Source organism: Pteronotus mesoamericanus, unplaced genomic scaffold, assembly GCF_021234165.1.
Source record: "Pteronotus mesoamericanus isolate MK-2021 breed Mesoamerican mustached bat unplaced genomic scaffold, CSHL_Meso_final contig_221, whole genome shotgun sequence".
Lineage (NCBI taxonomy): Eukaryota > Metazoa > Chordata > Mammalia > Chiroptera > Mormoopidae > Pteronotus > Pteronotus mesoamericanus.
Window position 1 is genome coordinate 5,343,400 of NW_026555092.1, and position 70,449 is coordinate 5,413,848.

Below are 70,449 nucleotides of genomic sequence, written 5' to 3' on the forward strand. Positions count from 1 at the left end.
CTGCACAATTCTGTGAATATACCTAAAACTGCTGAATTGTACACTTTAAAATAGATTAATTATATAGTATGCATATTATATCTTACGGCTGTTAAAAAGAGAGAGATAAAGATATTCTTGAGTTTCTCACATTGGAATGCCTCCTTGGAGTTTCCCATAAGTGCCTGTTAGACAGGAAACTCCAAGAAATGAGAGATCAAGTAAAGTCTCCATTAGAACCTGTATGTCAGCATCCCCACTCTACAAACCTAAGGGTATGGGAGCAAGAGCAGCCCTGAGTAAAGAAATTCAATGCACAGGCAGTAATGGTGGCTTGGCATTCAATATCTTTTGCTCCCTCCCAGCATGCCTTCCTGTCCTGCACAGGTAGAAAGCTGAAAAACTACATTTCCCAGACTCCCTTGCAGCTAGAAATCTGCAGGTGAATATGGTTCTGCTAATCTATATACATTTGGGTGAGATTTGGAAGGTAAAATGAAGAGGTCAAAGCCTCTAGTTCAGCCATTTTTGGAACAGTGTCAGCAGAGGGCCCAGAGTCAAGGTTTGGAGCATCTTTTTTTTTTTTCTTTCCTGATGTTACTCTAGCATAGGTCTGGAGCCAACATTTACAGATTCTCTACCTTTCCAAGTGTAGCAAAGGGAGCAGCTTCTGTGGCTGGTCAGTTCCATGGAGTTGTTCTAGAGTTGTTCCTGAAGACCCAGTCTAGAACCAGCTCCCTGTCCCTTCCAATTATTTTGGAAGCACTTAATGCCCAGTATTACATCTCTTTCCACTCAGCAATAGCAGTTTTTGCTATCTGCAACTGAGTTCTGATGAATATGTCTGCTTCACCCAAGTGGTATTGCATGAAGATGTAATCATTCTGACCCTTTGTTTCCTCATCTCTACAATGGAATCAAGAATACCTTAATGAGGATTAAATATGAAGTGTTTTAAGTACCTAGTACACTATTTGACAATAGTTGCATGAACTGAAGCTATTTTTGGTTATTTTATCAGGAGTCATGATAGCCTGTATGTCTGTGGGCATCAAACAAACTCAGTCAGCATCCTCCTTCTCCCAAAGGTCTGCCCTGATCTTTCCTATCTCTGATTCCTTAAAACTCAGAGCCAAGTAGTACAGAACTAATTATGTTAGCTGTGAGAGAGTGGGTCGGGGGGAAAACCACCAAACTTGGACGGTCTAGGTACCAGTAGCCGTCTTTTACAGATAAGAAGACTAAGGCTTAGGAAAGATAAGGGCTTACTTAAGATCAGCAAGTCATGAAGACAGAGAATGGATGTGAACTCATTTGTGTCTGAGTCCAGAGAGTGAACCTTTTTATCAGCATTCTGGACACAGCTCTGTTACTTTTAGCACATGATCTAGACCCCATTAAGCTTGGAGAAAGGAGTTGGCATCATTTCAATGAGAAATTATCTCAATAAGCAGCCCCTTGGAATTCTCAGTGGGCAGAAACAACACCCCAGAAAACGGGCAAATTGGATATCACAAAGAGAATTTGGAAAGTAACAGATCCTTTGCTAAGATATGCATCAGTTTATAACCCTGATTGTTTATCCAAAGAATCAGGAAAGAGCTATTGACCAAGAACAAGCAGTGGGCTTGGTGCCTTGTAGCAGGGAGATGGGCCCAAAGCCTTCTTGAAGGAGCATGTGCTCTAGCAGGAAGCCCAGGCAGGGACGTCACTCCACCCTCTCCTGCCCATCAACCAGCCTTAAAGCTTTCCAAGGACACCCTCCTCAGGGCCCCTGGACTTTCACACCCTCAGAGAGGCCACTAATCCCCATTCCACCAACCACCCCACCTTTAAGTTTCAGTGGGCAACTTCTTCCTCCTAAGAACCTCTAAGGCCAGAGGTGGGAGAGTTTAGCAAGCTCTCCCACCTCTGAGGGTCAGCATTCCTCAGTTCAGACCGACAGCTCCTCAGGTGCACAGCACGCCCTGCCTTGTGTCATGGTTATAGTGGGAAGAGTAGGAGGCCTTAACTGATCTCAAACCTACATCCGTCACAGCCTATCTGTGTGACTTTGGCACGTGATGCAGCCTCTACGAACCTCTTTCTTCACCTGCGAAAGAGGATAACTTATACTTACTTTGCTGGAAAGACAAAAAGAGGTAACCCATACTAGGGATTTATTTACTCAGAGCCCAATTCCTGTTCAAATGATAGTTGTTTCCTCCTCCTGGCCCCTCTCCTGCCATTTCCTTTCAGGTTATAGCGTCCTTCAGGGCAGAGGCAGAACTTTATTTTTGTCAACATCCACACCCATCCACACCCCTACACAGTCTCACACAGATAGATGCTGCCTGATAAAACCTGTTGGAACAAATGAGTCAACAACTGGAAGCCTACAGTCTAAATCACTCATTTCATTTCATTCATTCGCTGGTTGAACAAATATGTCTTGAGTCCCAAACAGGTTTCAGGCCCTGTTCTTAGTGACAATGATACAAAGGCAGAGATAATGCCCTTGCCCCCAACCCCGAGGGGCCCACAAGCTGTGATGAAAGAGACAAGTTGGATATTACAATCTCGTGTGATCACTAGGCTACAGGAGCCAGAGAGGGGTGTCTAACTCGGAAGAGAGAGAGTGGGGGCAAAGTTGTCGGGGAAAGTTTTCTGGGGGTGGGGGGTGCCTGGTATGATTCATTGACACACAGTACATTCAGTGTCTTTGTCACTCACACAATTAAGATGGAAATACCACGAAGGCGGAGATTTTTGTTTTGTTCACTGTTGTATTCCCAGTACCTAAAAGCCTACCTGGTACACAGTAGGTGCTGAATGAATGAATGAATGAATGAATGAAGCAGGCAAAGAAGAGGAAGAGTTTTAGTTAGAGGTGTGGAGGCAGAAGACTGCTTGGCTCCTCCACGTTCCTACATTTCTTGCTCTTCTTTCAAGGGACACAATAACCCCTTACAGGGCTTGACCCCTTCAAAGATTTTCGTATCCCCATGGCCCATTTATCTCCCAACAGCCCAGTGAGATGAACGAGGCAGATACAACTCTCCCTGCTGACCAGTGGGGAAGGTGATCTTTAGAGAGTGAAAGTGATTCGCCTATGGTCCCCTGGCAAATTGATGGCCTTGCTGAGAAGAGAACTCAGGTGCCTGGCTGTGAGGCCCAACCCCCGCTGGCTTCCCTGCTGCAGGACCAGAAGGCAGCTCCTCCCTCAAGGACAGACAGAGCAGCTGGAGGTGCTTTGTGGAGCTGGGTGTCCCAACCTTCACATCCAGGGAGGGGACCCAGAATCTTCCTCAGCAGGCCATAGAAACCGTGAGATTGAGAAGGCATGCAAAGTAAGAGCGATAATGAGGAGGAAGAAGAGAACTGGGACTTGTCTATTATGAAAGATTTCTGTGAGTTAAGTGCTAAACATCCATTGCCTCATTTATTCCTCATCACAGCCCTAGGAAGCAAATATTCTTTCTCCTGTTTTACAGATAAGAAATGGAGCTCGGAAAGACTAATTAACTTGTCGGAGGCCACACAGCCATAAGTGGCAGAGCTAAATCATACTCCAACACTGTTGAGCTTATCACCATCTTTGCTGATCTACAAAGAGCAAGAGATACAGGAACACAGCTGTGATGCTGTGATGCTAAGACGCTGTGTTCATTCTGCAGGCCGGGATGACCTCAGAGCCCTGACCAGAAGGCACTGCCCAGGCCAGAGTCAAGGGTCTTAGGTACCAGAAAGACCCAGAGTTCTGACTCACAAGTTCTCCTGCTGCTGTAACTGTCACACAACAGACATTTCCAGATGCCAGGTAGGTGACTAGCACAGACAGGGTGCAAATATAACTCCAGCATTCAACTTCATCAGGCTTGGGAATAAATGAGGATATATTGATAAAAATGACTTAAATTTCACTCCAACCCAACCTTCAAATCCCTTCAAATAGCCTTGGGCTATTTTGGTTAATAGCCCAAGGCCCCAAAGTCAACTGTGTTGAGTTCCAATCCCATCTCTGCCACTCTAGCTTGCACCTTCAGCAAGTCCTGCAACATGCCTTCGTTTCCGTTTCCTTATCTACGGAATAGGAATAGTAAGAGATCCAGGTCTTAGGTTGTAGCAGGCTGCGCATGCAAAGTGTTTAACCCAGTGCCTCCCCTAGAGTAAGGGCTGGATGAATGGGTGCTGTTAGGAGGGTTACTCCTGGGAGGTTCTGGGAATGGCTTTGTGGGCTCCCAAACATGCCACCTGAGTAATGCCCCCAGCCATGGACGCCAAGTATTGTGCCTCCCGGGGCTCCCCCAGCACTCAACCAGCAAGTCACACCCACCACACCAAATCCGCCTTCTGCCCTCAGTGACAGGAAGACTGCCCACTCATAGCCTGGATCCCACTCTGTCAACAGAGGGAGCAGAAACGGCACATCTTGCCCTGGCCAAGCGGCTCAATTGGTTGGAGTGTCATCCCCTACACCAAAAGGTTGCGGTTTGATCTTCAGGTTGAGGGTTCGATCCCTGGTTGGACAGGTACGGGAGGCAACTGGTCGATGTTTCTCTCTCTCATCCATGTTTCTCTCTCTGTCCCTTCCTCTCTCTCTAAAAATCAGTAAACATATCCTCAGACTTAAATATTTTTAAAGAAGATTTTTTTAAAAAAGAAAAAAAGGGCGCTTCTTACTCTCCCATATAGCAGAGTCCTTCATGGTAGTCACTCTTTTGACTCTGATAAATGGGCTTACTGACCAACCAGACCTAGTGGCTCTGGCTCAGCATCACAGCCATTCATCCCCCTGGGGACTCCTTGGTCATCACACACACGGGCTTCTGGGGTCCATGCCAGGCTATGGTGTCCGACCCTCAGTAGGCTCCACACCTGCTCTGGCCACCCCGAAATCTCCCAGTCTGTGTAGAAAAGACCTCAGTAAGTGATAATGATGAAGAGCTTTAAGAGACAATGTGTTGCGGGAGCACAGAACAGGAAGGCTTCTTCTGTCCGGACGTGGCAGGGAAGGTAATTTCACCTTGTCACTAACAACTCAAAATACTTTAGACGCCCTGGTTTAACCTTTGGGGAATTATCTGGTACAGCCTCTGCCCAACTCACCACTAAAATGCACAGCCTCACCGCATCCTTCCAGAGGAAGTAGCATCTCTATTTTATGAAAAGGAAGTAAGGATCAGAGATTTTAAATGATTGGCCGGGGGTTACATAACAAGGTAGAATTTAAGCCCAGGCCTAACTCCAGAGCCTGTGCTCTAAGAATCCTGGAGTCATTTGAAGAACTAAATAAGCAACTTGTGAAAACACCTTGGAAAGTGTACGAGAGAAATTTGAGCCACCATTCATAGTAAACATCTTTTGAGCCAGCGTGAAAGTATTCTCATCTTGATCAGAACCCCCAAATCATCCAAAAATATCATCACATCAGAGGAGACCAAAGGGGTCAACATGAAGTGGCTTACAAAATTGAAGTCCTCCTCTTTGGTCAGGATGGGCAGACACCAATTCTAGAAGACTTGTTCCTTGTGGATTCTGGCAATACCAAATTCTACTCTGCCCTGAGCCAGAAGGAGCTGCCGAAAGCCCATTGCCTTCAGCAGCATCAGAAGCCAAGAAGGTATGCACGTTTAAGATGGCTTCAGGCCAGCCCTTTTCAAATTTATTTCCCATGGAATGCTTATAAAGTAAGAGTATGTTAGCAGAACACTACCAGAAGGTCATGACCCTTACACTGAAGGAGACAGCCCAGCCTCTCACAAAACAGAGCTGTCCCAAGTTAACTGCTGTAAGAAATGATCAAAAACCAATGCTTTTGAACAGACAATAAACATTGAGTATCACATGCTGAAGTTATAACACAAGCTACAAAACAATAATTTTTTCAAATATCTTGAATGCAACTCAATATATGATTGGTAAATGCAATAATATGAAATTGACAAAATATCTGTTGAAATAAAACAATGCACTTATACATTGAAGAATAGTTCATGAACCTTGTAGGAATTCTTGATGTGTTAGTTCGGGTCCTCTGAGAAGCAAATGTCAAGAGGGGATTAGCTGTGGGTGGGATTTATTGGGGAAAATACCTGTGAGAGGAAAGGAACACGGACCCAGAGGAAGCCAGGAAAGCTGGCAGATCGCGGCGTAGGTGGGACCCTAGGGAGGACAGAGGAAGGAATATAGGTTGGGCAGGAAACGTCTCAGACTCTGCAATTCGAAGAAAGCTTCAGCAGAGCCAATGGGAATTCCTCTCTCCAAAACTTCTCATGAGAGGACTCCCTCACTTCCTGGGATGGCCCTGTGTTCTGTGCTTGCCTGCTCAGTCACTGCCTGGGAATAACCCACGGGAAGTGTGGCCTCAGAGAGAATGTGGTGACATCTATAAGTTGGGTTGGTTTTTTTCTTTTTAACTCTTGGGTATGGCATACTATTTATTTAAGGTAATAAATATGTCACAACAAGACCAATCATAGAAATATATTTATTTTTTTATTATACATGTATTTTCTAATAGTTTTTAATTAGAAATTGTGTTTCTAGAATATTCCATGAAGTCTCAGGAAACATTTTGGAAAATTATGGATTCCATGGATTCCTGGACAAGGGAAAATTGGGGTTGTGGGAAGATATAGGGCAGACCTGGGGGATCTGGATTTTGGCCCAGTTCTGTCACTAACTTGCTCTGGGAGCTTCTTCAAGTCACTTCCTTGGTTTCCATACCTAAAAATGGGTACAGGAAAGAAGGGCTCCTATGTGTCTCTGGAAACCTGCCATTCAGCGCCCCCCTTAGAGACAGACTCTTAGGCAGAGGATTCTAGGGCAATGTGGCTGCTTTTGTGGCATCAAAGCCTGCTGACCCTGAACCCCCTACCTGTGCCCAGTTGCCTGTGCCAAGCAGGGGCCTTGTTCCCTACCACTTTCCACCACTGAGCAAACTGGCTCAACTTCTGGTCTTGTGGTCTCCCTCTGTCAGCTGTCAGCAATGGTGGGTGTCAGGAGGTGGGAGGAGGCTTTTGGAGGGGGCTGCGGTAAGCGGGGGAAAGGTATCACCTTCCAAAATAACCTCTGAGGGGAGCCCGGTGGCCACTCTCACCACCACCCTATTTCCAGGAAACCCCCAGAGGCTGAGTGAAGGAGGAGGGACTTCTATGAAATGTAGCCCAGTGCAAGACCGTAAGGCTTCCTGGACGCATGGGTGACAAGCCAAGGGTCTGAAGGTCCGTCCAGAATGAGGAGGAGGGGGCAAGGTTAGTGGAAAGAAGGTCAGGGCATGAGATCTCTAAGAGCAGCGTCCATGTTTCCCATCTGAGTAAGAGTTCCTCAGTGGTTGTGTCCTGGTCTCCCCTTGAGATGAGGGGGCCCCACAGGGTGGGCTGTGTGTCTTGCATTAGATTGCGATTTTCATGCAGGGTCTCTGAAATGCAGCCTTGTCCACTTACCTTCCCAAGTCTGGCCCAAAGCTTCTTCCCATCCCCCAGAAGCCTGCCTCTGTCGGTGCGCCCTGCCTAGTATTACCCCACCACCTTCCTTCTGCGGGCTAATTTCTAGCTGCAACTTCCTCTGGACTTTACTGCATGTCTTTGGTCTCCTTTGCAGCATAGTTCAGCCAGTTTTTTGTGTTTGTTCAATTGGAACCCTTCCCTCCTCTGAAAAAGAGCAGAGACCTCTAGCTGACCTATCACCAGCGCACTCCTAGCACTCCTAACAATTAGCTCGGACTCTGAGCATATACAAACAGTCCACAAAACAGACCACGTCCAATAAATAACAGTGGCCACCCCTCGCCACTGTCTGGCTGTGTGCCAAGCACAATGCTAATGCTTTACATCTGTCATTTCAAGTCATTTCTTCCTTCAAGACTGTCATGAAGCCTCTACGATACACGGGCTTTTGCTAGGTGCTGGAGATACCGCAGTCAGAAGTGGACAATGGTCCTTGCCCTCCTGGCATTTACATCCTCACCACAGCTTGGGGGTGGGGAGGAGATAGGCACTATTGCTCCCGTTTTTATTACCTAAGGTCACAAAGCCAGTGAGCAGACTGCCGATTCAAGCTCAGCTGTTTCTAAGGCCAAACGCTTTTTAAGAAACAACAAATTGCACTCTACAAACTTAGAGCTCAAGACTAAGGAACGCGGCTCCTGCAGATGACTTTTGGTTTATAAAACACTTAACTCCTTGAAGAGATGCAGATCTCAGTGCTGAGTTGGGAAAGTATAGGTGAGCCTGGAACAGCTTGCAGTGCCAGAAAGCAAGAAAGTGCTCAAAGAAACTGGAGGACACAAGGACCCAGGAACCAGTTGGCAGGTTTCCCACTGGTATAACTGGGGATGATTTAAACATCGTAATAATTGATAGTAATGGGTTATAGCCCGTGGAAAAATGAGGACTTCATGAGTTCATTCTGATATAAATAAATGAATAAACGGACAAAGGAAAGCTCTTCTATATATGATTTTCTATATATGATCTATATATGATTTTCTAATGTAATTAGAAAATCACCAGTCGATAATCAAAATAATTGATTTAGGCAAAGATTAAGCAATGGATGCTAAAACTACTGGGTGAAAGTTTGTAAGAAACAGGATTTTTATATCATTTCAATGTATGTGCCTTCAAGATACTTAATAATTATAAAGGAAAAAACAACTTCACGGTGGAGAAATCTGACACCTCAACCAAGTGACTCACATTAAACAAGTAATGGTACAAATTAATATCATGTGCCTCCTGATATGAAGTGCTGAGAAAGTTATATCGCTTCTGTGGTATTCTTGCCAAAAATGCAAAATTTGAATGTAATTATGAGGAAACATCAGAGAGGCTCAAACTGAAGGTCAGTTGACAAAATAACTGGCCTATTATTTTTAAAAATGTCAGGTCAAGAAAGAAAAATCAAGGAGCTATTTCAGATTAAAGAGGTAGAGATTAGAGAACTTAATACAATGAGTGATTCTGGAATAATTCTGGACAAGAAATGACATTATTAGAACCTTAGCAAGACAATTGAAAAAAACTCGAGTAAGGTTTTTAGGTACTATTATATCATCCTGACTTTGATAATTGTACTATGATTACATTTGAGAATGTCCCTATAATTTTTAGGAAACACACTCTAAGGTATTTAGAGATAAATGGGCATAATGTCAGCAATTTACTCTGAAATAGTTGAGTATATTTTTATAGAGGAAGCGGGAAGGGAGAGAAAATGATAACAAATGAGGTAAAATTTTAACATTTGGGGAATGTGGGTGAAGGGTACACAGGAATTCTTGCAACTTTTCTATACATCTAAAAGTACCTCAAAATAAAAAATTAAAAGAAAACATTTTACCATCAATTATCACATTGATTCTACATAGCATTTGAAAGAGAATGTTCATCACATCTTTATTTTACAAATGTGGGTACGAGGGTTTTGAGAACTGAAGATGCTGCTTAGGCTGTAAAATTAGCGGTGAGACAGGATTTGAACCCAGATATCCAAGCTTCAGATCCAAGGCTCTTTCACGTGGGCCTGAAGGGGATGAACCCCTTTGTCAGCTTTGATCTATCCTAAGAAATTACATCAATCAAACCATTCTCTCACACCCCCACCAACTTCTATCTCAAAATGCCTAAGTGCACCCTCTCCCCTTGTTTGCAGCACTGCCTGGGAATGGGTCTGTGGAGATGTTTCTGACTCAGAACTAACACACGCAGATGAAGTAGACCTCAAAATCACCAAGGCCCTTTAGCGCTGCTGGGTGGGTCAACATGATGAAATAGTGAACTAATGACAACAGCATCCACACAGCCTCTTATTTCAGCCTAAACACCCTGAGAGTTCCAGGTGGCTGCTCTTCTGGGGACCACCTAAGGAGGAGTTGGGGAGGGACAGCTCCTACTTTCTGTAGCCCTCAACATGCTTCTTCACAGGAAACACAGGGCCACTCTATCCCATTGGCATCTCTGTTATGCGTGAGCCACCCACCCAGGGCAGAAGAGACCAATCAAAGTGGGAAGAGGCATCTGTGGGCAGGTTAAGGTCTGGAGCGAGTGGACAGGGCTCTGGAATCCCCCTTGGGCAGACCCAGGTCTTACTGGGCCTGGAGCTTTCACAGTTTAGGAAGCTTTCTTTAAGAATAGAAATACAGAATTATAAATATAAAATGTATACCCCAAATAAATGTTTATTTAGAATAAGACACCATAACAAATTACAAATTTTAAAAGCTGAAAAATACCATAAACATAAAACATATTTGTATTAATTAATTGCCTGGCACACTTCCATGCTACTTTTTAACAGACTAGCTGCTGGTATTTTATGTTTCGAATTTCCAACTGTGATTAAAATATCTCATTTTTGTACATAAAAATGTGTGAGCACAGGGCTTGGCTCTCCACACATCCTTGGGAGGAGCTCTAAAACCTTAACTAAATCTACATCTGTGCCCCTCCTTCTGGATAAAAATGTTTGCATTTAGGAAGGGGATGAACAAGAATTCTCCCTCCCAAGTTTGGTTTACTCTAGAAAGGCCTCATAGACCTGCTGGCTCTCCTCCCCTTCTCCAAAAAATTGCATTTATCAAGAAAATTGAGCCCTGGCCAGTGTGGTTAAGTTGGTTAAAGCATTGTCCCGTGGATTAAGAGGTTGAGGGTTCAATTCCTGGTCAGGGCCCATACATGGGTTGCAGGTTTGGTCCCCAGTTGTTCGGGAGGCAGATAGTTGATGTTTCTTTCTCACATCAATGTTTCCCTCTCATTTTCTCTCTTTCTCTCCCTCCCTCCCTCTCTCTTTAAAAAGCAATGAAAAAATGTCCTCAGGGAGGATTAAAAGGAAAGAAAATGGAGCCTTGATAACTGAAGTCACAGCTGCGTGTGTTCCGCAATAGAAAGGGTTAAATCTCTGACCAAGACTATACTTTCAGGGATCATTTCTATAGTTCATTAAACCTCTGGCCAAAGCTGAATAAGATATAGGCAGGCTCCTTTCCTTCCCTCTGAAGGGGCCCTGATCTTTCCTGCCTGTTTTTGCACTTTATTCTCTCTGCCTGAAATACAACCCCTACATACCCCATCGTCACCTCTTTCCCTCCTTGCCACCTGATCAAGATTTAGGCAACTGTTAAGTCTCAATTTAAAAGACAGTTTTTCAGGAAGGCTTTGTCTGATCCCCTTTCCTCTGAATTAAACCACTATAATTATTTACTATTCAATGTAATCCCACCCAGCAAGTACCACGAAGTCTGGGACCTTGTTTGTCTGTCTGTCTCTCATCCATACCTGCCTTTTGCAGTCCGCGGCATAGTGTCTGGTGCACAGTGCCTAGCACACAGTGGTACTCAATATTTTCGAATGAATGAAGGAACAAAGAAACTTGGGTCTGGTGGGCGAGGGGAGGGGAAATGTGGGGACAGAGCACCCCCTGCTGGACACCAGGAGTACCAGGAACCTAGGACTCCTCTCTGAAGCTGGAACAATGGGGTGGTAAATTTCTCACCTGTGGCATAGTCAGACCAAAACCTAATGCCAAACTCCTACTGATTTATGCCTTCTCACTTCTATCTCTTCTAGCCCCGCCACAACTCCTCCCAACCTTCAGATCCCCTGCATCCGTCTTCCCCACACTACTGACCGCCTCACCGCCAGCTCCACAGTGATCATCGCCTGACCCTCCCCATAATTAACATCCCCCCCACCTTTAGGTTTGAATAAGAATAGGCCCAGATTCTTTCATTGATCCTCTTTCCTCCTCCCTAATCAATCAATCAGAAGTGGTTGGCTGGGGCATTAGGGCAGATGTGAGGAAGGAAAGGTGGGCAGGGAGCCTGGAAAGTTGGTGAGATGGGGTTGGGGTGGGGAGCAAGTGTGTTTCTGAAAGAGGATCTTGCTAATATTGGATTTGTTCTTGGGGGAACAGGGAGGAGGAGAGGGGCACGGGGTATGAGAAGTTACTCGGAATGTGTTATATAGAAAATGGTGAATGAGGAATCTCCCATCCACTGCTCTGACTGAAAAAGTATGAAATGTCCCCAGATTATACAGCACAGTGATGGGAGTGGGTGTCATAAAAGGAGGTTGGGCTGAAATAAATACAAGTTCTCAGTGAGGGAAGGATGTAGTGCAGCAAACACAAAGGAAGGTCAGAGAGGAGGTTGGGGATTCAGTGAGGGGAGTTGGGGCTCAGTGCTAAGGATGTGGGAGGGGACAGAATGGGCAAGAGGAAACCTTGAATGAGAAGAGGAAGGGAGGTCAAGGAGACATAGAGGTAGATCCTCCTCTGGAGGGGAGGGCGAGAATGGACAACACCTGTATGTCTCCATAGTTGTTTCCATCCCTGGCCCCTCCCCCACCAGTGCCGCAAGTGGGGCTGAGGAAGAGTGACAGTTACTTAATGACCCTGAGTCCTGCTAGCTCTTCAGAGCAGCCTATAGGCACTGGAGGGCTGAAGGGGACTGAAGTCAAAGTACAGGTTATTGATCTCTGGCCCCAAAGGTCAGCTTCAGGGGCAGAGGGAGTGGTGTTGCCACAGTGGGAGCCTCAAGGGGCCCCACAACAGTGGGGCTGAGCTGCACAGCCTGGTTTCATGTCTGTATCCTCTCCCGCCAAGCACGCACCTGCATCTTCTGCCTGGGAGATGTCTCAGAAGAGACTCTTGGTGTCTGGACTTAGGTGTGCTAGAGAGTATGAAAGCAGGGACTTAGATGGAATTATTGACCAATACTCCACTACCAAGACAAAGCCTTAGGAGTCCATGAGCTCATAGGTGGGAAAGCACCCATCTAGCAGTCAGAAAGCATTGCCACAGTTTGCTGTATGGCCTTGGGCAAACCACTTAACCTCCATAAATTTTAGTTTTCTTATCTATAAAATGAAAGTGTTGAATCAAATGAGCTCTAACATTCCTGCCAGGTAAACAATCTAAAATTCTAGGGAATTAAGTGGGGCAGGACAGTTAGGGGTAGGAATTAGCTTAGGTTCAGAAGATTATAAAAAGAATCCTTGGATTTAGAAATAAAACTTGGGTTCTAATTTTGGCCATCATTAGCCATGGAATCCTGGGCAAGTCATTCATTTATTCATTCATTTAACAAAAATTTAATTAGCAATTACTCTATTCCAAGCTTTGTGCTATGTGTTGGGCAAAGAATGAGCAAGACGAACATAGTCCCTGGCCTCTTGGAGATTACGTTCTAGTATCCAGTGACAGAGAATCACAAATAAACAAACAAAATAAAGTGGGGCAAATACTCTGTTGTTGAAGTGCAGGGTATATAAGAACATGAAAGGGTGTTGGGTAAGTGAGTGGGTGGAGGCAAAGAGCTCCCTGAACAAAGTGATATCTCTGTTGGAGCCTAAAGAACGAATAGCGATCAGCAAAGTAAGAGAAATGGTGCTTTAGGCAGAGGGGTCAAGCAAGGGAAAACACCAGAAATGAAGAAAGAGCAAAGCATGTGGAGGCACTGGAAAGCTAATGGTGACAGGAGTAAGGAGTGTTAAGTTGGAAGGTGAGTCCGGTTTTGGGACCAGAGACCTGCCCCACCTGCAAAACTGAGATAACCACATGCCATCTTGCCTCCCTCCTTTTCCAGCAGCCCTGCCTTGCAGGGCCTGGTGAAACAATGCATGGGAAAACGCTGTGTGGTTGGAAAAGGGCTGTGCAAAATAAAGCCCAGACAATGGAAAGAGGCTGTGGAACACTGAGGATCAAGCTGAGTAAATCTGGCCTTAGGTAACTTCCACAGGAACAGTGGGAAATTAGAATTTCCCACTCGATTAGAATTGAGACATTGAGCCTCTAACAAAGTTGTCCAAGGCCACCCAAGGTGGGTCTAGGATTTGAACAGAAAGCCTGACCCAGGAGTCTTTGCAGAAGAGCGAGGAAACTTGTTCTAAAGACCCCAGTGGGTAAAGGCTACATAGATCAGCTTCAATTCAATGGGAAAATAAAGGAAATAACTTTTCTAACAATCCCAACTATCAAGGGATGGGCAAGGCTTCAGAAAAAATAAACTCCCTGTTGCTGGAGATCTGTAGGCTGAGCCTAGAAAATGGTTGGCATAATGGCTGGGGTCTGGGAGGGAATCAGCAGATCTGCAAGATCTCTTTTGGCTCTTAGAGTCTTGGAATCAGTGATCCTGGGCCTCCCTTCTCTTTGCTCTATATCTCTTCCTTTAACGGAGTAGCAGTGGAGGCATCTCTTCTCAGAAGCTCAAAGTGCTGCTTGCAGTTGGGAGAGGCTGGAGGGGAGAAGGAACAGCTTCCATGCATCTGTCCTACTGTCATTCTTCCTCCACCATGGCCCAACCACAGGGCCCCAGTGGTGAGGAAAGGAGAGGAACAGTCCCCCATCATCTGGAGACATAGACTCCAGAGTGGTTTATGTGGAGTTCGGTGCTGTCTAGGATGGCATCACTGAGATGCTGTGTAGCTTAGTAATTAGGAGCACAGACTACAGCATCAGAACTTCCTGCGTCCCTCATCTTGAAATGGAGATTAGAGTTCCCATATAATAAAATTGTTGGGGGACATGAACTAATTTAGGGTCTTGACAAAGTGTCAGGCATACGGTAAACATGCATACTTTTTTGTTGTTGTTACTTGCTAGGAGAATTCGAGGATGTTATTCCAACAGGCTGTGCAGTAGTTTTCTCTTCTCTTAAATGGGGAGACAATACCTTCCTCATAGAATAGATGGAGGGGGCTATGTCCAATATATAGAAGAAATTAACAAATGTTATTTCCCTCCTTACTCTAACCAAGAGAGGTCAAGGGTAATTCAACACCTTTTGTTTTATTCTCTTTCTGTAATTATTACAAAGGGACCAGGTAAGAGGAGATCTTGGAGGTCATAAATCTACTCTCCCACTTGATAGATGGGGAAATTGAGGCCCAGAGGAGAGATTTGCTCAAGGTCACACAGCGAAAGATCTAAGACTATTTCTCCCTCCCTCCCTCCCTCCCTCCCTCCCTCCCTCCCTCCCTCCCTCCCTCCCTCCCTTCCTTCCTTCCTTCCTTCCTTCCTTCCTTCTTTCCTTCCTTCCTTCCTTCCTTCCTTCCTTCTTTCCTTTTGACAGGGGAAGGGAAGGAGAGAAACATCAATGGCTACCTCTCGCATGCCCCCATCTGAGGACCTGGCCGGCAACGCAGGCATGTGTCCTGACCAGGAATTGAACCAGTGACCTTTCCTTTCCCAGGCTGGCGCTCAGTCCACTGAGCCACACCAGCCAGGGCAAGAACTTTCCAACCATATAATTCTTTCTCAATTATTGACAAAATGTTGAATGAATGTGTGGTTGAAGACTGAATGAGTCTTTGCCAGACAGCTCAGTTGGTTAGAACATTGTCCTGACACACCAATGTTGCAGGTTTGATCCCTGTCAGGTAACACACAAGAATCAGCCAATGAATGCATAAATAAGCAGTACAGCAAATTGGTGTTTCTCTCTCTCACCAACCAATAAATACAAATGCTTTAAAAAAATTTAAATTGAATAAAAGGAGTACAGGTTTCTTTGTATGTCTCCACAGGGACATGGAGGACTTTGCCAAAGTGGGTACCAAACTTTGTAGCTTTTTCTCAAATAAGCTGTTCACTTTCAAGCCTCCTTGCTTCCATTTCCCCATTTCTCCTGTCTCTCTGTCTCTCTGTCTCTCTGTCTCTCTCTCTCTTTTTCTGAAATGTCCTGCCCTTCCTAGCTTTCAAAATCCTATGCAATGTCCAATGCAACTCCACCTCCCTTGTGAAGCCTTCCATAAATATGTGGGTTAGCTTTCCTTGTTTCAGAGTGCATTGTATATTCCTCTGTTATATGTTCCAGTCAGAATCCGATGGGACATGTATCTTTTATATCTGTCCTTTTCACTAAAAAGACTGGGAAAGCAAGATTCAGAAGCCAATTTTGAATAGGAATCCCCATTCCCTGATTGAAAGGGAATTTCTGGGAAACTTTGGTTTCTAGTTCTTGTTATTAACCATCAATGGAAACTTGAACAAATCACCTAGATTTTAGGTCTTATTTCCATATTTACAAAATGGGGCAAGAGGAAGATGAAGTTTGAAGACACTAACTTCTCTCTAAGCATCCTCAAATGGAAGAATTGTACATTGTTGAATATGAATACTCATTCTACCAGAGTTTGAATCCTGACTCTGTCACTTGATTTTACAGATTTTATTTATTTATTTTTAGAGAGAGGGGAAGGGAGGGAGAGAGGGACAGAAACATCAATGTGTGGTTGCCTCTTTCATGCCTCCAACTGGGGTCCTGGCCCACAATCCAAGCATGCACCCTGAATGGGAATCAAATGGTGACCTTTTGGTTCACAGGTGGGCACTCAATCTACTGAGCCACAACAGCCAGGGCCTGACTCTATCACTTTATTACCTTCACCAAATTATTTAACCCCTCTGTGCTCAACTTCAACGGTAAGATGAGAACAATAATCATACCGGTATCATAAGTTTGGTGTGAGAATTGAGATGATTTATGTAAAGCCCTCAGCACAGTGGTGGTACATGATGAACCTTCAAAAAGCATTATTATTGTAATTTTTATTCTACTGATAACTCTGTTCACACCTCAGAATTTGGAAAAGTCACCTCTACTTCAATGTCCCCAAAGCAAGTCAAGTGTCTTTCTTCATCTCATTAAGGGTCAGCAAAGCAGAATGGTGAAGAGTGTGGCTTTGAGACCATTGAAAGAGTAAGGGTGAAAAAAATGCTCAAACTTTTAAGATTCAGAAAATTTCCCTCCCAAGCACCCTTTCTTAGGATGTGCTCCTCAAGTATGAACCAAGAAAGAGGTTGACACGGGATCCAGGAAAAAATGGCTCTAACCACTGTAGGGAGAGGAAGCCCTGGGGCGAGAGCTGGAAGCAAACCCAAAGAGCAGCCAGGAGGGAGGGCCTCAGGAAAGAGGCTTTGGGAGAAAGAGGGCTTAGTGGAGAAGTTAATATGATAAAGCTCTTGAAAATAACTGTGGATGTTTCAATGACAAATATTGCAGGAAAATAAAACACAGTATAAGAAAAGAAATTTTGTCCTAGGATACTGCTTGCCAATGCAGTGAATATTTCTATAATCATGACAGTGTAAACACTGGTTATCAGTTTAGCTGAAAATGGTGATTTAACTGTACTGACCGGAAGAGGGACGGGGAGGTAGGCCCTCATCTACTATAACAGGAAATCAATAGATAATATCTACAATTGATAAATCTAGGAACATAGGAACATGCATATTTTTTTAGAGATACGGAAATATCCTCCAGAAGAAATGACTCAAAGAGCGGTTGCCCCATGGGAGCGGAGGGGGTGGGGTGGCCAGGAGACTTGTTTTTCATTATAATTCTTTCAATACTGATTGATTTTTTAAAACCACGTGCATTAATTACTTTAACTATAAAAAAAAGTAAAGACAAATATTGGAATGAACTAGACTGGGATGCACCTTTGTGATTTGTGAGTCAAGACAAATCAGTTAACTCCACTAAGTCTCAATTTCCTCTCTGCTAAAATGGAGGACGTATTAGTTGAGGACAGAAAAAAACAATACACACAAAGCACTTAGCACATGCCTGGTATATAATCTGCTCTCAGTAAACAGTAAGTGCCCAGTCAGGGAAGAACAGGTTAAAGACCTAGCCTAAAGCAGCATTTGGGAAATGACAGCATTTGGTTAGACACCCTGCCTCCTGCCTCCATGATACATGACAGTCATTGGATACACACAAAAGGACACCAGGTAAGTGACAGCTGGATAAGTTGTAACCCACAGGCCAGAATAGAGTCACAGTGAGGATCACAGAAAGGATCAGCAGCCATGAGGGAAATTACAGTTGGGCATGACACGTGCCACGACAAGAGAGGGCTTGGAGAGTTACAGTCGCTGGACAGTGTTCTATAGCAGGCTCATCATTTCCTCCTCTTGGCTGTACCTTGTGGGGGATGTGTCAGAAGGAAAAGATTTAGAGGCTGTCAGGGTGAGGGGCAGAGGTCATCTGGGGTCAGGAAGTCTATTTCACTGAGGTCACTCTCTTCTCCTTTCAATGTAATGAAGCCATTATTGGTGAAAGCAAGTGCCTGGCGTCTTGCTCTGTGAAGCAAGGCCCGCATGGGGAGAAGAACTGAAAGGAGGAAGAGGACTCCCCTGGTTCATCCTCCTTCTGCCAATTCAACAGGCCTAAGAGGTGAGAGGTGCACAGTTCTGCTTGATGTAGGAAGCCCTAGTCCTTAAAGAGGGGTGAAGTTGACAGCATGGGGCAAAATCAGATTGTTGTCTCAGTATAATTAGGAATGGGCTCCCTGTCTCTCTCTCTCCCTCCCTCCCTTCCTCCCTCCCTCCTTCTCTCTCTCTCTCTCTCTCACACACACACACACACACACACACACACACACACACACACACACACTATAGCTTTAGAACGTCAGAACTGGAAGAAACATTTGTCTAACCACTAATCCAGTTCCCTCATATTTCCCTCTAAGGGTAAAACCAGCTGCCTTTCTTGAGATCACAGAGCAAATTAACAGGCTGAAACTATATACACTATACATTTTACTTATTGGTTTATTGTTTGCCCTTTTTGTCTAGCATGTAAGCTCTACGAAGATAGGAATTTCATGTTTTGTTCACTGATATATCCCCAATGCTTCAGACAGTGCCACCTGACACATAATAAATACTCAATGAATATTTGTTAGGTGACTGAGTGAACAAACAGATGAATGAGTAGAGACACTGCACACATTGTATTTTCTTCCTGATGAATCACAGAGCATACTAAAGGCTTTCAAAAATCTTGCAGAGGAAACCTAGTTAACATACCATTGTCCAAATGATTTCACTATAGAAATTTTTTTAAAATGGTGAGATGTATTAATCATCCCATGCAACTAGTATTCTGAAGAACACATTGTGAGAAATACTTTCCTCAAATGCACACCATCATTTATATTAGCAGATGGTCAGGGTTTTACCTCCAAACAACCACCCTGGACCCCACGACAGAGTTCTTAGAACAGTTCATAAATGGGAGTTGGATATGGATGACTGCCCCAAAAAGCAACAGCTGTGGCTCTGGCCAGCTCTTTTATTTAGAAAGTCAAGGAGTTTTGGAGAAGGTGATCAGTAGAAAAGCCAGACTAGATCTCTGGCCCAGGGAAGAGGAATCACAAGCTTGGGTCCTATTTACTAACCACATTGAATACACAGTTTCCTTCTATAGTTTTTTTTTGCTTGCACATATCTTGTTCTTCATTGATAAAACAGGGTCAGCACCAGTCATGATAACAACATACTTGAACTATGAAAACAATGTGAGCACAACATATGGGTTCAAATCTGCATCTGCCATGTATTAGCTTAGCTATACTAGGCAAGCTACATCAATTCATTAAGCTTCATATTCCTCTCCTGTAAGGTGGGAATATTAATACCTATTACTCAGAGTTACTGACATCCTTGAGTGAAATAAGAAAAGTGCCTATATTCTCCATAAATAATAGCTATTATTATTATTACCTATCAGAATACAAACTTCACAAAGGTGGGATTTTTGTATTATTGATGTATTCTCAACATTTATAACAATGTCTTCTACAGAGAAAGTGCTCAATAAATATTTTTTAAAATGCTGAATAAGTAATTATTATTACTAGCACCTCTTTCAGCTCTTTCCTTTCTTTTTAAAAAAGATTTTGTTTATTTTTAGAGAGAGGGGAAGGGAAGGAGAAAGAGAAGTTTGCCTCTCACATGCCCCCTACTCGAGACCTGTCCCACAACCCAGGTATGTGCCCTGACTGTGAATCAAACCAGCAACCCTTTGTCAGCTCTTTCTTACATGAAGATATAAAGCTACACAAAAGGACCTTGGTAAGTACTGCTTAAAAAAATTTTATTGATTGATTTGAGAGAGGGAGATTTGTTCTACTTATTGACATATTCATTGGTTGATTCTTGTATATGCCTTGACTGGGGATCCAACATGAAACCTTGGCATATTGGGATGATTCTCTAACAACTGAGCTATTGGGCCAGGGTCAGCCAAGTACTTTAAAGGCTGATGTTCTTTGTGCTGATACTAAACACATTTGTCTTGTCTAAAGAGCTCCCCATTTTTTCTTTTACATAGATATTATTACTTTTAGAAACCAATACACAAGAAACTTGCAATACTCAACTATACCACATCTTGTCTTCCTAACTAGACAGTAACTTCTTGGAAGGTAGAGAATGTTTCCTCTTTACTCTTTTGGGAGTACATTTTTGACATATTACTTAATGCATATTATTTTGAAATGATTTATTTATTTTTGGAGAGAAGAGAAGCACAGGAAAAAAAGAGGGAGAGAAATATTGGTATGAGAGAGAAATATCAGTTGGTTGACTCTCCAACAGAAGACCTGGTCCACAACTCAGGCATGTGTCCTGACTGGGAATTGAACCAGTGACCTTTTGGTTTGTGGGATGATGCCCAATCCAGTCAGCCACACCAGTCAGGCCTTAATGCACATTATTTACCTCCATCACACTTGTGAGCTACCACAATGACTGGATTACAGAGGGTACCTAACAAGTTTTCACTGAGACAGGGACCAAGAGAGGAAGAAGGTTTTGTTGGGAGTTCCCATCTCCCACATGGAAGGACTCTATTTGAGATGAAGAATCAGTTATGTTGGGAGCCACGTCTTCCTTCAAAGAATCCTCTGCCTCTACATATGCAACTGTTTAAAAAATCCTCACCTGAAAATATGTTTATTGATTTTAGAGATTGAGGAAGAGAGAGAGAGAGAGAGACATAGAGACAGAGAGAGAGAGAGACAGAGAGAGAGAGAGAGAGAGAGAGAGAGAGGAAACATTGAGAAACATTGATGTGAGAGGAAAATATTGATTGGTTGCTTCCTATATGTGTCACGACTGGGGATTGAACCTACAAACCAGATATGTGCCTTGACAGGGGATGGAACTTGCAACTTTTTGGTGTATGGGAGGGTGCTCCAAGCAACTAATCCACTTGGCCAGGGCTCTACATATACAACTTTATGAGGTCCTGCCACCCTGGTGGGTTTATATTGTTCAGACTCAAGAAAGCAGCCTAGGAAAATAAGTAGTATGACTATTGTAAAATAATGTTTATTGTTTTAATTAAAGCCTATTCAGGAAACACTTCTTGGGTGCCTTCTGTGGGCTAGGCACTGTACTCAGTACTGGTAAGGGAGAAGATGCAGAAAGAAATAACACATGCATGGTCCCAGTCCTCAGGGAGCAAATGATCCAGCAGGTCCTAGATTATAGAGACAAGTGTGTGTGCAATAGTTATAATAATAGTAATGATTTACATTATTAAAATGTAACTGTATGTCAGGCACTATTTAAAAAACTTTACCTACATGATCTATCTTTATCCTCATAATAATTCTGAAAGTAAAATATTTTCATTATCCCCATTGGACAGAGGAGGAAATGGAGGCATGGAGAAGTTAAAGAAGTTGCCCCAGGTCACAACGCTGTAAATAGTAGAGCTGATAGCCAAACATGGGCAAGGTGACTTCAAAGCCTGTGTCACCATGAAAAGTGCTAATATTTAGGGAAATAACTTGAAAACAGAAATTAGTCTCTCTTCTGCTTGGGTTTACTTTTTTGTTCGTTCTTTTTTAATTTTTTTATTTTATGCTCTGGTTTATTTTGAATCAGAAAATATTGTCTTCTCTTTTTTCACCCCCATGACCATGTGCAAAGTTATATCCATTTTTCAGGAGGGGAGTATGTGCCCTCACGGAATTATGTACCGATGGAAATGCCCTCTTTGGCGTCCAAGCAAATCCCTTCATTTGTCTCAAGTCTATCAGGGTCACTGGGGATATGAGAAGAATGAGGTTTTCTGGGAAGGACTTGGAGGTGGAGACTCAAGAAGGCTTTCTCAAAGCTGGGAGCTGGGAGAGTAGAGCGTAGCTTAATTCAGCACCGTGGACAGAGCCCCCGCCGCTCTCAGGACCCTGGACAGAGAAACTGGCCGAGACTGCCGGGAGAAAAAAAAATCTTTAAGAGCCGATCGAGCGAACTCAGAACGCTAAACTCCCATCTGTCTTTTCTTCAGCCAGACCTCAGTCACCTGAATTCAGCCATTCCTGAGTCTTAGAAATAGAAGTACAGGGAGTAAATATATTATTAAGGGCGTTAGTAACCGCAGGAGGAGACTCTTAGGTGTGGAGGAGTATATAAATAAAAATTGATTTGGCTGATGTTCTCAGAGAACTCTTTCAAGATCTGAAGTAGGATCCTCAGCTGGGAGCGGGATATTGCTAAGGCTATTTGTTAATGGTATGTATTTTCTAGGCTGAGTAACAAAGGGACATCATTGTCCATTTTATCACCCAAAGTCCTATCCCTCATCCCTTACACTCAAGTTTTAGTTCCTTGGACAGCACTCCATGTAGGAAAGAGAGATAATCTCTCCACAGTCCCCTCCTCTCCTCACCACCTTCCCCTTCTCTACCGCCACTCATCCCTTTCTCTTTCTCAAATACACACGTGGGCGCAACCACACTGATGCAGGGTGAAAAAGCACTTAGTGGAGAAAATTGAATTCAGAGCAAGCGGAAGCCCCCGAAAGCAGGCTCTGTCCCTTTAAATGGGTTGTAGCAGTGGGGGAGGGGAAGTGGCCGGAGCTGGCATTGTCCAGTTTGAACTGAGCACCGGAAGTGAAGGGGCAGGGCCAGGGCCGTGCACTGAGCCCCGGGCCATTGTCCATCTCCGACCAGGACACTAGGCCATCCCACTGGCCACCCCTCTTTATCTCCTAGAAAGGGAACTGCCTCTTAAAAGAAGGAGATCCCCAACTCTAGTTCTCCTGCCAACCCCGCTGTGGGGAGAGGAGCACGCTTTAGGTTGGGACTCTGAAACGGGGAGGTTCTGGGAACCTAACAGTGTCCAGAGTACTGAAGAAAATGCCTGGACCGACATACCCACCTAGTTCCTCTCCCAACAACCGATAGGGACAGGATGGGGATGGGGGTAACAGGAGGGCAACTGCCGGAGACAGGAGCACACTCCAAGCCTCTTTGGATTTCTCCTGCTTTCCCAGAAAGCTCCACGTGGGGTCAGTTTTAGACAGATTTGGAAGGCGAAAAGGAATCGATTTACACAATGAGGAGCTCTTTGAGAGATCCAAAACCAAAAAACAAAAAAACAAAAAAAAAAACCCACAAAAAACTCAGTGAGTAACTCAGGGAGGCAGAGAAACTGAAAAGACTAGCAGACTTTGAGAGGCAATGCCTTGGTGTGGACTGAAGACCAGTCCTGCCGGGTCTCCAGCCTCCCCCCGCGCTTCCCCATCTCAGGCTTCCTTGTATCCTGAACTCCAGGTCTATCTAAGCACACGGGGGTGGGGGGTGAGAGCGGGTCAGCGCCGAGCAGCCGGGTCAGCTTGGAGGCCTGAAGGGGAAGGGAGGGGGAGGGGCGCTAAAGTGCTGGGGGAGGGGGAGGGCTCATCCATTTCTCCCTTGACAGGTGGTTTGTGTCTCTGATTGGCCAGCGCTGCCAGGCTCACACCTCCCTCCCCCAACTCTCTGGAATGTATAATTATCTGCGCGGGGGGCGGGGGTAGTGTGTGAGTGTGTGTGGGAGAAGTCACATGGTTTTAAAACTACCCCTCACATGCACACACAGTCCCCCCACCTGTATGTTGCTTTGGGGCCCCCAACGAGTCATTAAAGTGAAGGATTCCAAATATGAGGTACTCAAGACTTCCAGGGGTGACGGCCCCTAATTCCAGATGTGTGTGGGGGGAGGAGGTGTCAAACCTCAGGGTTCTTGAGAAGGGACACCCCAGAGGTGTCAGAGAACGCAGGGTGGGGGAGGGCAGGAGAGCTGGAGCCGAAGGGAAAGGGAGGGGAAAGAAGAGGGAGGAGAGGGGAGGGGGCTGCCCGCGGGGGGTTGGGTCATTGTCTATTAGAATTTGGGAGCCTTTGAAAAGCCGTGGGCCCTCCCACCGCTATTGTGCTGGGGAAGATGTAGCTGCCTCTTCTCTGAGCCACCCCTTTGCCTCCGGACTTCTCTGGGGCCAACAGCCGCCCGACCTGGGGCCCGGGGCGCGGGCTTAGCCGACTACCATGGGCTCCGTGTCAAACCAGCAGTTTGCAGGTTCGAGCTAGGGACTTATTGGGGACACCCTAGGCTGCAGGGGCGCCCAGCAGCCACTTAAAAGGGAGGTGGGAAAGTGTTCCCCAGGTTGGCCAAAGGACCCCAAGTCTGTGCGGTCTCCTGCTTCAGAGAGAGGGTCATCTGTGGAGCAAAGAACGCTGGTGTCCCAGTGGCGTGCACACAGAAGCTACCAGGGCAGGGGGAGAGAAGAGGAAGGGCCTTGCCCGGCAGTCGGTCCCAGGGCAACGTGTTGTGGGAAAACGAGCAAAACTTTCGGGGGCACCACTGGCCTCAGCGTGAGGCTGGGGAGCGCGGGAGGCAGCCGGGACAGGTCTTTTATTGCTGGCTGCTTGGTAACTGCAGCCTCCTGGGTGTCCACCCGCGGGATGGACACCCGGGTCTCCCTGCTGGGCCTCTGAGGGGCTCCTCCAATTCCGTGGCCCCCGAGCTGAGCGCCTTCCCAATCTCCAGGTGGCTGCGCCAAGGCGCCGGAGGAGGCGCCGGCGGACGCGGCCCCGGCGGCAGAGGAGCCGCAGCTGCTGCACGGTGCCGGCATCTGTAAGTGGTTCAACGTGCGCATGGGGTTCGGCTTCCTGTCCATGACCGCCCGCGCCGGGGTCGCGCTCGACCCACCGGTGGATGTCTTTGTGCACCAGGTGAGACCGATTCTGGTAACTTTAGCGGGGAAGGGGATATTGGCGCGAATATTCAAGGGTGGGCGGACACACTCGTCTATTGGATCGAGAGCGATCAAGGGCCCTCATTGTGCGTTCCCATCTTTGCTGTGGTACCCCAGATCTGATTCCTGGCTAACTCCAACAGGACGAGAGTGAGGGGCAGAGCCGATTATCAGCACCTCCCACTCCCTTCCGGGAACCCTTCTGGCTTACCACGTGTTTGTTACCTCTTTCCCCTGGGAAGGGGGCAGGGGCAGGGAGGTGACCCCATGTGGCAGAAACTAAGGTTGTATTGTGCTTGCCGGTGGGGGGAGGGCAGCAAGCCGGCCAGGAAAGCACATGCCGGGCCATTGCAAGGGCCCTCAGCGCCCAGCGCCTTTCACTAACAAGTGAATGGAGCTCCCGGGCAGGAAGAAGGAGGGAGACTGCTCTAGGATCCAACGAGGGTAAAGCTACAAAGTCAGCCAGGTCTCCTCACCCAGGTGGTCACACAAAACTCATTCCCTGGGGCCTGCCTAGGTGGATTTGGCAGATGTTTAGAGGGTCAATTTGGGAGCTTGAAAGCTCCTCCAAATGACCAGATTCAGGCATACAGTTTACCGACTGGGCTTGTGCTGTCCAGTTCCTACCAGAAAGAAAAATCTAAGGAGCCCAGACCTTAGATTCCTGGGCCAGGCTGGGAGGGAGTTAGGTCGCAACCCCAAGTTCTCAGTTACAGCAGGTCAGAACAGTGGGGGTGAAATTCAGTGTCGCAGGGCAGGGGGTCGACGGAGGCTAGGCTCTGGTCCTATTCTCCTCAGCTTGGCGTTTATGGCCCCAGACAGCCATTCACTGCTGTGCTAACATTCCTAGTCTCAAACAAGGAGCCAGAGACTTCAGGTTTCCCTCCTTCCTGGCCTCCCTTAGCAGCCTTCCGGTGGTCCTGGGACACCAGCCACTCATAAGGACTATGAATGGAAGTCGTTGCCTGTGTCCCTTCCATCTTTGGAGGTTTGGGGCTGGGCCTGAGAAGAAGAAACTGCTAATCCCAGGCCAAGGAGGTGGGCACCCAGGCCGGGCAGGGAGGGGTTACTTTGGGGAGGCTGGCTTTAGAAGCAATGGGGGAGGGGAATGGAGGATGTGGGGATTAAGGGTTGGAGCCTGAGGGATGGTTTTCTGGAGGGGGAGGGGTGGAGAAGGGAGATGCTGGGTGGACTGGTGGGAGGCTCTCAGAGGAAGTAGAGTGTAGGGGGGCAACAAGGGATATAGGTGACCCTAGGAGATGGGGGTCTGCCAGTTAATGTTGGTGACTTGGGGTCACTGGGCTGCTTGAACATCTGCAAGGAGGGTCTGCAGCAGGATCCTTACCTACCCCCTGGTAGCCCTCATTCTTACCCCTATCAGACAACTATAGGTAGTTCTTCCTAGTGACTTTGCCCCCTTTCCTGTCTCATTTACATATGTGAATGATAACCCACAGGAAGTAATTGTGGGAGAAAGAGGGAACTGGCCTCTTTAGATCTATTAAATCACTTTATTACAGGAACCAGCTTTGAATGGCCCTCCTCAGCAGGGTAGCCAGCTCTCCCACTCTCCCATTTATCTGATCACAAAGAGAATAAAACCCTTCTGGGTCTGGAGAAGGGCTAGACAGCTACCCCAACTTTGGGAGGCTTTGAATAAGGGTCAGAATCAACATTTTCTTGCCTTCATTCCTAGGCTGCTGAATAGGGGGGTATAACCACCTCATCATCTGAGGTTCCTTGGTGATGTTGGGGAGAAAGAAACTTTCCTCTACCCTCAAGGTTCTTTTGGTTGGTCTAATCAAGTAGACATTAGACAGATTAGCAAGAGAAAAACCAAATTTAATTCATGTGTATGGGAACCCTGCATATATGAGAGTCAGGGACCCCTCGTGCACAAGAGGTTTAAAGATACAAAGAAAACCTGGGTGTGGAAGACATTCTGAGCTAGGGGTGAGGTAAGGTGCCTTGAGGGTTTCCAAGGGTTATTGCCAGACTATACAAAGAGCAGATGTTTAGTAAATAAAAGTTTGTCCTGTCCTGCCCTGTAGATAGGTCAGAAGAGGTTGTCTCTGATAAACTCTTACTATGGGCAATGCCCCTAATTCAACTTATGGATGGTTAAGGGAGGGGTGGAAGTCTTTCTTAATCCTGCAGCTTTATCTTGGAAACAATCCACATACCACAGACAACACCTTGGTGTGACTAGTTCTGAATTCCCACAGTGATAACCAGATCCAGAGGAATGTTTTCCCGAGCAAATGGATCTGTGCCTCAGGGCAGTTAACCATAGGATTAAAAGCAACTGGAAATATTAGATGGGATAGAGGAAAGCAGGAACTTTCAGGTTTGGGGGTGAAGCCCACACCCCCTGTTTCAGTTGGGTTAGTTAGGAGGTAATCTGGGCCTCAGAGTCTTGGAATTTCCAGGGACATTCTACAGTTGAATAAGTTATCAAGACGGAGTTATGTTAGGATAAGGAAATCAAGAATTCATTATGACTAACAGTCACAAGACAGTGACTGAGTCTTACTTGATAGTTTTGTGGTTTTTGTTGGGTTTTTTTTTTTTTTTTTAAGATTTTATTTATTTATTTTTAGAGAAAGGGGAAGGGAGGAAGAAAGGAAGAGAAACATCCATCAGCCACTCAACCGAGGGCCAAACCCAGGCACGTGCCATGACCAGCAAGTGCTTTGCAGAACGACGCCCAAACCAACTGAGCCACACGGGTCAGGGCATTTGGTCTTGATAGCATGCTGCCTGGGCGTGAATTAATCCTCAAACCCTACCATAGCAGTAAGTTAGACTAGTGATTCCAGTATCTGCACTTGAGAAATATCTCTCTGGAAATCTAATGTAGATTCAGGATGATCCTTAAAAATTGTCTTGTGGGGAGGAAAGTGCTCCCAAAGTGGAGGGAGAGTAAGACATTTCTCTTTAAGAAGAAAACCTCCCATTCTTTGGCTGCTGGTGGTGGGTATCTTGGAATTGGAGTGCAGCAGACGCAATCTGGGAACCCTTTCCTAAGCAGAGAGGAAGGGGAAAGAGCAATTTAACATTTTCTTTTCCCTTCCCAGGTGGGCCTATTTGGTGCCTAACGCTGTCCACTGCTGTTCTTACCCTCCCTCTCACTTTATGCGCCTAGGGTGTGAATGAGTAGGAAACAAAACCAACCCTTAGCCTTAAAAAAAAAAAAAAACTCAGAGATCACTCTAACAGTTCTTTTATTCAGCCACAGGTCTTTGGATCTAGAACTCTTTGCCTGTCCCTGGGGTTTAGAGAGGAATTTAAAAATCATAATGACAAATGGCCAGCCCTTAAGTCCAGGTTTCTCAACCACTATTGACATAATTTGAGCAGGATACTTCCTCTTTGTGATCATCCTTCAGTTGTGACAACAAAAATGTCTCCAGACGTTACCAAATGCCCCTTGGAGGCAAAATCACCCCCAGCTGAGAAACATGGTCATCCAGGGAAAGCTGGGGCAAGAAAGCTAAACTGTCTCAGTTCCCTGAGATTCTGAGGTCTCCATGGCCATTTGAAGAGTTTTAGCTTAACGTGTTTCCTGTGGTTTAACTCCTAAACCCCCCAAAATTAAAACTGAGAACAAGGTGCCCTGCTTTCCCCCACCACTCCTCAGAACCCAAATATTTTAAAAACAGCTTTCTGGCTAAAAGACTGCATTAGAAGGCTTGGAGCAAAAAGAATACCCCAAGAGATGGAGGCCAGGTTAGAAAAAATTGTTAATACTGAGAAACTATTAACCCAGCATTGAGCATTATGGTGTCGTCTTGGGACCTGCCTGAGCCTGCTTTTTCTGAAGATGAGTGCAACTTCAGACAGGGTCTAGGTTAGGACTCTTGGGGATTCAGGGTGGTGTGTGTAAAGGGATCTTTCACCTGGTTTAAAACATTACTGGTGCTACTGATTACTCACCTCACATCTAGTAGCGATATACTTATCCTCTCTCCTAACTAATCTGTAAGCTCTTCAAAGGGAGGGACTAGCTGTCTGGTTAGTTTTCTAGTTCAGGGTGGGTAGGCTAAAGTAATGAATGAAGAAGCAAGGGGCTCCTTGAAGAATCAGGGGTACACAAACAGTTTGGAGCCCTTGTCAGCACAGGTCATCCTTCAGAACAAATAATGTTAAGTGATAGCTGCTCTTTCTGGGTAGATTGGAAGCCATGGGTTTGGTGGTCATTAGTTATTTCATTTCCATCTTAATAGGATAAAACACTTTTAAAAATGAGTGAACCACTGACTTTCAAGGAAGTTGGTAGAAAAGCACCTGGGTTAATTTGAGCATTATGGTGTCTTCTTGGGTCCTTTTCTTTCTGAGGAGACATGCTTTCTAGACAAGGACCCAAATAAAGGCTGTACCATCCTGAGCAAAGCTTTCACTATGAGAAACTAATAACTTGTATTTGGTGACACTACTACTTACCCTGTAAGTGGTTTTCAGTGACTTTCCTCAGGGCAAGTGCTTTCTGGAACATTCCTGATCAAACTATAACACCATCCTTCTGTAATTCCATGGGGTTTTTTAATTTGGGGATGGGGTTGGGGGAGAAACCACCCTACACAAAACATCTACCCCTTCTTCAGCTTGAATAGTAATTGCTTAATTACTATATGTTAAGTCTGAGAGGTCAAAGAAGGTGGGGGGGAAGGAAGAGAAAACTTGAAAGAAGAGTACATAATTAGTACCGATTAATTTTAAATTATCTCAGTTTGGAGGTACTTTAATTTAGACAGGAAACCAAAATCCAAGTAAATGGCTTTTGTAAATTGCATACGAACAGGGTTACTGGCTTAAAATTCCAGGGTTCTCTTTTGTGCTGTGAGTGGGAAGGTGGGGGCAGAGTGAGGAGTAAGCACCCCATCCTTCCAGGGACTCACCCTCAGCAGAGTTCAGTCCCCTTGAAACTCCATCTTCCTGAGGACAGAAGAGATGTCTCCCCAAAGTCACTGAGGGGAGAGATCTAGGTGAACACTTGTCTTCACAGGCAGCTCCTTCCTTCTGCTCTTTGGCTGCCTTTGTGCCAATGGACTGATGAGCAGCACCATCTGGTGGAGGACTCCAGGCAGGAGCTGGTGGTCCTGGCTATGTCTGAGCAGAGGTCATATGGGGGTGGTTCTGAATCAATTTCTTTCCCCACCCTCCCTAACAAATCAACTATCAAATATATTGCTTCTGGGAGAACTGGTTGGTTTGTCCCAGCCCCACCTAACCCTCTGCTTTCAGGAATGAAGCTCAGGTCCGAATGTGAGGACACCTCAGGACTGAGTCATTAAAGTTAGTTTCACCTGCTTTTTACTTTTTAAACGTGGCTATTAGAAAGTTTTAAAATGTCTATATGACTTGCATTATACTGCATAGCGCTGACTATCGAGTCGAGCTATAGTTTACCCCACAAATTGTGTGCAATACTGGGCACCTAAGTAGCCTTGAACTGGAATGGCCATGGCTGTTACAGAAAAGCTGGAACCCCAGCCTTGATTCCTGTGACCAAAACGGGTATTCTGAAATCCTGAATCTGCCACTTAGGTAGAAAGGAGTAATACGATAAAGAGGGGAGGGGATCAGAGCTGGTAGGGATCTAAGTCTGATCCCCTGCTCTTACAGATGATTAGAGAACCAGAACTACCCAACTTTCACTGAGCAAGATGAGGGAGTCTTGGTTTCCTGTGAGCTTTTTACTCCACACTCCCTGAGTGACCACTAAGGTCTGGTCTTTTAGTTCCTTAAACTTAAAAGGCATATGTTGATGCTGGGATGGGGATACTTGATATGGATATGTAGGAAGGTTAGAGTAGGCAGTGGTGAGGTATGAAGGGAGCAGAAGGCATAACTGGCCCAAGTCATTCCCTGCCATCAAAATAAAGCCTTATGAAACTTCTGCTTGATTAAATGCTATCTTCCCCTAAGAAGTGCACTGCCCTGTTAGGCTGCCCACCCTCTTTTCTTTAAACAAATTGGGAAAGGAAGAATGAAGACATGCCTCCCACATCACCTATGAAATAATTTATCTGAGCTCTGGCTGGTATGGCTCAGGGGATTGAGTGCCAGCCTGTGAACTGAAAGGTAACTGGTTTGATTCCCAGTCAAGGTACATGCCTGGGTTACAGGCCAGGTCCCTAGTTGGAGACATGTGAGGTGCAGTCGATCGATATTTCTCTCCCTCTCCTCTCTTCCCTCTAAAAATAAAATAAAATAATCTTTAAAATAATTTATCTGAATAAGTAACCCTAATTCAGGTTCCTGTGTAAAGGATTTGACTGAAGACATCAGAGGTGAGGGAATCAGATCCTGTTTTTAGTTCCACCCCTGGAAGCGAGGGGTGGCAGGCAGGTCGAAGAGAAGGAAAGATGGCTGCTGGTGGTGATCCTGGCAGACCCACCAAGCTTAACTAGGGAAGAAAGGTGTCTCTAGCCATTTCTCACACAGTGACCATAACCTCAAGGAGAAGAGGAAGGAAGAAACCAATGAATGGTGAGAGAGAGAGAGAGAGAGAGAGAGAGAGAGAGAGAGAGAGAGAGAGTGTGTGTGTGTGTGTGTGTGTGTGTAAAAGTAATCTCAGCCTCTGGAACTCCAGGAATCTGACCACCAGAACCAACCAGTGTCAACTCTTTGTTTCCAGGAGCTGGGCTCTATTGGGGGAGCTCAAGCCTTGCCCCTCCCTGCCAGAAGCCTTTTCTTTTTTTGGAGGGGATGGGGAGAGGGGCGGGCCCTGCTTTGTATGTGGTTGGGGGTGGGGTAGGGTAGGGGTGAGAGCAAGAATTTCTGGCTCTTTTCTGATGCAGGCCCTGTGAGGCTGGCTCAGTGGGGCTGCATGCTGATTACCTATCTGATAAGAGAGGAATTCAAAGTATGTGTTTTAGGAAGGGCCAGGCGGGGGCAGGGAGCCACCTCTACAGACCTCCAGTCTAAATCTTGACCTGTTATGGTGAGGTGACTGCAGTTGTTTTTTTTTTAACTATTTGAAAGTCTTAAACAGACCTCAAATCCCCCAGTGATGGAGTGGGTGACCTGAGAGGACTAGTCAGTTTCATATTGTCCCTGTTTATATTGCCTTCTTGGTCTTACAGTAAGTCTCTATAAGGTGTATATAAGGAGAGTTTCCTCAGTAAATTGGAACTCAGGGAGGGGATAGTTTTCTCAGTTCCCGATTCTAATTAACAATAAAAACCAGAGTTTGAATTCCCAGTCTCTTGACACTCGGTTCCCACTGTTATTCTACCATGATCCAGTTTGAAGAGGTTGATGATAATTGTCACTCAGTGGGGATTTATGTGTGACAGACTACGTGTTAATTAACTTTTCATGCTTCAAACCTCATAGTACTACCATAAAGTTAGTATTTACTTTCCTTCCGTAGGTTAGAAAGGAGGGAACGGCCCTCAGTCTCCAGACTTGTTTTTAATCACTAACTTGCTGAATCAAAGCTAGACCTGGGGGTGTCCCAGCCTCGGAGCCCACCAGGCAAATAGGAGAAGCTGCCATTGCCTTGGTCTTGATTCAGCTCCTCCAGTACCTCCTGATTCACTGGCTTGTCCCAGCTCAATAAGATACAAATTAAATCTAACTTCAAATTCAGGGTAGTTACTGTGCGACAGGGAAGGGGGCTTGCACCTTTCTGCAGTGGAGCTTTACCTAGATATATTGCTGTTAGCCTTTGTCTCTGAAGGATTTGAGGCCCAAGGTGAATGGTTGACCAAGATTACTCCACCAGATGTTGGTAGAATCAGCATTTCATGAACAGGATGTATCTGGCACCTGAGCCTGTCCTCTTAACCAATTACCTCAGTGGAGGTATTGTCTTAAGCAATACCATTTAAGTCAAAACAAAAATGTGACTGATGAATTGGAGATCCCATCTGGCTAAAGAGCATGTTTCATCTAAGACCCAGTTTGAAATAGTGTCCCACTCGCCACCACCAGTATAAAATACTCATGTTACTTATTCATGTTCCCTCCAGCCTCAGGACTCTTGCTTCTCTGAACTTTGCTTTCTATAGTGACTACACCTTGTTGACATTTGTCAAAGTAATCAAGGAAGCTGTAATGAAGTCTGTTTGGGTATGGGAGGGGCTGTCACCTCTAGTAGGGTGTTGTTAAGCAGCAAGTGGCAAAGTGCAATGGTCTGTGAGCTTCAAACCAGGAACCCTAGGTTCTTCTGACACTGGCTTTGCCTCTCAACTAGCTGTGTGAATAACTCTCTGTTTACCTGAAGGCTGCTAGGCTCTTTGCAAGTGTCAGTATTTTTTTTTTTCTTTTATAGAATTTTTGAGTTTGAGCCAAACTAATGGCATATGCCAGGAAGCAAGATCTCCAATGCTCCCTGCAAGTGTCGGTATTTTTAAATTTTCGTATAAACATGCAGTATTTTAATGGGATTGCGCCACACGTTATTTTAAATCTTTTTTTCCTTTAAATATATTTGGTCATTTTTCTAAGTCAAATAATTAAAATCTCCTCCCTATTCATTAATTCAAAACTGTGTGAGGCATTATTTAGGTGCAAAATGCAGCAGTGAACAAAAAAGGGACTAGAGGTTCCTTAAACCGGCTGCAGGGTAGGTCTGGGCGGGGCTGTCACCCCCGCGAGGCGTTGTTAGCAATAAGCGGCAAGGGGGGATGTGCTGTGAGCTTCGAACCAATGAGATTATCATGCTGTCCTGCAAATTGCGGTCACTGGCCCGTTTTGTGATTGTTTCTTTTTCTTTTTTCTTTTTTACTTATAAGCAGCTTTTTGTAGTTTTATCAGTCTAATTATCTGTCTTGATTTTATAGTTTTGGTCTTTTTGGCATATACATATTTAAGTTCTGGAATATATTTTGTATGCATATGACATAAAGTGTAGAATTCTCACTTCATTTCCAAATATAGAGCTAATATTCTCAACAGTATTTATTGAATTGTTTTCCTCACCTATTGATTTCCCTACATATGCTTGGTTCTCTTAGTGGACTTTCTCTTATATATGCATCTGCTTGCTTCATATTGTCTTTTCCTTAAATTCTATGTTTAATTTTTTTTCTTCTATTTTACTTGGAACTTTGAATGAGATTACCTTTATTAAAAAATGTAATGGCATCTGTTTATAAAATAATTGTTCTCTGTTAGCATAACATAGATTTCTTGTTCTTAATTGTGGTGAGTCCTTTTCCTTACTGATAATATGAGAGTGTTATAACACTTGTTTTTCCTGTATTACAAGAATACATGTATGTGGGGTTTTTGTTGGGGGGAGTTGGTGTATGATGGAGACTAACATTAAAATCTACCATATTTCCTTTCCCCAGAGTAAGCTGCACATGGAGGGCTTCCGGAGCCTGAAGGAGGGTGAGGCAGTGGAGTTCACCTTTAAGAAGTCTGCCAAGGGCCTGGAATCTATTCGAGTCACTGGCCCTGGTGGGGTGTTCTGTATTGGAAGTGAGAGGCGGCCAAAAGGGAAGAACATGCAGAAGCGCAGATCAAAAGGAGACAGGTATGGATTGGAAGTTGGCTTAGATGGCTTGGTAGGGACATGCTGAGGATGGAGAGAGCTCTCAATCTTCTTGTCTCATTTCTTAGACCAGGTTGCCAAAGATAAAATGAAGCCTATGGTCCCTGGCAACATCTAGATGGGTAGGGTATAGATGTGGGAGACAAGGAGAGGGCAGTATGTGAGGAGGGTATTTGACAAGTGATTTTGCTCTGTGAGCTCTAGCCTCAGTTGTTAAGTGGGAATAGTGATACTAACCTCACATTATTATTTCAGAACTAAAGCAATCTGGATGTGAAAGTGTAAGTGGTAGAGACAAGATGGTGTATCTATACTTGTTGCTCCTTCGCCAGGTCTTCAAAGGCTGGTTTCATTCATCTTAGCTCTGTGCTCAAACAGATTGTGTCATCCGACTCCTTTAATTTCTTCTATGTTTTTAATGACAGATACTTTTTAAAAATATTTTATTTCATTTATTTTTAGAGAGAGGGGGAGGGAGGAAGGGAGAGAGGGAGAGAGAAACATCAATGTGTGAAAGAGACATCGATTGGTTGCCTCTCCCACGCCCCCAACCGGGGACCTAGCCTGAAACCCGGGCATGTGCCCTGATCAGGAACTGAACCAGTGACCTTTTGGTTTGCAGATCGATGCTCAATCCTCTAAACCACGCCAGCCAAGGCAGGTACAGTTTTCTTAAGGGTATGGTAGAGTTTTACCTATCCCCCAAATCATAATACTGACTTGGGGTCCATGGTTTCTGTCCTTAGTATTTCAGTATTTTCAAGGTGACGTGAATCTGAAAATCATCTAGACAATTACAGGTTTGGAAAGGACTTCAAGATACCTAGTCACATATCTCCTTTTTATAAGTGGGAAAATTGGTCTCCGGGAAGGAAAGAGCCCAAGTGTCCTCAGAAAAAAAGTTTCTGATCGCCTCACTCCTTTCTCAACTTTACCATCCTGCTTTGTACCAGGTGCTACAACTGTGGAGGTCTAGACCATCATGCCAAGGAATGCAAGCTGCCACCCCAGCCCAAGAAGTGCCACTTCTGCCAGAGCATCAGCCATATGGTGGCCTCATGTCCACTGAAGGCCCAGCAGGCCCCCAGCTCACAGGGAAAGCCAGCCTACTTTCGGGATGAAGAAGAAGAGATCCATAGCCCTGCCCTGCTCCCAGATGCCCAGAATTGAGTTACAATGGGTCAGGGGCTATCCTTATGTGATCAGGAAGTTTCAAGGAGCAGGCATCAATCGGCAGAATGGAGAAAGTGGGAACAGGGTGGGTAAGGGGCAGCTGGCACTGCCATGTATCTCAGGCCAGGTTCCACAGCGTCACCCCCTCTTCCTTCTTGGTGGGGGGGCGGGGGAGGCAAAGGAACTCCAACCACACTCTATCGAAATGTATGTGAGGGCTTTGGGGGAAATCCCTCCCTGCTTGCTTTGAGTCTCCTCCAGCTTTTGAAAGTGACCTGGATAGGAAAGTTGTTTTCCTTTTAAAGAAAGATATGTCATGATAATATTTCCCCTGCCAGAGTGAAAAGATTAGCATGAGACCAGATTGGTGAACCCAGCCCACAAACGACTACATTCTATGGGAGGGAATTTCTCAGGGGTACAGCAGGGTTTTTCCTCATCCCCTACTCTTGGGTTAGGGTGCTGAGAATTGCCCCAAGCAATGGATTGTCACTATAGGCAAAAGGGATGGTTGGAGAACCAGCAGCAGACCTGCTGCTCCTAAGCTCACTCCCACCCCACTTCTGGGCCAATACAATTTTATTTGGTCCCTTGGGTAACTGCACCTTGGGTCCCACTTTCTCCAGGATGCCAACTGCACTAGCTGTGTGCGAATGACGTATCTTGTGCATTTTAACTTTTTTTTCGTAATATAAATATTCTGGTTTTGTATTTTTGTGTATTTTAATCTAAGGCCCTCATTCCTGCACTGTGTTCTCAGGTACATGAGCAATCTCAGGGATAAGTGGGCAGCAGCTCCGGGTCTGCACAGCAGGAATACTTTTTGTTGTCTTTATCATCAGGGAAAACAACTATTTGGAGTGTATAGCCTATTGAACTACCTCATTTTTGCCAATTAGAGCTGGGTTTTCTGCCATAGTGTCCTCTTGAAACCCTCCATCTTCAATGTTTTGTGGAAGACTAGATTTTAACTGGGTGGCCCCATTACTTGATCTCCTTCTACTGGAAGATTGCAAATTGGTTTGAATAGGAATAAGTGGTTGGTGCCAAGGTTAGGAGAGGCTGGGCTACGTGAACGGCACAGAGGGGAAGCCAAGATTATGTGAGAGTTGTCTATATGTATAACCAAGGATTTCTGTTCCAGACCTCTAATTCCAGGGTCTGGGGCTCATTACATACCAGATCCATCCCTCACTAGATTGGGCTAGGCTTACCATGTACAACAAGTGGTGTGTGTGTGTATATGTGAGTTTAAAAAAAAAAAGGTTGATAAAGATAGGTTTTAAAAACAATACCTCTCTACCCACTTTGAACTGTCCAGGGATGGATATATGAAGCAATGACTAAATTCCTTAATCTTTAAAAATTCTTTGCTTTTCCTCTTGGCCTCCAGAGAGACCCTGAGGGATGGCTTTGTAATGCCCAGAGCCAGTGTCCCGCCCTGCTGCAGCAGCAGCAACTAGTGTCATAGTTGAAGGAGAAAAGCGGGTTTCATTTACTTGCTGTGAGATCACCGAAAACCTACCTCACTGTGTTGAAACGGGGCAAATGCAATAGAATGCATTGGGTTATGTGTGTCTGATCCTGGGTTCTTGTCTCCCCCAGTTGCAGCCCCCGCTAGTTATTGTATTTGTCTGGGCTTTGTAGGGCTTCACAGTAGCTGATTTGGTGATTGCTAGGTGGCCTAGTTTGTGTAAATGTGTTGGTCTTTCTCCGTGTTCTTTTGGGGTTTTATTTGTTTACAAACTTCTTTTTGTATTGAGAAAAATAGCCAAAGCATCTTTGACAAAAGCTTCTGCACCAGGCAAAAAGGATCTGAAACATAAGCTTGGGGACCCCTCTTCTTGAAGTGGGGGTCTTTAATCATCCTTTCCTTTGTTTCCTCTTCCCCTCTTTTCTATTTTGGACCAGATCGCCTGTCCCAAAAACTTCACTCCTACCCTATCTCCTCTTCTGTCCGTTCCCCCCTCTGCAAAAGCCTAAATACCCATACACAGTAAATGTGTGGGGTGTCACCCCATTCGTTAAATGATTTGTGAAAAAATTCTGAAGAAGCTAAGAATATTCCATCCTTTCTTCCCAATACCCTAAGTCCAGACCGTTCCTTGATAATGTGATTCATGCCAAACACTTAGATTGCTGTATTTTAATCTCTGATCCTAGGGTACAGAGAAGCAATGAGGGGGCCTTTCATTTTGAAAGTGGGGTTGGGAGACCAAGAAAGGGAAGATGAATGTAATCCAAGTCACTCAGGAACTTTTATGCAGGTGCAAAAAACTTATGTCAAAGTAGCCACAAGATTTTTTAATAGGAGACGGACGAATGTAACTCATGTTTACTGCTAGAAACCAAAGCTTTGTGTGAAATTTTGAATTTATCGGGCATGAGGGAGGGAGGGTAGGAAAGCATGTACCTGTCTGTTTCCCTGATTCTTCCTCATTACTGAACTACAGGAGACTGAGCCCCCTTGGGCTTTGGTGACCTCCATTACTGGGGATGATTTATTTGATGGTTGATTTTTGCTGTGCCGGGTACTTTCACTTGCTATCTATCATTTTGTAAAACACATGCTGACTTTTTCCTTCTCTTTTCCTTGGGAAAATAAAATGAAAGAATAAAGTCTTATTCGTACTGAAACTGTCATCTCCTTGTTAGAAATTTAGGGTGCTTTTCTCCTCCCATAATTCCCATCTACTTGGAGTGGGGCTCAAGTCACAGAAGAACCATTAACTTTTCTGTTCAGCTATTTTGTTGGGAGTGAATCTTGAAAGTTAGTTCTCTTAGCACCTCATTACAGTGGATTTTTGTTTCTAGTTAAGGCCTCTTGTCCTTTTCTTGGAAGCTGCCACATTCAAGAGGGGATTAGGAGCTTGGCATGCATAAGAATGGGGTTGCCTGTGCCACTGGCTGGGATGAAAGGATGGGGCCATGCCTTGGGGGATGAGACCCTAATAATACTTTGTCCCCTGCTCTTCCAGTCCCTGTACAAATCTTAATTAACCTCCTGAAGCACCCCACGGAGGCAAATATGTGGAACTGGGGAAATTGAGGCCAGAGGAGATACTCAAATTGTAAAAATGCTTATTAGCTTGCCTGCTAATAAATATTGGTTTTTAAACATCTAGCTCCCCTGCTAAGGGAAGGAGAATTTTAAAAGAAAAAAATAAACTTGCTTTGCAGGCATACCATCTGCTACAAAAAGTTCACAGAAACATTAGCAGAACAAGGAGGATAAGTAGTTTCATGCATCCATCCCAGGGACTTTGTACTAAAAGTCTTCAAGCTGACCATGGAAGCCAACTAGGCTGAAGCTTGCTTCCCAGATGCAAAGCAGGAAGGATGGAAAAGACTATGGGAGGGTTACTCATTACCACAGCATTGAAAACTCCTGGTAGAAGTACTCCTTTCGTAAGAAAAAGTGGAAGAGAGTGAATTGGGGGTTACTGGTGCAGTATCTCCTTGGTGAGAGAAACTATAAGGTTCTTTGAAAATTGTAAAAGTTTCTTTTTGCTGATTTTTAAGTTTTGAAAAAATTGAACTCCAAATTTGTCAGTGCTTCAAATTACTGTAACAGTTTTCTGCAAAGGTTTGGTACAGCACTAATGCCCTTGATTTTTCCTATCAGGGTAAATTGATGGCCTGCCCTGCTGTTATTTAACATTGAAAGTCACTCTCAGAGTACAGCTTTTTTTTTGGCTTCAAAGCTTTTCTTTTTCGTAGGTCCTAAAATCTGCAAATCATAAAATCTTGTTGCCTCCTATCAACACAAACGGATTGGTATCAAGTGCGTTTGTGCGATTGACTACGGCTGGGAATTTACCAGATGGTTAAATGCACTAAGGCCTGTAACAAGGGCTCTAAAGCAGAGTTCCAAGGCCTTCCACAGCCTTTCAGGAAGCAGGACACAGCCTTAGGCCACTCTCAGCAGACCTAAAATGCCACCAGCAGCTGAAAAGCCCTTCCATTTATAACGTGATCCCCGAATTCTTGCCCTGCAGCGTAGCTAACTTGAGGCTTCCCGATCTGTGGGTTTAAGGACCTCTCCGCTCCCCTGGAAGGCCTCCACCCCGCCTTCCTCAGCACTTGCTTTGCAGTCAGGCGCCTACCCTATCGGTCACGCGAGCGCGCTTCCCTTCCCGAAACCGGGAGCGCGAACTGCGGCCAGGCGCGCTCTCGCTCCTCTGAGCCTGCGAGCTTGGGGAAGAGCCACGCCCATTAAGGGGCCGGGGAGGGGCGTGTCCCGGCGCCCAAGAATGACGCAATCTCCCAGCGCCACGTCTTGAGAAAGTGTCCGTCCCAAGCAGCAGTTGGAAGGAGCCGGGCGGATCGGAGCGGGTTCTGTGGTGAAGCGGTCAACGAGAGGAGAGAGGTGACAGGACGGGGAGGCAGCCAGGGGAATGGCAGAGGGGACAATGGAACAGACAAATGAGGGGATAAATAATTGGGAGACCACTGAGATAGGAGGTAACGGGGATGACAACTGAAGGGGTTAGTAACTGGGAGCTCAGAGAGTAGGAAACGGCCTGGGGGAGGATGGAGAGGGAAGGATGGTGTGTAGGCACTGTGATAAGACTGGAAGCAGACTTAGAGGTTCAGAAAAAGCCAGTGCAGATACCGAGGAAAAGGGAATAGGAACAAGGTCCACCGAGCCTGGAGAACCAGGGAAAGGCCTCAGCCCCAAATGTCCCGTTGACTTATATATGTACTCTGGTGGTGGAATATTGGAGGCTTAGACTAGTGTCTTTGGAATCTAGTGGTGGCTGCTCTCCACAGCCGAGGTGAAACCCTACAAGTCACCCGTAGCTGTATGCCGGCCCTGGTGACTTTTGATTCTCTTTATTGTTTATCCAAGATTACCCAGTTTATCTTCTGCTTGGACCAGAGCTATGTCATGGATCAAGGAAGGACAGTTGTCACTGTGGGAACGGTTCTGTGCCAACATCATAAAGGTAAGCTCACAGCACCAGCTGACCTGGTCAGTTGGGTAATCTTGTATCAAGACCTGTTACTCACATTGAGCAATCCACCACGATGAATGGGATTTGACAATGCAAGGTAACTTCCACGACTACATTCCTGACAGGTTATTGTCCTAACTCACGTATTCAGGAAGCCCAGGACCTCCTAATATCATTGAGCAGCACAGACTGTTAGGTTTTCTTTATGGAGAACTGAAATTTATTTCCCTGAAACTTTGGACTATAATTCCTAGTGCTATCCTCTGGAGTTAGATAAATTAATTAATCTGTCTTCGATGTGACAGAGCATAAAGGCTGAGTTTGGGCTTTGGGAACAGACAAACATGAACAAAAGTCCTGTTTTCTCATTATTAATCCTGTGACTTAACATAGTTGTATGAGGATTGAATGAAACATACATAGAAAGCATTTAGTTCAGTGTCTAGGAGTTGTGTTCCCCCCCCCCCAAACTGTAAGAGAAAGTTTATTTAGAAGAAAGTCACAGAAGTAGAAGAAGTGAGTGTTAGAAGAAATGGGCTCAGGAAACAAGTTAGGAGGCAAAAGAAGGGTCCCTTGGAGCTTTGGAGAGAGAATAAAAAAGGTAACATGCTTGGGGGAAGACGAGGAGGACGGGAAAGCAGCGGGCATGCTCCTTTAGCAGTTCTTAATTACTACTATTTCTGCGGTTGTCTTTTTAGCCATTTGAAGACTACAGTCACTCTATTATATGTACTTCTCCCTTGCTTTCCCAAATCTTCCCTCATCTTTTTCTCTAAGATTCACGACAATGTTATATCCTCTGCATATGATGGATTTGAGATTGAAGCCAGTCAGCTTGGGTTTGTTTTTCAGCCACAGACTGTCAAGTAGTGAGTAACATTTGTGAGTCAGTAAGACTTATCCCCTCTTACACACTAACACACAAATGTCAAGGTTACTTATGCAGGCCAAGATATGGAAATACCTCCTCAGGCAACCACTGCAGTCATGTGTTGCAAAGAACAAGTTGCATGACCTACTTGGAATTATTTTTTTTAAAGGCTGCATGTGGAAACAAAAGTAGGAAATGATTGGCAGGTGCGGGGGAAGGAGTCCGTGAAGAGCCCCTCCAGCGAGGAAAGTAGGCCCTGGGGTAAATTTTTGCTGTGGCAGAAAACAAAAAGCTGCCCTATGCTAGATAACAAGTTTTGTTTGGCCCCCAAAATGTCTTTTGTTTGCTTTGAAAAGGCTTCTGGCATTTACATTTTTATAAAAATCTGATGTATGGCATCTCTTGTAAAATTAGAAGATCCAGCAACATTAGGCCCCGCTTCCATGTGTCAGCAGTCGGATAGAGCCGAGGAGTGAATGCCTCTTTTATGTGGAGGGGGCCCTCTCCATTCAACCACACTGCCAGTTTCCTTCCTGGGCCTTCCAGTTGGACACTAATGAAACCAAAGTGGGGGTTAATAACATATGGTTAAAAGATGCACTCTGATTGCTCACAGACCTTAGTTTAGACCCCCACTTTGCCTGTTAGCTGTGCGACTTGTGTGAGTCACTTGTCCTCTCAGCCTCAGTTTTTTTGCCTATAAAATGAAGATAATACTATATACTGTATAGATTCATATGATAAAAAGACTACAGTGAGGTATAAAAAACCTAGAATAGTGCTTGGCATGAATAAGTGCTTAATAAACATATAAATAAAAATAAGCAAAGTCACTTAATACTCATTTATAAAGCTAAAAGTACAAAATACCCAATTCCCTTCCTTGAGCCTTTTATCATCTAACTCAAGGTATTAGCTTGGGGTGTAATGTCTCCCTTTATCTTTGAAGAGGGTGTGATGTGCTCATCATTTGTCTTCTTACTTCACAGGCAGGCCCAATACCCAAACACATTGCATTTATCATGGATGGGAACCGTCGCTATGCTAAGAAGTGCCAAGTGGAGCGGCAGGAGGGCCACTCACAGGGCTTCAACAAGCTGGCGGAGGTGGGTGTTGGTGGCAGAACCCAAAGTGAACTCTCTGTGTAAAATTGGGTTATAGCTAGGAAACCTGAGTTTGCTGTGTTTTGAGAGTGTTTTTTAAAACTAATCCTCACCCAAGGATGTGTTTATTGGTTTTTGAAGGGAGAAAGAGAGAGAAGTATCAATGTGAGAGAAAAACATTGATTGGTTGCCCCCTGAATGCACCCCAACTGCGGACTGAACCCGCAGCCTAGGTATATGCCCTGACTGGGAGTTGAACTTGCAACCTTTTGGTATACAGGACAATGCTCCAAACAACTGAGCCACCTGGCCAGGGCTCTAGCTGTTTATTTTATTGCTAGCTATTGGTCTTACGTCAATATTAACAAAACATTAAATCAGCCAGTGATTCATCACAAAATATTAAAAATAAGATCAAAATTGCCTTCTCTTACCACCTTTAACGAGTCAGCAGTTAAAATTTTTTCTGTGCTCCATCGCAACCTTGTAATATGTTGTAACATTACTTAACATTTATAAAATTACATCTATAGCTTCAATAACCTTATTTTTACTTGACATTTTGTGAAGTATTTTTCTAGATTGATATATAGCCTTCTGACTATATGTTTTAATGACTGTAGAACATTTTATGATCATAAAGATTTGACATAATTTGTTTAGCTGCTCCATTATTATTAGACATGATAAATTCTAAGAAATGACATTTCTGGAGCAAAGGTAAGATGGCTACCTTTACTAGTTTGCCTGAGTCTGAGGGTTTGTCAGGACACAGGTCTTTCAGTGCTTAAACTGGGAAAAGTGCCAGACAGACAGAGACATCACTCTAAGAAAAGATTACAAATGTATTAAGGGTTTTTTATTCTTTTGTTTTAGAGTTTAGAATGAAAGAGGCTATTAAGGAAGCAGTGAGAAAGAGTGGGCTACTCCACAGAGAGAGCGGCTCACCATTTTATGGTTTTTAATATATATTGCAGGCTGGAAAACATTAAGTCCAGCAGTAAGAACGGAATACCTATGGCAGCCTTTGTAAAATTAACTTTATTTATTTATTTATTTATTTATTATTTTAAAACTTATTTATTTTGGAGGGAGAAAGAGAAACATCGATTTGTTGTTCCACTTAATGCATTCATTGGTTGATCCTTCTAGGTGTCCTGATTGGAGATTGAACTTGCAACCTTGTCATATCAGGATGGCATTCTAATCAACTGGGCTACCCAGCCAGGGCTGAAACTAACTTGAGGAAGAATAGAACTGTGGCCCTATAGCTTCCTGGCACAGGACCATGGCCTGATGCTAGAGCAGTGATATTTTTTACCTTGAGCAAGTGGTGGTAGGGTTCTTTTTATTCTATGTAGAAGTCTTTACATTTGTTGACCCCAGCACCTCTTTTGTGACTAATTAAGAGGCACTTTTGTATGGTGCTTAGTAGCTTAAGCTCTGGAGTCACTCAGAACTCATTGGAACCCCTGCTCTGCCACTTCCTGGCTCTGTGACCTGCAGTGAGTTATGTAGCTTCCCTTTGTCTTACCCTAGTTTATTAGTTTATTCATCTGTAAAAGAAGGATAGCAATAATCTCTACCTCAGGAAACGATGTGAAAATTAAACAAGACAGCACAATGAAAAGCATGTGCCATAGGACCTGACAAAAAGAAAGTGCTCAAAACATTGAAGATGTTGTTATTGACATTTGTTTTGACTGAGGTCAGTGGTGGGTTCCAACTCTTGTCCCAGCCAAGAGCCTGTAAGGTCTATAACCTTGAGCCTATTCAAGTGTGAGGTTCGCACTTGTAGTCTCCCTAAAGTGGCAATGAACTGATTTGTATATATGTCTGCGAAGGGATTAGTGTTAACACAAGGAGCCTGGGGGTTAAAGGAAGGGGGCAGAAGACATTCAAACAGAACTGAAGGAACAAAGCTGAAGGGCTATCGCCATAGATTAGTTTTTCTTGTACTGGAACTTCATATGATGGATTCATTGTAGACTTTTGGCATATTTCTTCAACTCTCTTAGTTTCAGTTTTATCATCTCTAAAGTAGGTATGAAAACAATAATGCCAGTCTCAAGCAGTTGTTTGAAGAATCAGTTGAAATAGCGTATGTGAAAACCCTTTGCAGACTCAAATGCTGCACAGCTATGCAATTATTGATTTTATTCTTATAACCCATCAGCCTCTCAGTCTACCAGAATAATGAAGTTATGCTGTGAATAATAATGCCTTGTGTGTTTATATTGTTCTTTAGCCACCTTGTGAGGGATGGATTGTGATCTCTTTTTTACAGATAAAGAGACTTAGGCCTAGAGAGGACAAATGATTTGCCTATGGTCACATAGCGAGTGCATGATGGTACCAAGGACTAGAACCTAGCTTTTTACTCTCGGTGAAGAGTTCTTTCCAGCAGACCACAGTGGCATCAGCAAGTGGTACTCATTAAGTTCTCATTTTTCAGTTTCTCAAGTGGTAGCTTTCCTGCATTTTTGGTTTGTTATTCTGACAGAAGCAATAGTGTTATCCTAGCTTTTCGCAGCATTAAGTTGGGGCCGAGGCATCTCATATTTCCCTTCCCACTCTTCCTTGTACCCAAGCTCCTTTTCTTTTCCCTTCTCAGACTCTGCACTGGTGTTTGAACCTGGGCATCCGAGAGGTGACGGTGTACGCGTTCAGCATTGAGAACTTCAAACGCTCCGAGAGAGAAGTAGAGGGGCTAATGGATTTGGCTCGACAGAAATTCAGCTGCTTGCTGGAAGAACAGTAAGATGCTGTCAGAGGGGAAAGTGTGTTCTTTCAGCACCTCCAGCCTTACCCTAACCCTCAACTCTCTTATCTGAGGCTTATTTAAGGAATTTTGTACCCTTTTGATGTTAGATCTCTACAGTGGCAAATGTTGTTGTTGTTGTTTTCAAAGGGAGCATTTATTTGAGGATCTAGAGGTATTTCACAAAATTCAAGGACAACCTCAAGCAAAACTGAAACCAGGATTGAGATCCATTAGGTAGAGCTTCTTTGTCCACTTCCTTCACCCTGCAGACCTGCTTTCCCTGCTTCATGAGAACAGCCCAGAATGAACCAAATCTTTGCATTAGCCACTTTAGATCAGATTTATATCCCAGGACCCATAAACTGTGGCCAGGAGAGTAGAGGGAGAGAAATTGAAAAAGTCATTTTCTGCTGTGCAGTCATCCCTAAAATGTTACTATATTCTCCTACATGGCTTTTTTTTTTTTTTTTTTTTTTTTTTAATTTTACTTATTGATTTTAGAGAGAGGGAGGAAGGTGGGGAGAGAGAGACTACAATTTGTTGTTCCACTTGTCGCGCTCATTGGTTGACTATTGCTTGTGCCCTGACCGGGGAATCGAACCCACAACTTTGGCATGTCGGGACAATGCTCTAACCAACTGAGCTACCTAGCCAGGGCCTTCTGCATGTTCTTTTGGAAGGGATGGGGTGATGCATAAGAAGCCTTTGTGGGGAAGAGTCATTACCACTGTTAGCTGTCGTTAAGTTTAAGATTAACTTAGGGAGCAGAGCTGGAAAGGGACACAGAAGAAATGATGGGGTTTGTTTGCCTTAAAGTATGGAACTCTCTCCGGTTGGACCCAAAAGTCTTCATTACAATAATTCTCTGCCCAGGTCCTCCCCACACCAGGACCAGGACGATGAGAGAACAGAGAACCTAGAGCTCCAGTGGAACTAGCCAGGAACACTTCTGTCTTTTCTGTCCCTGTATGGGTCAGTGTAGTGAAGAGTGTACCAGGCTTCTCTCTGTCCATTTTAGGATGGGCCACAGACAGTGCTCCCTGGTCCTCAGGGGAGCCCCAGGCTCAGAGTTCACACTCGGGGGCCTGGGGATAGAGGCAAGGGGGCATATTCCATGTGTTCAGATTCTTCTGTACTTCACACTAATCCTACCTTTGTAAAGTACTTAAGTAGTTTGTGCCAGGCTCTGAACCTAACATGTATTCTCACTTAATATTCTCATTATCCTATGAGAAAGATCCTACCATCCCAATTGTAGAGAGGAGGAAAGTGTGGGGGAGGGGGGACTGGAAAAATTTAGTTGTGTATCCTGAGTCACACAGCTATTGTATCACAGGCAGAGCCAAGACAGACAGGACCTTTCTGACTCCATCTCTGAGCTATTGTCTACTACCCTGTACTCTGAGAGACAGGAGGCAATCTTACAGTTCCTTACAGATCAAAATGCATGGCAGTAGCGGTGTACTGGGATTGCTCTAATCAGTCAGTAGTAGGAAAAACAGTGTTAGGTTATGAAGTCCTGGACAGAGCAAGAGGAAACCCTGGTGGCGGTTTTCTAACGATGTGCCATACCCCAGAGTTCTAGGAGTGAGTATGCAAAGAACCCAGAGGAAATGAGGTAGAGGGTGCTGGTTTGCATTTATATATTTTATATATTGGGCTTCTGTTTATGATGATTTGAAGAAAGAGTACTTTGTCTAAGAAAAGGTTGGAAAGCCACTGGCCTAGTGCACTTTCATCAGTTGGGAAGCTAAACCCTAGTGAAGAGAAGAGAAAGCCTTGCCCGTGGTCACACAGCAAGCTAGTGGCAGAGCTAGATTGGGAACCCAGGTCTCCAGGCTCCTCACTAGGACATGTGAAGTGACTTCTACTTTACAAACTTCACTCAAGCCATGCACCTGATGCCTGAGAATAAGCACATTCACGTACTTTTTCTCATTCAACACAAGCCAATGCAGCGAGTATGGCAGGGGTGGTTACCCTGGTCTACAGTGTGAGGGAAACATAGGCCCAGGGAGGCTAACTGGTTATGCAACGTCAGCTAGAAAGTAGTGGCACTAGAACTTGAATCTAGGTATTCTTATTCACATGCTGTCAATGGGACAAATATAGCACAGAATATGTAAAACTTGCTGACAAGAACACATGAGGTGGTGTCATGTGTAGTAAAGAGTTTGGATTTTCAAATCAGACTTGGGTTTCAGTCTTGACGTAGCACTCGATGTCTGTGTGATCTTGGCCAAGCCATGCCTGACCACCCTATCTGAGCCTTAGTTTCCCACCGTAGAATGGGGAATGTGGTGAACTCCTTTCAGAATTGTTGAGGGGATGCAGTGAAATAATACAGGTAGGACAGTGCCTGACACACAGGAAAACACTCAAAAACTGATAATTGAGTATCATCTAAGCACCCTGCTCTCTCCAGCTCATCAGGTGCTGTGTCCCAACCCTGCTTCCTTTTCCCCAATCAGGGAGAAACTGCAGAAGCACGGGGTATGTATCCGGGTCCTGGGTGATCTGCATTTGTTGCCCTTGGATCTCCAGGAGCTGATTGCACAAGCTGTGCAGGCCACCAAGAACTACAACCAGTAAGTCTTCAGATTTCCCCTTGGGGACCTGTATCAACCTTTGCGTCCCTGCTAGCTTTAGGGAGACATTCTTAGTCTGCACTTGGTACCAAGGCAATGAGGGTGTGGTTTGGGATGCTTAGAGACCTCCTCCATCTTCAGGGCAGACCAGAGGTGGCTCTGCAGTACCATGTTATATGTGTATGTATCCAACATGTACAGTTTCTCATCTTCCCTCTTCATTTCATGTACCTCAACACCCCCACCAAGGGATGGGGTGGGAATGCAACAGGCCTTACTTACTCCTGCCTCTGAAGACAGTTCCTTCAAGAAACTCTCTTTCTGTCCCACTCCTTTAACCACAGGTAGGATGAACTTGGGAGGTGGTGCAGATGCAAAGGGGAACAGAGTTCAATAATCCAAACTTCATTTTGTGTGGCTTTGGAATATAGTGTATGTTTGGCAATGGATTTGTTTTGCATCAGATTTCCTTTCTGTTCTCCTTTGTGCTAATATCACAACTTTCCTCTGAAAGCTGGTTGGTAGTAGAAGGGGAGAGGATTGGAAGGGTAATAAGAGTCATTTAGTACTTGTCTTATTACAAAATTAGTAACATGGTTATTCCAAGAAAACTTGGAAAACACAAGAAATTCAAAATCTGACTTTTCAGAGTGTCTGTGGCTAACATTTGTTGTGTGTTTTCTTCCAGGGACAGGGTGCTCTGGAATGAGTGGTTCCAATTCTTAGTTCCTGCCCTTCTTTGGTAAATAATTCTGTTCTTCCTTCTCAGGTGTTTCCTGAATGTCTGTTTTGCATACACGTCCCGTCATGAGATCAGCAACGCTGTGAGAGAGATGGCCTGGGGAGTGGAGCAGGGCCTGCTGGACCCCAGGTATCCCTAGTTGGTAGCTGATAGGGAAAATAGGCACAGGCATGCCCCAAACCACAAAATCCCTCCTAAGCCAGGTACTTGGGTCAGAAGTCAAATCAGGCATGCATGTGGAAAGATTTGAGGGGACGGGGGATCACCCACACTTAAGAGCTTAGGATTGGCTCACTATAGCCTTTTTTAGAATTTCTCTGTGTTCACTGCACACCAAGAAGCCCCAGAAAAATGACGTAACAGGTAGCAACTCTGTAGTTTTCAATAAAAAGATGATACCCTCTTGGCCCTTTGGCACTGTTTTTTCAAGAATGTTTTTCAGGCCCTTACTGGTGTGGCTCAGTGTGTTGGGCATCCTAACACAAACCAAAAGGTGACTGGTTTGATTCCTGGTCAAGGCACATGCCTGGGTTGCAGGCCAGGTGCCCAGTTGCGGGTGTGCGAGAGGCAACTGATTGATGTTTCTCACATCGATGTTTCTCTCCCTCCCTTCCCCCACTCTAAAAATAAATAAATAAAATCTTTTAAAAAAAGAATATTTTTCAGGAATGCGTTCATTGGGTATATAGCCCTTTAGGTTTCCTATGTTACAGTTTTATATAAGATTCAGGTATTTTTCAAAATGAAAATTGTTCATCATTAACAACATAATGGAATCCTAATAGAGCTGGGAGAGACTTTAGAAGCCATCTGTCTACTCAGTTCCTGTCATATTATTATTGTAACCTTTGGTAATAATACTGGTAAGCCAATAAGAGCAATAATAAAGTAATAGTAGCAAAAAGTAATCCAGGCAATGTGTTATATTTTGTATTTTATTGTCATTAATCTCATGTGTGAGAATCTTCTCCATTTCATAGATGAGAAAATTGAGCTCAGCATTGAAGTTACTTTCTCAAGGTAACTTCATTCTGCCAGTAAGTGCCAGAGCTGGGACTCTTATCTAAAACTGTCTGATTCCAGACTTCTTGTCCTTTACCTCTGTTATACAGGATCTTCGAAGCCAGGAATTTTTGTGATTCCCTTCTCAGGTATAATTTGATTTACCTGGGAAATGAAATTAAAAATCAAGAAGTTGCTCAGTGAGAACAGAATTAGATAAGAAGGAAAGGAAAACATTTTTAAGGCTATTTTATGAATCCTTGTCTTTTCCAACAGCTAGGTGATCTTTCTGTGTCACATAGTTGATTCATTCAGTCAATTACTTATTCATTCAACAAATATCTTTTAAGTGCCAAGTAAAGATCAGGCACATTACTGTACACAGAGGATAGAGTTATAAGAATAAAAATATATATTTCCTGCTCTTGTGGAGGTCTCATAAGGGAAACAGATGTTAATCAAGATTATACAAATTAGTGTAATATTATAATGGTGATAAATTCTATAAAGGCATTGGTGCGTGGTACAAGAATTTATAGGAGAAATAGACCTGGAAGGGAGGACACCCCCAAGGAATGATAAGTGATCTAAGAAGGAAGATTAAGCAGTAACTGGGGAAAAAGGCAATCATGTGAGCAGCTTGTTGGTTGCAGAAAGACTGTTGGAAGGTTTTTGTGATAATTTAAGTACAAAATACCTGGAAGGGAGCTTGGATTGTGGTGGTGGTGATGATGGAATAGATAAGAATAAATGACATGGAGAGCTACAAGGAAAAAGGATGTGTTAATGGTTTTGGGCGTATGAAACAGTGGATGATGGTGCCCTTCACTGTGGATCCTTGAGAAAGGATCCAGTTTGAGGAAGGTCAGGGCCTTGGTTTGGGATATGCTATAGATACTGAACTATATCTATATCTATAGAGATATATCTATAGATATAGATATATCTCTATAGATATATATCTAGATATAGATGTCGGGTTGGCAGTTGAGATCGTCTGTGTATGTGGTACTGAGGCAAAGAGAGGGCTTGAGGAAGCTAAGGAGAGTCTACAGAGAGACAGAGAGCCTAGGATGGAGTTTTGAAAAACTTTTTTAAGGTTTTATTTATTTATTCTCGGAGAGAGGGGAAGGAAGGGAAAAAGAGAGAGAGAGAAACATCAGTGTTCAAGAGAAGCATCAGTTGGTTGCCTCTTGCACTGGCCCGCAACCCAGGCATGTGCCCAGACCAAAAACTGAACCAATGATCTTTTGGTTCGCAGGCTGACACTCAGTCTGCTGAACCACACCAGCCAGGGCTTGAGACTCTCTTTAAGTTTCACTAGCTGGGTAGAGGAGAATGAGCCTTAAGGAAAAAAGAATGAACAACCAGAAAGGTAGAGAGAAAATGAGGCAATCTATATTACAGAAGCCAAGAAAATAGAGAATTTCTTTTTGTGGGTCAGGAGGGACATGGGCACAAGTGGGAACAACACACTATCAAATGCTGTAAGGAGGTAAATTAAGATGTGGATTGAAAATTAACTATTGGGGGGAAAATTGAGATACTGAGTAACTTGGCAGGGTGGGGACCAGGCAGGAAGATGAAATATGTAAGTAGATAAAGGTTGTATAAGTAAAAACAAGTTATTGGTAACTTTTCTAATTCTTGGCTTGGGGGTCATTTCATAATTGTTCATTACAATATGGTGCTTTATAATTAATGTTTCATATAGTCTTTTGTATGAATGAAATAATACAGTCGATCCTTGAACAGTGTGAGGGTTAGGGGCATCTACTGCCCACATAGTTGAGAGTCCACACACGGCTACAGTTGGCCCTCTGCAACCTTGGATTCCTAACCATGGATGGGAAATACAGTTGACCCTTGAACAGGGTTGTGCAGGTCTACTTATATGTGGAATCCATCAACTGTGTATTAAAAATAATAAGAGATATATTAAAAAATAGGGACAAACATTTATGCTAGAAAGAAAGCTATTTAGCAAATAGATGTAATATGCATTGATGCTAGGACTAGAACTCTGATCTTGACTCCTAGTTCAGCATACTTTATACTCATACCACATTCCAACAACCACTGACTTTTACCTTTTTTATTTTTGTATTTTATTTTTGTAAGGATTTTATTTATTTACTTTTAGAGGGGGGAAGGGAGAGAGAAAGAGAAGGAGACAAACATCAGTGTGTGAGAGATATATTGATCGATTGCCTCTCATACACTCCCAAGTGGAGACCTCGCATGCAACCCAGACATGTGCCCTGACTGGGAATTGAACCGGCGACCTTTCGGTTCACAGGCTGGCATTCAAATCCACTGAGCCACATCAGCCAGGGCGACTGTTATCTTTTTTTAAAAAAATTATAACAAAGTTTATTTCAAATGTAGAAGAAGTGAGCTAGCTGGGTTGCATAGGCTCAGGAAAGAAATTACAGAGGCAAAAGAAGGGTCCTTGGAGCTTAGGAGAGTGCAGGGCAAAGGTCATGCGCCCGAGAGGGAAGAACAAGAGTAAGGGAAAGGCATGGGCATGCTCCTTGAGAGGGAGATGCAGACCTTTATCTTCTTTCTGCTCCTTGTCCAGCCTGTTTTCCTGTATCTATTTTCTCTGCCCTGCATGGTTTAGTACATTGCCTACGTGGGGTTAGTCATGCAGATGTGGTATGGGCTGGGCTGGGTCACCAGCGTAAGGAGGCTGATGTCTCCACCCCTGAGCTCAGGAAGCTTGGTGTTCTGCTCAGGCTGGGTTATTCAAGTCCTGAGGCTGTGCTCTTCATATTATTCAAATTGAGACAAATCTGCATTTATAACAGAGAGTCAGTGATTTAATTACATTTAGGCTCAACCCTCCCAATAGCTGTAATTTTTGTATTCTCTCATTACCACCATCCAACTCCTCATTTTCCTTCCAGATATATTTTTTTCTATCATATTAATGTTAGGTTGTGTTTTGAGTCTGGAATTATAGAAAAGGGATTAGGCTTATTATTGATATAAAGAATAGTTAATAAACTCTTTTTCACTGAGTTATCTTGAGCAGGTCACTTGACCCCTCCGTAGATGTCTATCTTCCTCTTAAGAATGTTAATACTAATAATTGCTAACATTTACTGAGCATTTACTCTTTGCCAGGCATCTAGCAAGTACTCCACATATGTTAGTTCATTCACTCCTTAGAGGCTATGAGGTAAAAACTGTTTTTAAGGATGAAATAGGGAGACACAGGGAAGTTAAGTAACTTGTTCAAGTTCACATGGTTGACAAAGCTTGGGGCCAGGATTTCAACCTGGCTCCAGAGGCTTGCTCTCTTACTCACTATGGTGTACTGAGTCTCACATAGGATGGTTGAAATGAACAATGACACAATATAAAAATAAGTTACTAGTATTTATTGGATCTTACTATGAGGCAGGCACTAAGCTAAATGTTTACCACACATATTCTTATTTGATTTTCATATAAGGGAGTGACTATTCGCCCCATTTTATAAGATCAGTTAACTAATGTTTTAATAAGGTTCGTTGACTTACCCAAAGTAACTTACCCTACAGTGTATGCTAATAACAACATGGAACAGCCTGGACTCCAGCTCAGGTCTGTTTACCTCCAAAGTCTGTTTTTCACCATCTTTATAAACTAAATGCCACAAAAATGTACTATGTTGTTATCACAGGGAGCATTTCCTATATCTTTGTACCTTCTAGAAAGGATCTACCTTTCTGAAATAGTATTGGGAACACACTAACACATTCTTACTCTTCCTTTTTCCTGATGCTAGGCCATTCACTGTCTTGTTAATAGTCATTGTTACCAGGTCTCCCTTCCAGAGGCTGTTGCCATATTTCCATTATAGGTTTTACACTGGTTTTTCTTACAATGGGCATTTCTTAAAACACGTAATTTATTAGGTAGGAGCCATTATCTTGATGAATACACGTGCCCATATTTTTCCAGAATATGTTCTACTTTTTAAAAAATTGTGAAAAGATATACATTTCACTATCTTAACAATGGTTTTCAAATTTTTAAAAATTGATTTTTAGAGAGACAAGGAAGGAAGAGAGAGTGAGAAAGGGAAACATCGAATTGTTGTTTCACTTATTTATGCATGCATTGGTTGATTCTTGTATGTGCCCTGACCACCACACCCTTGACATATCGGGATGATGCTCTAACCAACTAAAGTACCCACCCAGGGCATAGTGTAACAATTTTTAAGCATACAATTAAGTGGCATTAACTATATTCACAGTGTTGTATAATCATCACAACTATTTCCAGTACATTTTCATTATCCCAAACAAAATACTGTGACAAAACTAGTGATGAGCCATGATTGGGAGTTCAGCCAGAGTCATCTTTTTAAACACAAACCTAATTATGACAAAACAGAAGAAATCACATGGTGAACAGTTTATAACCAGAATCATGCTCGTTGACCTAATGTTGTAATATGAACGCTTTTCCATGTCCTGTTTTTGGGTTTTGTTTTTTTTTTAAGATTTTATTTAGCCCTGGCTTTTGTGGCTCAGTGGATTGAGTGCTGGCATGAGAACTGAAAGATCACTGGGTTGATTCCTGGTCAGTGCACATGGCTGGGTTGCGGGCCAGGTCCCCATTTTGGGGTGCGTGAGAGGCAACCACATGTTGATGTTTCTCTCCCTCTCTTTCTTCCTCCCTTCCTCTCTCTCTAAAAATAAATAAAATCTTTTTTGTTTTGTTTTTAAGATCTTATATATTTATTTCTAGAGAGAGGGGAAGGGAGCGAGAAAGAGAGGGAGAGAAACATCAGTATGTGAAAGAAACATCGCAAGGTTACCTCTCACCCCAACCAGGGACGGAATCTGCAGCCTAGGCATGTACCCTACTGGGAATCTAACCAGCGACCTTTCGCTTTGTGGGACAACAACCAATCAGCTCAGCCACACTGGTCAAGGCTCCATGTTCTGTGTTTTTAATTTGTTCATGCTATTTTTAATGGCTACAGAGTATTTCTTGCTCCAATTTACTTAAGCATTCAGCTATTTGTTGGTTGTGCGGGTTGTTTCGAATTTCTCATTATTACAAATAATGCTAAAATTAAATCTATGAACTTAACTCTTGTCTACCTTTTGGATTGTTTCCTCAAGATCTGGGTCTGGATGTGTTCATTTCACCTTATTCTTGCCAAGATTTTTTAAAATGTAAACTATTCTAATCTTACAGGCGAAATTGGTATTTCACTTTTATTTAATAGAAATTATTTCTTAAAAGTCTCTATGCAGACAGCTAAGGCTCTTTAGTGGTGGATTTTTGTTGGCCAAATCACAGATGTCCTATTTTCATTTTGTCAGTTTTCTTCCCCCCCCCCGCCCCGCCCTTAGAGTTACCATTGTTTCGATAGAATTCTGCTCACTGTCTGGCACATTTGAAATTCATAGAGGTTAAATGGGAATCCAAAGTCACACAGAAAATTGATGGGACTGGAAATAATGTTTATTTTTTATTTATATAGCACTTTATAGTTCCCAAGGTTACTCAAATCTGTTATTCATTCAATTTGACCCTCACAACAACCTATAAGTAGATAGGATAAATGTGCCCATTTCAAAGATAAGAGAGCTGAGAAATTATGTTGTTTGTACAGAGTCTCACTTTTTGAGATTTTATTTATTTTTAGAGAGAGGGAAGGGAGGGAAAAGAGAGGGAGAGAAACATCACTATGTGAGAGATACATTGATCAGTTGCCTCTTGCACACCCCCAACTGGGGACCTGGCCCACTACCCAGGCATGTGCCCTGACTAGGAATTGAACAGGCAACTCTTGGGTTCACAGGGCAGCGCTCCATCCACTGAGCCACACCAGCCATGACTGAGTCTCGGATTTCTTCGAGAATTAAGACTATGCTGCCAGGACAGACTGTCAGATTATCAGGGAAATCTGAACCAGAGCCCTTTGATTGCCTAGTCATAAGTGAATATTGTTTCCCATGTGATGGTACAGAAAATAAAGCTCCCTCTGTAGTTTGCAAAAAAATGACTGAGAGATGGAGTAACTTAACCACAGGCACACAGCTAGTAAGTATAGAATCTTGTTTTGAACCCTCAGCCTAGATCTCCCTGCTTTTTTTAAACTATATTCCCAGAACAGTGTTCTACCAAGAAATTTCATCTTCTAGAGATGCAAATTTTGCCTTCACAAGATGCAACTCTCGAAGATTTCAAATTCTGCCTCTGGGTACTTGGAAGGGAAAGTAAACAGTGTTCTTGGAACCAACTAACACCAGGCTTGCAAATATTCTCTTTCCTGGGACACAAAGTTTTACGTAAGATAAATGGTGCCAGTTCCCATTCTGCTTTATTCCACCTTCCTCCTAAGTGTCTGTCTGGGAAAGGAGCTCTAATAAAACACAGGATGGCTGGTCATTTTGCTGGTTTTTTCTTTCTTCTTTTTCCACATCCTAAGTAATATGGATTTTTTTGCAGTGTTTCAAGGTCCATATGACTTAAATTTAAGGTTTTAAAAAATGTTCTCTGTATTCAAGTAACAAATTCAAGTAACAACAAAGGTACATAAAGTAAAGAAAGATCATCTTTCCTTCCTTAGCCAATCTTCCAAAGGTAATTACTGTTGATAGTATGGCATGTGCCTTTCTAGACTTTATTCTTTGTTTATATATACATATATCACATGCATGAATATTTGAGTATGTACTTCCCATGCTGTATTTTTTCTGAAACTTGCTTTTCTCATCTAATATTAAATTTAGAAATCTCTCCAATCAATGCATTTAGATTTATCTCTATTGAAAACAGTTACATAGTATTTCACCAAATTGCAGGGTCATGAGGCATATGCATTTTAAAGAACAAGATGTTTTAAGTGAAGAGCAACACATTCTAGTGGGTCTGTCTGGTTCTAGGCCGGAGGCTATTTAGACTTTTGGCTAACTAATCATCTTCTTTGAGCCTCAGTTTCCTTATCTATAAAGTGAAAACAGAAATATCTTATGTAGTTGTGAGGATTAAAAACATTAATTAATTTATCAAACATTTGTTGAGGGCCTTTGTGTACCAAGTAGTATTTACAAATACATTTGATGGTATTCTATAATCTGGGAAGCCTTATGTAAGGAAGTGGACCATGAGAACAAACTAAAAAGAGATGTGTGCTTGTCTTTGTCTCTTCCCCACTCACCTTAGCGATGTCTCTGAGTCTCTGCTTGACAAGTGCCTCTATACCTACCACTCTCCTAATCCTGACATCTTAATACGGACTTCTGGAGAAGTCAGGCTCAGCGACTTTCTGCTCTGGCAGGTAGGTAGTTTTGAACCACTGCTCTGTTTGTGTCAGTTGAAAACTGCTGCTGCACCCACAGAATGGATGAGAGGGGCTCATCCTCACTCCCAGCTATGCTGGCACCAGAGAATCTTGTGCAGGAAGAGACCCAAAATGTCTCTAGGCTGTGGCTGGTAACATTTTCTATCCCTTTCTCATCTCTCCCTGGCTATGTGAACATGCGGTTCTTGCTCTCTAAAGTTCCTAGAGGAGGAGGAAGGCAGAAACAAATGTATTTGGAAAAATAAATTAATTTTTTTAAAAAAGTTCCTAGAGGAAAAAAAAAATATCAAGGCTATCCAGCTGTGACGAAAACATCACTTGTGCCCTTGTTCAAGGAACTGGACTTCTGACTTTTGTTCCTAAGTATAATCTCCTGCCCTAGTAATCTGCCAGGTACCCTGCCATGTACCCCAACCCCTCTTGGCTAGAAGCTTGCTTTGCAATTATTAGTCTCTGTCCCTAAGAATAAAGGGTTCCATCTATGTAAGCACAGTCCACAAGGGATATAAACTCAGTACAAACTCTTTCTTAGCAGCCATCGTCTCTCAGCTCAGTTCCTCCAGTGCAGGCAGTCCCCCAAAAAGTCATAGTCAAGTGAGTTTGTCTTTGATTGAAAGTCTCTATCACCTGTTAACTTGGCCCCTGTTGTTCACACAACAGGCGCAAGTCTTTGTTCAAGGAGAGGTTGGAGGGAAAGATTCAGCTTGGAAGCAATTCACTTGATACAGTTCTAGAAATTTTAATGGACCCTAGTCTTAAAAGTGAACTAACAAGATTTAATGTACTACTAAATGTACTTTCAGTATTTGGCTATATTGAAAGAAATATAATGTGCATCTTATGGTTCTGTGACTGACTCTGCTGGTCATGTCATGTCTGGAAAGTTTATTTCTGGACACTGAGTTTTAAGAGACTACTACATGGTAAACTAGAGGACTTAACAGAAGAGGCCAACCTGGATGGCAAGGAATCTGGAACTCACACCTTATAAGGAATGAGTGAAGGATAGTGTTCTGGAAAAGGGAGGCATAGTAACAGTTTTTTCCCTTGGGCAAAAATAATTGAGCTCCTCCTTTGTCCTGGGAATATAGCAATGACTGAGTCAGGAATAATCCCTACTGTCATAAAATTCAGAGTTTGTTGGCAAAGACAAAGTGAACAAGTCATTACAGTCTTGGCAACAGATAACAGGCTGCTCTGATCTAGCCTTCATTTGAAAGAATGTCACTTTGAGGAAGAAACAAACTTATTCCAGAGAAAATACCTGAGGCCATGGTAGAAGTTCCAGGGAAGGTGACATTGCTTTACCATAACAAGCTATCCAGCAACCAGAGTTATCCTCGTTGAGGCACTGAATTCCTCCCTTTCCCCTAAAGGTATCCAACAGTGGCTGCCAAGAATATTCTAAAGGGAATCTCACATCAGTGGCTATTTTTATTATTTTTTTATATTGAGATTATATTTATTAAAGCTGGGGACAGTGAAACAAACGAAGGGGACAGCAGCAGGGAGCAACAGGGGACAGGCGAGGCAGTGCTCTGCTTTGGCTCTCTAGAAATGTTATAGGAAAGAAATGAGCCAAAGTAGGGTTGCTGTTAGCTCACTGAAAGAATTCAAAGAAAAGGAGGCCTTTGAAACAGGTTCACGGGGTAACCCCGGAACAAGCTGCCACTTCCCATTGCTCCCCTGGTTGCAGGTCTCCTAGAGACCCTTAGAATTTAGGAGAGAAAGTAAAGACACATGCCTGAGAGGGAAGAGGAAGGTGTGGGCATACTTTAGAGAGAGCCCACAAGTGGTTATTGGTAAAGTTCACCCAACTCTGTGCTCTGACTGCTTTATGAACATTAACTTATTAAATTTTTATAATACTTTAAAAACTAGGTGTTTTTATTTCCCAGTTTTACAATTGAGGAACTGAGGCCCAGAGAGATTAAGTAACTTGCCGCAGGTCAAATACATGGTAAATGGCGGGGCCAGAATTCAAAGCCAGGCAGTCTGGCCCCAGAGCCCACGCTCTTAACCACTGTGCGACATTCTGCTACTTAAAAATAACAATGGCAGCTACCATTTGTTCATTGCTGACTTTTATCAGACAGTGTGTCTCCCAGATGACCTCTAAGGGCCAAGAGCCAATAACATAATCCAGATGTTATTTCATAGCCCTAAATTTGGCTCTCAGTAAAATCCTGGTGGAAATGTTGGTCTAGTCTTGTTTTAGTTTTGCCTTGCTATAGGCAGATGATCTAACTCCCTCAGAAGACCCCTCCCCATATTACTGAGCGACTCAGGACCGGTGGCAGCAGCTGCAGCTCAGGATGTCTGGGTGATCTCATCTTTGGGTTTCTGGGTCCTGCTCAGCCAGATCCTTCTTTGGAACTTCGCCCAGGGATGTGTCCAGCAACGTGTTACTAAACTAAACTCTCTTCCTCCTCCCCTTTCCCAGACCTCCCACTCCTGCCTGGTGTTCCAGCCTATTCTGTGGCCAGAATACATGTTTTGGAACCTCTGTGAAGCCATCCTGCAGTTCCAGATGAACCATAGCATGCTTCAGGTTAGTTCCAGGTGAACCATAACATTCATCAGGGATGGTTCTAGATGAACCATAGCATGCCTCAGTGCTGGCCTGACTGGATGGGATGGAAGAAAAGGTGAGAGCACTGACTGACCATCTACTGTATATATACCAGACACTTGCTAATAAGTATGTTAATAATGATGATAGTAGCTGTGTATTTACCATGTGTCAGGCACTGTGAATATTTTATATGCACTATCTCATTTAATGTTCCCAAGAACCCAATGAGGTAGATATTTTTAGCCCCACTTGTGCAAATCAACAAAATTATTTAATTAAGGACACAACTAGTAAGAGAGAGAGAACTGGGGTTCAAGTTACAAGTCTTTAATCTTTTTACTACGGAAACCCAGGAAAGGATCGTTAGGGAGATTGGCCATTATTCCCTGAAGGTATTAATGTTGATCACCAGATCTTGAAGTAGGTTTCATTAGGAGGCAAAGTCACCTTCATCTGATTAGGACAGATAATAATAATGGTGTGTGTGATAGTAGCAGCTAATATTGAGGGTCTACTAAAGCACTTCAGTGTTTTCATGTAAGTTTTCTTATTTAATCCTTCTCAAGAAGCCACCTTAGTGGAGACACCAAGGGAACTTCAGCCCACTATGTGTCCTAGTCCAGGTCCCTTCCTGCCTCCTGCCTTAGCTTCAGGTGTCCTTGTCTAACCTAAAGAGGCTAGAGCAGATGGCCTTTATGATCTCCCCTCCATCATACTCCCGGTGAGTTGCCAATTCCTGGCAAATAGGGACTAAGCTCTGCCTTTGTTGCAGCCTCCTTGCCTGGCACTTCTGGAAGAACCCTTAGCTTCATGAGTGACTTTAACTAGCTCTGTGTTTCCTCCCTGTGTGGCTGGGTGGCCCCATCCTTTCTGTCCTGCCAGAACATAGCGTATTTGGTGATAGCCACAAGCAGTGCTGATTGAAGAATAGCTAACCCATTGAGGTGGATACTGTTATCCCCTATTTTGCAAATTAAGAATTAGGCTGAGGCATTTGAGTTCCTGCTCCCAGCATATGTCATCAGTTTGGCTCAAATACACTCTTAATTTAAAAAAAAAAAAAAAAAAAATGAATGAGGCTTAGAGAGGTGAGAGTCCTTTGGAGAGGAGCTTCTAGATCCCCAGTGTTCCAGGAGGGTCATGCTGGCCTGATCAAGCTCTTCAATCAATTTCACGTGCCTTTGTCCATTATTCCCATTACCTGATATTCTACCCCCTCCCATGCACCCCGCCTTTATCCAGTTTCTCCCCATTGGTTAAAGCCCTGCTCAAATATTGGCCGTCCATGAGGTTTCACTGCTCCTTGACCCTCATAGCCATAATTTTTCTCTCCTCTCGGCTGCATGGCCATTTCTCTTGCCTCTGTGGTGACCCTTACCACATTCTACCTTATATTATGGGACTTTGCGAAGAGATCTGTGTCCTAATCAGCCTTTAAGCATGTGAGTTGCTTAGACTGTATCCTGAGTATCTCTGTATCCCCCAGTAAGGTCCTGTACATAGGACGCAGGGTTCCTCCTGACCAAGGCAACTTCTTATGTCCACTTAAATCTTCATAGCTCCATGTGTGCACTCATTATCATAGCAGGAGAGTACCCTTGAATGCCTAGAGGGGAAATATTACAAAATTTTCATTTATGCAATAAGCCTTTATTGCTGAGAGACGTAGCAAATCATGTCGTTATTCTCAACCTCCATGGCTATCTCCAACAGGAAGGACCTTCCTAGCTCTATTGCAAAGGTCAGGTGCTTGTGCACTTGGAAGGTTTTCCTTCAGGGATAAACAGAGCTATCCAGGTGTTTACAGGCTGAGTAGGACAGAGACATGTACACAAATACTGTAATATAAGGTGGAATTAGGTGGTAAGTAAGGGTCATCAGGGTATAGATGTCAAGTGGGCAGCAAAGCAGTTTCTCATTCGTGGAGCGGGTTTGTCAGGAGGAGCTCTGGTGCAATGGCTCAGCAGCCAGTTAGAGTGGCAGGGATCACATGGTCAGTCAATTGAGTATTTCACACACACGGGGTACCGCAAGTGCCAGAGGAAAACCCACAGTCTCTGCCCTGTAGGAGTTTATGGTTTGTCTGGAGACACACACAGGGTATTAGTAGCGCTGCCAGGGAGTATGATCACGTACCTGGTGTCAGAGCAAGTTCCAGGAGCTTTGGGGGTTTCAATGGAGCCTTCAAGGGCTTATTTTCTAACTGAAAAAGTAGACTTTGAACTATGGACATTAATACCTAGCCTACTAGGCAGAACGTAATAATTGGCTTATGAGTGCTGAACCTGCTTCTTACAGTGTTCACAGAAGCGTCATTTGCTGGGAGAGGCAGGCTGGTTTCCATAAGGGAGGCAAGTCTGGAGTCCAACTCTGAAAAATAGCTTCAAGAGTTGGGAGGATAGCACCCTTAGGGTGACCTGGAAAACCAAAGTAAATGACACCATGGATGTGCCCCAGGCAGGAAATAGAACCTTCCTTGCAGCACAGAATAGAGAGTAATAATTTGTAAAACTGCAGTCTGTTTGAGAGTCTGCTAATATGCTAAAGAGGGTTTTACATATATAGTATTATCTCTAATCCTTAAAACCACTCTTCAAACTAGGCACAACTTGTCCTCACTTTACAGATGAAGAAATGAAGTTAGGAGAGGTTTTGCCCAAAGCTATAAAGCTAGTTGGAGGAACCAGAAGTCAGATTCATATTCGCTGGTTCCCTTCTAAGTGCAAACCTCAGAATTTCAAGACAGATGCTTCTACACAAAACAAACCAAGTTAGACCCAAAACTTCCACTGCCCTCTCTGTACAACATGGGCACCACCCATCACACACCTGCTACCAAGCCTTTCCAAATCTGGTACAAGCTCCCCACTATTCACTTGCCCTTGCCTATACCCCGCCCCCTACCTCCTCCATCCCAGTACCAACCACACCCAGTGATCTCCCCCAACCCCCACTTTTCTTTAGCAGAAGGCCCGAGACATGTATGCAGAGGAGCGGAAGAGGCAGCAGCTGGAGAGGGACCAGGCTGCAGTGACAGAGCAGCTGCTGCGAGAGGGGCTCCAGGCCAGTGGGGACGCCCAGCTCCGACGGACACGCTTGCACAAACTCTCAGCCAGACGGGAAGAGCGAGTCCAAGGCTTCCTGCAGGCCTTGGAAGTCAAGCGGGCTGACTGGCTGGCACGACTGGGCACTGCATCAGCCTGAGTGAGGCTGGCCTCCTGCTACTTTGCCCTGCCCTCTGCCTCCAGGGCCCCACTCCCCTTTCTTTTCTTGAAGGGTACCTCCCTCCTGATGATGAGTCATGTTCCCTTTGCTTGTGGGGGGAGCCCCAGAGGCCAGTTTATGCTGGCCATAGATACCTGTGGGTTGCCTGGGACAGTGGTCCCTTGGGAAGATTGAGGGTGAAAGTCTCCCACAAGTACCCTAAACACAGCTCTGGCCGTCGATAGGTTTGGAGAGCAGGGAGCCCCAGCTCTTCTGCTGCCTCTCCTTTCACCTTTGCCGTCTCTGCCTGTGCTTCCAGATGCACTGCTTTTTCCACCAGCACATCCTTTGACAAAATTGTGAGGGAGAAGTCTCCCAAAACCCTCACCCTTTACCCATCCTTCTTAGCCTTCCATGTGATTTTCACAAAAGATCTGGCTCCACCTCGGATCTGCTGGGAAATAGCTAATAGGCAGCCAGCGTCATTTGGGCAAGGAAGGAGAGGGAGAGACAGAAAGAAAATTTGCCCATCTGCTGATCCCCCTCCCCTCGGCTCTCCACCTGGGATTTGCTATTGAATCTCTACCCCCTCCCACCATGCAGCGCTGATTGCTCACTGAAAGGCTCAGCGCCCCCAGTGGCGCAGAAGCCAGGCGGGTGATTACAATCCAATTACATATTGTCGACTCAGCCCACACAAGCTTTCATCCTCCTCTTGCAGGGCATGGGGCCAGGCTCCACTCCCCAGTGAGGCAGGCCCCCTCCATGGCTCCAGGGTAACAGAAGGGCCTACAGGCCGTGGTGAATCTAGTCCAGCACATGCCTCCTTCCCTGGAACACATCAGGACCAAGAACACAGAAGTACTTTCCAACTGAATGCCTCCTGCCCTCACCATCTCATACTCTGCCTCCCACCTCCTCAGTCTTTGAGGCTTCTCCCAGCTTTTTTGGCCTGGACCCTTAAGTAGGCCCTGAGACAATTTATCCTCAGCATGTCTCTCAGCTTGTGAGGGCCAGGGCTGCCCAGCAGGAAGAGGGTCCAGTCAAGGGCTGTGTCCTTTCCCTTAACTTCTCCCCACTAGGCCTCACTGCAGAGTTGCTGAGAGGATTAGTGCCTTTGAAGAGCTATTTGCCTGAACAACTCTGCTTCAGGTGTCCCAGAGCAGCAAGCACCAGCCAGTAATACCAACCAGTGGCTACTTCTAGTTTTCCCATTTTACTATCTGAAAACTTTCCCCCAGCGCCTCCCTTTGATGGAGGGTGGGGTCCTGCAAGCAAAGCTGAGTATGCTCTAGTCGCCTCCGCGCCTCCCTGGACCTAGCTAGATCCCTGGCACAAGAAAATCAGGCTTGAATGCCAGACGCGATGGAGAAGCAGATCAACGCACCCTTTGGCAAGCCCCCCACACACACCTGGCACAGGGTTCCCAGAGAGCAGGTGCTGTAAATTTTCCAGCTTTACAATGCAGTTGTTGACAGCCTTAATTAGGGAGGCATGAATTATGGGACTATAATGCAGAGCCCTACAATTAAGATGGCAATGAGGGGCCGGAGGCAGCACACGGAATCTGCCCTGTGAGTATGACCAAGTCTTGTCTGCGTTCTGGGTTTCCCTTAATACGATTGGGGTACAGCAGAGGGGTTATGAAGGGGGCTGGTATCTCTTTGGCTTGAGGTCCTGTATTCTCAGGAAGGTGTGCAGGGTCGATTGGGGACGGGCTGCTTCAGAAGCACTGTAGAAGTGAAAAGGAGAAGCTCAGGGGCCTCTGCTGCCCAGGAGTGGGGGCTGCAAATAGTTGATTTGAACTCAGTGTGGTTGCTTTCTACTGGTATGATTTGTACCAACCGGCTTCAACCCTTGCCTCAATAAACTAGATGGACCCACTTAAGTGACTTCTCACCTGTGAGCCAAGCCCCCACTTGAAGATATTTATCGTGCTCTCCTGGGTATCAAATAGAAACTTCACTCAGATATAAAACTTGTTTGCTAACAGTGCGACGGGAGAACATCTTGTTTTGCTGCTGCGATTGTCTACCTCCTTCAGGTGCACCTGGCTACCTCCAGGATCCCTAGCTTTGGGGGCGTGTGGGGTGGGGAGAGCCAATGGAAGAGCCCTTTTGCCATCACAACACCTGTTTCTCTACTTGTTTCCTAATCCCTGGACGATTTCCTCCACCCTCCTTTCCCTCGCGCAAGTGAAAGGAAGCCAGTCTGCCAGTGTGGAAGGAGAGATTTCGCCAGCTGCGTTTGCAGCGCCCAGGCTTGGTGGCCGCGTCGGGTGGGGGCAGCTGAGCTTGATGTCTCAGAAGCGGGTGGAGTGTAGGGGGGAGGGGAGTGCTGGTAGGCCTGGCGGCAGATCTCCATCATTCAGTGGCAGGTTCCTGAGGTCCGGGAATATAGGGACCTCAGAAAGCTACCCGGGGCTTTGGCGGGGGGTGGGGGGGTCTTCATTGATATTTGGGGAGGCGGCTGAGCAACGGGTGCTGAAAGGACAGCTCCCACCTGCCCCACTGCACCCGAAAGTAACCTCTGCGCGTAAAGGCTCCCCCTCGAACTCCCACTCCATCTCGAGTGGACCGCCTTCCAGGTGAGGTGCAAGAAAAGCTTTCTCGGAGTGGCAGCTTGGAACGATGCACGTCCGGCTGCGCCAAGCTGGCTTCTCCGCTCTTCCCGACTTAAGCGTTAGCCTTGGCCTTGGCAACTGCAGCCTATGCCTCCAAGCCGCGCGCTTTCTCCCGCCTCTGGTGGAGAAAGGCGGTGCGGCCAGGCCTCGCAAACCCTTCTTCTGGGGCCCCCAGTGGGAACAGGAAGGAAAGCGGCCGAGATGGCTCTAAGTGTCGCACGGCTTGGAGAAGTGGGTAGCTCGGTTGCATAAGGTGGAAGGAACTTGGTAGTTTGCAAAAGCCGGCTCTTGGCGGTAGCCGAAACCCAGAGCCCGCGGACTCCCACACCCCACCCCCCTCATTTATTGCCTTCAACACGCGCCTCCCCCCACTGCGCCCCCACCCCCTAGGCGCGCCGCCGTCTCGCTCGCCCTCCCCCCCATACCCCCTCCTCACTCCCTCCAGAGGAGGTGAGTTTAAACCCCGCCCACGTGACCCCAGCTGGGCCAATGAGCGGCGGCGGGAGGTGAAATCCGGTTCTAACCGGTCCGGGGCTCCCAGCGCTATAAAAACTTTATAAACCCCCCCGGAGCCCTAGCAGTGTGAAGAGGAGGCGAGAACGACCCCTGGACCGGCCAAAGCCCACGCGCTGCTGCATCCCCGCGTCCAGCCCGTACGTCCCGCCACCGTCGCCATCATGCCCAAGAGAAAGGTACGTGGCGCGAGGGCCCCAGGCACTGGGCCACCACTACCGGCTGCCTCCACCGCTACCGCCGCTTCCCCGGCTTTGGGGCGCGAGAATCGGCGCTCGGCTGGAGCATGCTCTGCCGCCCGGCGTAGGAACTCGAGACAGTGTCAGGCGGCCCCGAGCTAACCCTGCGCGGCTCGGCTGTCCGCGGGCGCCAGAGGCCATATTGGAGGAGCGGCGGCCGCGGCGGGAGGAGCCATGTTGGTGGCTGTTTATCCCGTTCCCCTCGGGCTAGACGTGCCCGCCCCGCGCCCCCTCCCCCATTGGCATCCCCCCCTCCGCGGGCGGGCAATTCAAACCCGAAAGGGCGGGAAGGCGGTGCTTGGGGTTGGCGGGCGGGGTAACGCGCTGCCGCCAAAAAACCGCCGCCGTGAGGGGCGGGGCTTCGCTGTCTGGCCCCGCCTCCGCCCACGGCCAGGGCACTCGAGACTCGCGCCGCTGCCGCCCACGAGTTCCCCCGGCTGCGCGCGCGCCTCACGTCTCCCGCCCTCGACGGCTGCCATAGCAACGGCGCTTGGGCCCCGCCTCCGGAGGGGTTTGTTTGCACCAGCTGCAGCTGTTGCTTTTGCTGCTGCCTGGTGCAGCGGCAAGGGCTTCGCGGCGCTCCTCTCCAGCTTAGCGCGCTCCCCCGGATCCTCTTGGCGGAGACTCTGAAAAGGCTTGGGTTCCGACACCCTGCGCGCTTTGGGATGGATGAAGCCTGATAATTATACAAATAAGGACTCCTACAGGTTTCTAAGCACTTAGGGTATTTGCATAGGAGGTGGGAGGTGCTAAACACTGACGATTTGTGTGTGTCCTAGAGAAGTTGGGTGCGAGACTTCCTTTTAGTTTTTCCTTAGGGTTGTATTAAGTTTCGTGAACCATTACAAATAGCCTTAGGAGCTGCAGGTTTCTTAGTTTTTGTTTGTTTTTTTTAATAGGCTGAAGGGGATGCTAAAGGAGATAAAGCCAAGGTGAAGGACGAAGTAAGTCTTACTTGTTGGAGTCTTACAAAGCTTTGGGTCCCTCTGGTGGTAATTAACCATAACCCTATCCCTGAATTTGCCTAAGTAAGTTCTGTTCACTTTTTCTGTAGTCTAGAACAGATTGACACTAAAGCATGTGGTTTTGTTTTTCTTAAATGGTTTGACTGTCCTGTTTCTAACTTTCTCGTTTTTCTTAATAGCCACAGAGAAGATCCGCCAGGTTATCGGCTGTAAGTGTGTCTGCTTTTAATTTCCACACATATTCCTGACTAGAAAGCATTAAGAAACAATCCCCTCTGCTTCCTGTGAGTGATGGTCAGTGGCTGGTTTTAATGAACTGCTCCACTGTGAACTTGAGGGTTTGAGATTCGCTGGTTCTGAAATTCTAATGCTAAAGTAGACCACTTCTGAGTATTACTTAAGTGTTCCTTTCTGAAGATAGGAAATTTTAATGGGCGGTCAGCCGCAGAATCTTTACAGAGTAGGCAAAATTCCTGGGTCACCAGTACTGTGATTTGGCGCTGTATGTGTGTGTGTTTTCTTTGGTCCATCTAATGTTCTTTTCTCCCCTCTCCTACAAATAAAAGAAACCTGCTCCTCCAAAGCCAGAGCCCAAGCCTAAAAAGGCCCCTGCAAAGGTGAGTAGGACTGGGACACAGAGTGTTTCTTGGAGTCACATAAGACTGAGCAGGGTTCCTTGTTTCTTACAAGAGACCTGCTATATAACAACTTCACTCTTTGGCACAGAATTGAGATATGACAATGTTAATAGCTCTGGGCCTTATAATTTATGTTCTCATTTGTCATTTTCACAGTGAGGACCATCCTTCAGTATCTTAATTAAGCATACTGGTGACTCCATTAATGGGTATTCTAAATTATTATGATAGCTTGCCTTATCTCTGAAATTTGTATATCAAGAACTCTCACCAGTTGAGAGAAAACTGCACTTGAATATTATAACATCCAAGTTTTAAACTGTCTTATTGTCCTATTATTTACACTCAGATAAAAATTTTGTATACTGCTGCTCACAGCAAATTAGAGATAATTTGGCTTTGTTTTGATGAATTGTTTTATCAGCTAGAAGAGGGTGTATAGTTTGTGTTTTATCTTTAATAAACAATCCTGCCTTGTGCATAACTTTGTAGACCACACACTGGTGATATAAATTTGGAGAAACAACTTTTTTCCTTTCTCCCACCTTGTAGAAGGGAGAGAAGGTACCCAAAGGGAAAAAGGGGAAAGCTGATGCTGGCAAGGATGGGAATAACCCTGCAGAAAATGGAGATGCCAAAACAGACCAGGTACAAGTGCTCCCACTTTTTCTAAAGCCCGCTCATTTGACTTAGTGATCCCAAAGGGTCTGTCTTGCCTTTTTCCTGTGTCTGCATCATTCCAAGTGTGTCACTCAATCTAGAATTTGCTTGTGATACTAGCTTAAATCCTGGGCTCTTGAAGTCTCTGTCATTCGATAAAAGGCACTGTGGTGTTGCTCTTTTCCTGTTAGGTTTGATATACTTATGCTATACATAGAGCCTTCAAGCTGAAAATAACCTCAGATCTCATGGTGTCCCCTTCCCCAATTTTAGCCAAGTTTCCTACCAAGCCATTCTTAAAAGAAGTACTGAGTGTCTGTGTCAAAGTACTTGAAACCTGAACTTTGGCCCAGGAGCAAAGTAATGTTATAGATGGAATGTGAATGAAGGTAGTTTTAAACTACACGTTGTATTAATTGGTCCGTTTTTCTTTTAGGCACAGAAAGCTGAAGGTGCTGGAGATGCCAAGTGAAGTGTGTGCATTTTTGATAACTGTGTATTTCTGGTGACTGTACAGTTTGAAATACTATTTTTTATCAAGTTTTATAAAAATGCAGAATTTTGTTTTACTTTTTTTTTTTTTTTTTAAGCTATGTTGTTAGCACACAGAACACTTCATTGTTGTTTTTGGGGGGAAGGACATACAGTACTTACAGAATGTCTCCAAAGCTGGACTGACATGGGGAAAAAACCACCTTTCCCTTCTAGTTTTGAGAGGCTTCCTCTTGGCTCCTGGGAGGAGGGATCCCTTGATGTTGACACATTAGCCACCTTGGCACAAACACCTTGTGGTGTGGGAAAACTAATTCATTTTTATGTCCTTTTCTCCCTCTCCACTTTAAGCATAGACTTGACTCCCTTAAGCCCAGAGACCTGTTGGGACTTGACCCCCCAAAAAATTGGTTACCAGTATGTTGGGCAATCTGGACTTTCCAGTGTCACCACTGAGATGGCATCCCTCAAAAGAGCAGCGGTTTCCTTTTTAGATTGTGGGTCTACAGATTGATAATTCTGCCATTTTCATTTCATTTCCTGAAAGTCAGGGTCGGCTTGTGAAAAGTTGTTAAACAACATGCCTAATGTGAAATGTCAACCCTCACTCTAAACTTTCCCTGTTCAGAGCATCAAATGAAGACTTCATTGGGTTTTATAGTGGCTTTCTGATTTTGGTAGTCCATTGAAGAAGGGAGTTTGAAAGTTGTTGTATACTGTTAACGATTGTCTGCCCATGTCCTGCCTGAAATACCATGATTGTTTATGAAAAGTATCTTTAATAAAGCTGGATACAGTTTGGCTTGGAATGCTGCCTCTAATTTTTTCCCAGCAGTGGGGGAGCCAGCTTATTTTTCTCCAAGTCGCTAGGGACAGGGTGCATTCTGCTGTGAGGTATAAAGGTTCTATGTACAATCTAATCGTTAATAGTTCTGTCCTATTAACAGTACAAGATGGAGTTAGATCCCACGGATGTAAGTAGACTTAGTCACGAGAGGCTGGGAACACAGAAGTGGTTTCTCTACTTGGTTGTGCAGCACTATCTGCAGTGTACTTCGGTAGGTCTGAGATTTCAGCCTGGGAGCTGACAGCAAAAGAGCCTCTAACGTTCACATTTAAAACTGTAAAATTAGAAAATGAGTAGATGCAGTTATAGTCCTTGTGTCAGGAGAAAATGCGTCTTCCTGTATTCACTTGAACATAAGATGAAGGCAGGTGGCATTGTGCTTTTAAGCAAACCTGAAAGTCCTCTGTGAATTGATTAAATTTTTGTCCTTGCTGAACTCAAGCTCCAAAAATAAAGCTGTTAACAGACTTTTCTGATTGCTTTAGTCTGGAGACCCCACAGAGAGAACCCTTTCCTCCAGGAATATAGCAAGAAGTTAATCTGTTAGGAAGTAAGATTTGTAATAAGTTGATGCAGTTTGCTTTCACAAGTCACCTCTGTTGTTTTGAGGTGAATTAAGTAAATTGGAGACTACCAGAAAATACCTTACATTGCATTGTTTATCTCCTTAGTTAAAAAGGTGTGTTAAAGTTAAGCCATTCTTGGCCAGTTTTCTGTAGTATACCTGATTTTCCCTCGGGACAATTGTGTAATGCAAGTTAACCAATTTTATGGATGAGGAAACAGGTTCAGATGAAGAAACTTGTTCAAGGTTATGTGTACATCTCATGAGTAGTCAGGATTCAAACCCCCAACTTCAGTAAAAATTTGTCCATTTAGGCAATTTCC

General features: G+C 44.6%; 3 protein-coding genes across 4 annotated transcripts; all 3 read left to right on the plus strand.

Annotated features, from left to right (window-relative positions):
* The first annotated feature begins 24,068 nt into the window (after positions 1-24,068).
* Positions 24,069-35,456, plus strand: LIN28A (lin-28 homolog A). The gene is made up of 4 exons (XM_054571495.1): positions 24,069-24,099; positions 24,571-24,755; positions 34,084-34,268; positions 35,240-35,456. Exons 1-4 carry the CDS (start codon positions 24,069-24,071, stop codon positions 35,454-35,456), a joined length of 618 nt encoding a protein of 205 aa, XP_054427470.1.
* A 4,265-nt stretch (positions 35,457-39,721) lies between these two features.
* DHDDS (dehydrodolichyl diphosphate synthase subunit) lies at positions 39,722-64,472 on the plus strand. 2 transcript variants are annotated; one of them, XM_054571783.1, is made up of 9 exons: positions 39,722-39,828; positions 40,312-40,408; positions 42,278-42,394; positions 45,006-45,148; positions 47,627-47,743; positions 48,513-48,614; positions 56,667-56,781; positions 59,249-59,356; positions 62,345-64,472. In XM_054571783.1, exons 2-9 carry the CDS (start codon positions 40,346-40,348, stop codon positions 62,582-62,584), a joined length of 1,005 nt encoding a protein of 334 aa, XP_054427758.1. In that variant the 5' UTR covers positions 39,722-39,828; positions 40,312-40,345; the 3' UTR covers positions 62,585-64,472. The 2 variants fall into 2 exon arrangements, with proteins under 2 accessions (XP_054427758.1, XP_054427759.1); XM_054571784.1 differs by having other exon boundaries at positions 62,348-64,472.
* A 1,219-nt stretch (positions 64,473-65,691) lies between these two features.
* On the plus strand, positions 65,692-69,533 carry HMGN2 (high mobility group nucleosomal binding domain 2). The gene is made up of 6 exons (XM_054571496.1): positions 65,692-65,899; positions 66,859-66,903; positions 67,104-67,133; positions 67,491-67,541; positions 68,115-68,210; positions 68,659-69,533. Exons 1-6 carry the CDS (start codon positions 65,885-65,887, stop codon positions 68,692-68,694), a joined length of 273 nt encoding a protein of 90 aa, XP_054427471.1. The 5' UTR covers positions 65,692-65,884; the 3' UTR covers positions 68,695-69,533.
* The last annotated feature ends 916 nt before the right edge of the window (positions 69,534-70,449 follow it).

What these genes read in the sequence shown, in the direction of transcription:
- HMGN2 (XM_054571496.1), top strand. An exon ending in AAGCCAAGGTGAAGGACGAA is followed by an intron (nt 66,904 to 67,103) that starts GTAAGTCTTACT and finishes TTTTCTTAATAG; the next exon opens with CCACAGAGAAGATCCGCCAG. An exon ending in GATCCGCCAGGTTATCGGCT is followed by an intron (nt 67,134 to 67,490) that starts GTAAGTGTGTCT and finishes TACAAATAAAAG; the next exon opens with AAACCTGCTCCTCCAAAGCC.
- DHDDS (XM_054571783.1), top strand. Translation starts at nt 40,346, where the DNA reads ATGTCATGGATCAAGGAAGGACAGTTGTCACTGTGGGAACGGTTCTGT. An exon ending in AGCTGCTTGCTGGAAGAACA is followed by an intron (nt 45,149 to 47,626) that starts GTAAGATGCTGT and finishes TTCCCCAATCAG; the next exon opens with GGAGAAACTGCAGAAGCACG. An exon ending in GCGACTTTCTGCTCTGGCAG is followed by an intron (nt 56,782 to 59,248) that starts GTAGGTAGTTTT and finishes CCCCTTTCCCAG; the next exon opens with ACCTCCCACTCCTGCCTGGT.
- LIN28A (XM_054571495.1), top strand. Translation starts at nt 24,069, where the DNA reads ATGGGCTCCGTGTCAAACCAGCAGTTTGCAG. An exon ending in GTCAAACCAGCAGTTTGCAG is followed by an intron (nt 24,100 to 24,570) that starts GTTCGAGCTAGG and finishes CCCAATCTCCAG; the next exon opens with GTGGCTGCGCCAAGGCGCCG. An exon ending in TGGATGTCTTTGTGCACCAG is followed by an intron (nt 24,756 to 34,083) that starts GTGAGACCGATT and finishes TCCTTTCCCCAG; the next exon opens with AGTAAGCTGCACATGGAGGG.